Below are 56,023 nucleotides of genomic sequence, written 5' to 3' on the forward strand. Positions count from 1 at the left end.
TCCCTGCCCTGTGGGATCACATGGTCTGATCTAGATCAGAAAAACCAGAATTTCACATGAGGCTCTGGCCCAGCTCATAACTGATGGAGTCAGGATTTGAACCCGGCCTGTCTAATTTGAGGTCAGCTTCTCCACTCCCTCACTCGCTGGCCCTGCCCCCAGCCACCAACCAAACTGCCAATAAAGCAGGACCCAGAAGCCATGGACAGAGGGGTTTCTCTGTCCCCAACCCTCAGACCATATTCTCAACCACTGCAGAATGAGCATTGCTGGTCAAAGCCCAGGGCTCTCAGTATCCCAGAATGTCAGAGCAGGAAGGGACCTTTTGGCAGAGTCAATCCTTTAGTGTCATTGAAAAGAATACTGAGGCACATAGAGGCTGTGTAGCTCTCCCAATCCACCCAGCACACTGGCACTAAACTCCAGGCTTCTGGACGCCCAGGATAATGCCTGCACCATCATGTGATACCCATCCTCGGGCCTTCGGCACTCATGTCTGTCTGTATCCTCCTCTTCCCCGACAGGGCTTGTTCCAGCTTCAGAAATGTCTATCTGCAGTCACAGAAGCAGGTGGCCAGGTTTTTCTGCCTGAGACTTGGCCATCTAGGCTCCTCTCCTACTGCCACTTCGCAAACTCTGCAGGTCCAGGATTCTTGAAGGCCTTCACTGGCGTACTGAGGACCCAGGTGAGGCAGCTGCGATGTGCCAAGAGAGCTGGGCTGGGAAGCTGGACACCTGGCCCTCTTTCTCCTGCCCCATTGAGCTGTGTAACCTGGGGAGAAAGCCATCCTTCTTTGGGCCAAATGAGGGCCCAGACTCAAAACTGTGTGAGGCTAGCCCCAGCCCAGGTGAGGCAGCTGCGATGTGCCAAGCAGCAGAGGAAGAAGGGCCTCCCAGGCAGGAGGAGTCATGGCTGAACTGAAGATCAGGAAGGGTTTGGAAGCAAAGGCCAGTGAGTCTGATGGGAGGTGACTCGGGGATGCTTCATTAGCACAGCGGTCTGTGAGCTGGGCTTTGAAGCCTGAATAGGAGAGGCAAGGAGGTACCAGACCTGGGGAGGCAGGCGTAAGCAGGCCAGGAAGGTCACAGGATGTTATAAATGAAGGGCATGTACGCATTTCCTGGTCCAACCCCCCCCCCCCATTTATGGATGTGTGAGTCAAGGCACAGGGAGAAGGAATGACCGACCCCAAATGCCACAGCAAATGCCAGGCAGAGACAGGCTGGGCAGGCAGGTGTGGGCAGGCGCGAGGAGTCCTGCACAGAAGGAAGTGAGATGGGCTGCCAGGTCTTTGGCACAATCTAACCCAAGTGGAGAAGGCATTCTTCTTGCAAGTCCCAGGGGCTCCTCGGAAACCTGGACAATGCCAGCATGTCCCCACCCCAACTCCCCCTCCTAGGAGATAGGCTGAAGCAGGAGCAAGAAGGAGACCCAAGCTGGCTGCCCTCCTGGGCTCCAGGACCATGGCAGATGTGTTGTGTCCCACACTCAGAGGCGTCCTCACAAGCTGGGCGTGGTGGCGCATGCTTGTAATCCCAGCATTTGGGAGTCTGAGATAGGAGGATCGTGGCTCACAGACAACCTCAGCTACTTAGCGAGGCCCTCCGCAACTCAGTGAGACCCTGTTTCCAAATAAAGAATAAAAAAATTGGACAGGGGATGTAGCTCGGAGGTCAAATGCTCTAGGTTCCATCCCTAGATCTGCAAAACAAAAAACAACAAAAAAAATAACACAGAGGCGTCCTCGCCCGTACGTAATGAGCCCCGTGCCCCCTCGCTCACCGTACGGCCTTCAGCAACCCCCTTCCTGCTCTCTGGGCCTCAGTTTCCTCATCTGTAACGTGAGAAGTCTGGACTAGATTATCGCTAAAGGTTCTTCCAGTTCTGAAGTGCTGTGAGAAGAGGCTTCATCACAATTAATAATAAATGGCCTGCCCCCAAAGAGAGCTTTTTTCCCTTTTTCCAAAGCTCTTTCACTCATAATATCGCCTTTCATCTGTACAGCAGTCTGGCTTGGCAGCCAGAAACAAGCAGACCCCGGACACACAGCATCCTCACCCTGGAAGCCAGGTTCAGCAAGACATTTGCACATCTAGACAGACTTGGGGAGGGAGACTGGTTTCTGGAATGATTGTGACCTGGAGCCAACAGAACCAGCACGGGATGATTATTTTTCTCCATCTATAAAATGGTTACAAGCATAAGCTGACCTGCCTATCTCAGGTCCCTACTGTAGGTAACAAGTGTAATGCACCAGCTGAACATGCAGCAGATGTTTGATAAATACTTGTAAGCTGGACGGTGGAGGGATGAATAGGTTGGTGATACTTCTGGGGTGTGCCACTGGAAAAAGATGTGGTGCCTAGCAGGGGCAGGCCAACCCAGCATGTGGCAGATGGTAACACCCCTCCTCCCTGCCGGCTGCCTCCCCAGCCTGCCCTCAGTCAGGGGCCTTGGGCCTCTTCCATGTCTGTGTGGCCTATGCCAGGGTCTCGTGAAGGACTTTTTGACCCTCCCTTGGCGCAGGGACTTACATTCCAATCATTCTGCTCACGCAGCCCATCCAAGTTCAGAGCTGTTTGGAGCTGAGCGAGGCCTGTGGGATCATCTGCCACGACACCTCACAGAAGAGATAAAGACTCTGAGAGGGGCAGCAACACCTCGCCCGAGGTCCTACTGAGGTCTCTTGGCCACAACAGTCACTATGTCACTGAATGTAGAAGCCAAGGCACAGGGACCTTGCCCCAGTTCCTCCAGCCTGTCAGTGTCCCTCCTGCCCCCGGGCCTCACCTGCCCCGCCTCACCTGCCCCATCTCAGCTAAACCCTGGTCCTGCAGGGATGCCCCCAGCTGGGCCCTTCTAGACCAAAAGCCACCTAAGTGTGGGGTGGGAGAGGGAGCATGGCCTGTAGGGAAGGAAAGCTTAGCTAAGTCCCAGTGCATCACCAACGCATGTGCCCTGTCTCTTCACCTCTCTGTGCCTGGGTGCCCTCATCCACAGATAAGACGGCAGAGGCCCAGGCGCCTCCCAGCGCTAGGCTGTGAGCTGGGTGGAGGGTGCAGGGGGCTCCCTCTGCCTGCCCGTGCCCCTTCTTCTGTGGCATTCGTCCCTCCCCAGGTCTTCGGGTCCCTGGGTCTGTTGCCGTGCCCCCCACGCCTCTGCTCTTCCTGGGTCTTTCTGTGTGACTACCTCTGGTTTTGTCTCCTGGGCCACAGGCATCCATCCCTTCTCTCAGCCTCGTCTTTCGCTGCCTCCTTCCTCCCTTTTCTGTAGTTATCTGTGTCTAGTCCTCTCTTCTCTCCCTCTCGCTGGCTCTGGGCTGGCGCTCCACCTCTCCGGCTCCCTCTCCCCCTCTCCCTCGTCCTCTCCCGTGCCCGCCTCCCTCCCTGTCCGGCCCGGGCTCTCCCGCTCGGCCCCGTCCTCCCCCCGCGCCGGCCCCCTCCCGCGGCGCGGCTCCCCAGTCCTTATTTGGCTGGGCGGGAGGGCTGGCGGGAGGCGTTGGCCGCGGGCGGGGGGCGGGCGGGGGCGGGCGCGGGGCCGGGCGGAGGAGGGCGGTGGGTGGTGCTGAAGGGACAGCTCCGCGGCGGCGGCGGCGGCGGCGGCGGCGGCCCCGGGCGCGGAGCGGGAGCCGGGCGCGGCGAGGGCGAGCGCAGCCATGCCCCAGGCCGCCTCCCGGGCAGCAGCAGCGGCGGCCGGGGCCGGGGGCGCCGGGGCAGCGGCGGCCCGGCAGGGACGATGAAGCGGCAGAATGTGCGCACGCTGTCGCTCATCGTGTGCACCTTCACCTACCTGCTGGTGGGCGCCGCCGTCTTCGACGCGCTCGAGTCGGAGCCCGAGATGATGGAGCGGCGGCGGCTGGAGCTGCGGCAGCAGGAGCTGCGGGCGCGCTACAACCTCAGCCAGAGCGGCTACGAGGAGCTGGAGCGCGTGGTGCTGCGTCTCAAGCCGCACAAGGCCGGCGTGCAGTGGCGCTTCGCCGGCTCCTTCTACTTCGCCATCACCGTCATCACCACCATCGGTAAGTACTCGCCGCGCGGGGGGCGGGGACGGGGCCGAGGGGGGCCGCTGCGGCGGGCGGGGGGCTCCGGCGGGGAGGGGCCGGCGCGAGCCCCGCCGCCCGCACCCCGAGTTCGGCCCGGCGTGGCTGCCCTGCGGGGACGGCGCCCACTCGGGGGAGGTGTCCATTTCTGGCTCCAGACCTGAAGCTCTGGCCGGGCCAGCCCTAACTTGGCCCTGCCGGGCTGCGCGGGGACCCCAGGGGGACTCCGAGTGTGCGGAGGGGCAGGGACGGCTGGCGGAGCTCGGGAGGAGGGGTGTGGCCGGGCTAGGCCCGGGCGGCGGGCGCGGAGTGGGAGCGGGGAGCGCGCGACTCCTCCGGTCCCTGCGGATGGGCTTCCGCGCCCGCCCGGGCGTCTACACCTGCTGGGCTCCGGGGAGGCTCGGGGAGACCGGTACGCGGCACTCCGCGGCACTCGGGGCCACTCTGGGCGCTGGGAACACCCTGTAACTGCGGCTGTGAGTGCCAGCTCCGGGACTTTGGGCACCCCCAGCCTGTGCCTGTAATTTTCTTAGGGCAGAGAAGCTGACGCTGGAAGCCAGATCTAAGCCTGTCAGCCTGGCTCTCCACTGTCCCAGGCAAACAGTCACCTCACAGGCAAGGCTCCAGTTCTCTTTTACAAGCCAGGGCAGACCCCCGTGGAGGAGGCCACACACACACCCATATCCTGTGACACCACAGGCACACAGGTACACACACACACACACACACACACACACACACACACACACACACCATAGCATACAAATGGATGTCCAAGAAAGGCACCTCTAGGCAGGCCCTTGATGGTGCTACTCAAGTGCTCAGGCAGGATTAAACACTGTACACACTCCCCAAGCCCTACTGTGCCATCCCAGGCCCACCATCACCCTGCCTTATGACCTTGGGCAGGTCCCTTCCCCTGCCTGGGTCTCAGGCTCATGGCCAGACTAGGAGACACCGGCCAAAATGAGCTCAAGGGCTCTTCCCAGTCCTGACGTGCTTGGACTCTCAGATTGGAAACCCACCTTCCCCCAGCGCCCACTGGGTCGGAGCTGTTCCCTCCATCTCCCCAACCCTCCCCGCTCCCTGAACCCCTCCTTGCCTTGGCCGAGCTCCCAAGGGATCATTGCCATTTGGCGTGGTCCAGGACAAGATGGCAGTGTTTTCCCGAAGCCAACAGAAGTTGAGTGGGTAAAGGGCAGAACTGGATGCTCTGTCCACTGCAGGCAGGACTCTGCCTCCAGGCTCTGCTGACCTCTGGAGACCCCAGACCTGCCCAGAGAGGAGCCTGGAAAGGACCAGACCACGTTCCATCTCGGGTCCCTCCCCTCTCGTGGCTGCCACCTGCCCGAGTGTCAGTAGCTGCTACGCTGTTTGCAGAACCACTGACTGGGCCTCCACCGAGTTCCCCTCGGCCTTTTCCCACACCAAATCCTTGCTTGTTTCTCCTTTCCTACTCAGCCCTGTGGCCCCCAGCTCACAGTAGTCTACCAACTGGCCTCCGTGCCTCCAGTCTCCTTCCCCCAACAAACCATACTCCCCTGGACAAAACTGCCAGAAGAAATCTCCCAAAGCATGGCTCCTGCTGTACTGATTCCCCCCACAGAAGCCCCCATGGCTCCTCTGCCACCCACGAGTCTGGTCCATGCTCCTTATCCCACATTTTAAGGACTTTTATACCTGGCTCTAAGCTACGTCTGACTTCATCCTCGTTTCTTACTTCCACGAGCTCTCTCTCTACTGCAGCTAAACTGCCCCCCAAGAAACACTCAAAATGTGCATGTCTGGATCTTCTATTTCTCTTTTCTAAGCTAACTATCTAGACCCAGCTCAAACCTCATCTTCCCTGCAAAGCCTCCCAGCCACTATTCTGGATGACTGCAGGATTTACTCTCAAGACCACCTGGGAGACCAGTGCAGGCTCTTTCGAATGGTTATTTACATTTTAGGGGATGTATTTGGGCTCTTTCACCACGCTATAATTAATCTCCATGTGGGCGGAGCCCTGTAGGTCCCGGCACTGTGCTTCTAGTGCCAGCACAGTACCCAGCGGCCGTGAGCACTCAGAGAGTGCTACTGATGGGGTTGAGGTGTACGGAGATGCGAGGGCATCATCCTTCCCCTCCGTCCCTGCCTTTGGTTCCCAAGTGCCTGTGGTCCTCGCCTAGACAGATGCTAAAAGCCAGGACAAGAGGCAGAGGTCCGTTCTGGCATTTATTTATACAGTTCTGGGCAAGAAGAAAGATAGTAAGAGACCACCTTCCCCGTTCTGGGGGTCCCTAGGCTGGCACTGCCCACTCCCTGCCCTGCCCAACCACCCCTGGCATTTTCCTTGTCTCCTGCTCTGGCTATGCCTCCTAGCTGGAAGCTGTCTGTAGGGGCTCTGCTGTAAGAAAAACATACCTAGAGGTGATGGGATGATCAGAAGAGGCCTGTGTTAGATGGATGTTAGGCTGATCCTGACTCAAAACGCAAGGGTGCCGTGCCCCCCACCCCGTCCACCTGCCCCCTTTGGGAAGCTCTCACAGGGAGTCCCGTTGAGGTGGGATAATAACAGAACCTCCCATTCATTCGCTGCCTTAGTGATCACAATGCCTTTTTCTCGTGGTTGATCCTTAGCCTTCACAACTCAGCAAAGTTGCCAGGGCAGGTATTGTTGGATCCCTTGTACAGACGAAGGGGCGGGGGGTACTGGGGCAGGGAAGAGACCTCCCAGAGCCACCCAGCTGGTGTGCAGCGGACTCGGAGTGGGAAGCTGGGTCTTCTGACTCTGAGCCCGGTGCTCTTTCCCTGCTGGCCTCTTGGCTGCTTCCTTTGCCTCCATATGCTGTGAAACCCAGCCCCAGCCAGGCCTGGCAGAGCCACGGTGCGCTCCGCGATGCCAGCTCGCAGGGCGCTCACGGGCGGCCCTGATTGGTTGAAGGTCAGTAGGGTCGGACTTAGTCATTCACCTGGTTAGTCACAGTCTCCACCGGCTTCAAGGATTCCTCCCGCTCCCTCTTCCCTGGCCTCCCAGCCAGGAAAGCCTTTCGTCTTGTTCTCTAAGTTCACCAAGCACGAATGGAAACTCTTTCCTTGGGAAACCTTTCCCTCTCTAGCTGTTGAGTCATCAAACTCCTCCAGGGCCCCAGCCCCCCGTCTATTCATAGCCAGGGGCTGTCAGAGCAAGAAGGGGCCTGGGGATCAGCTGGTACCACCCCCTCCTCTCATAGATAAGGAGCCAGAGGGGTGACAGGAGACACACAGGAGGGGGGAACAGCCAGGCCCCCTGCTCCTAACATTTGTTCAGTATGCCTCTTTATCTGCTATTTGTTTTTTAGTTTTATTTCTTCAATGCTGTGAACGGAACCCAGGTCCTCACACACGTTAGGCTAGTGCACCACCGCTGAGCTTTACCCCCGACCCCTGCGATTTTTATTAATAGCGACAGCACAACAATAAAAACGGCAAGCACCACTTATTATCCACTGCTTGGCACGCGCTCTCTGGACACTTCATTTGTACCCTTTCATCTGATTCTCACCAGCCCTCCGAGATGGGCATTATTCCCCCAGTTTTCAGCCGGGGAACCGAAGGCTCTGAGTATAAATGAGGCACCCATGGCCTCAGACTAGAAAATAAGGCACCTGCGCAGACTCAGTGGGCCTCTCGGACCCCCGCGCCCCCCACTTCAAGAACTCAGCCCAGACCCTTGTGTCTCAAGGCATTTGGGAGCCAAGCCAGACCTGTCCCTGGCAAAGCCCCTCAGAAGACAGTGTTTCTCACTCCAGCAATCTATACCCAGCCTGCTGCCCCCACAGCCTGGCAGGAGCCAAGCCAGACCATACACCCGTGCTGTGCCCAGGACCAGGCGGCCCCTGAGGCTGCCAGAGGTGCACAGGTGCCTGCCCTCGTCCAGGAATCCCTACAGCTTTAAGGCAACAAACGGGAAACCAGTGAGCAATCAGCTAAGAGGGCTCGGGAAGGAGGCCTGTCCCGCCTGCCCGTCCTCAGCCAAGAACGCCCTCCATTGCTTACCACACAGCCAGGACGCCTGAGACTGTGGACTCAACAGTCCATCTCCGAGCTATACCCCCAGCCCTATTTTATTTTTATTTTGAAACAAAGTCTCGCCAGGTTGAGGAGAGTCTCACTACTTCCTGAGGTTGTCCTCCCATCTGCGATCCTCCTGTCTCAGCCTCCCAGGTCCCGGGATTACATGTGTGCACCACCGTGCCCACTGAACCTGAACATTTTATGATCTGCCACTGCCAAATCCCAGGTCCCTTTAATAAAAGAACGAGAGGGCTATTAGAAATCATCGAAACACGCAGACAGGTGAAAAGCTTGCCCGAGGTCATACAGCAAGTTGGGGGTACAACTCTGATTAGAACCCAGGCCTCTGGGAGTCCAAAGTGGATTCTCTGTACAAGCTGGTCTCCTTCATGCCCCCTCAGTAATCAATCAATCAATCTCTCTTTCTCACTCGCTTGTTTTTGTTTGTTTGTTTGTTTGTTTGTTTGTTTGGGGGTTTTTTGGTCTTAGCAATCAAACCCAGGGCCATTCAACCTCTGAGGGTTATAGCCCCAATCCTATTTTTTTTAAATTTATTTATTTAGGTACTGGGGTTTGAATCCCTGGGCATTCTACCTCCAAACTATTTTTCTTCTTTTCTTTTCTTCTTTTTCTTTCCTTCTTTTTTCTTTCTTTCTTTCTTTCTTTTTTTTTTTTGTGTGTGTGTATGTGTGTATGATACTGGGGATTGATTGAACCCAGGGGCACTCTACCTCCTAGCTACACCTCTAGTCCTATTTTTTATTTTTATTTATTTATTTATTTTGCTACTGGGGATGGAACTCAGGGGCTTTCTACCTCCAGGCTACACTCCCAGACCTATTTTATATTTTTTATTTGGAAACAGGGTCTCTCAAGCCAGCTGAGGCTGGCTTCGAACCTGTGCGATCCTCCTGTCTCAGCCTCCCAAGTGTGGGGATTACAAGCGTGCGCCACCACGCCCGGCAATTTATTCTTTTATTTCGAAACAGGGTCTCACTAAGTTACGGAGGGCCTCACTAAATAGCTGAGGCTGGCTGCAAACTTGTGATCTTCCTGCCTCAGCTTCCCAAGTACTGGGATTACAAGCGTGCTCCATCATGCCCGGCCTCATTTTTTGTTTTGAAACAGGATCTTGCTAGGTTGCTGAGAATCTCAGTAAGTTGCTGACAGTGGTCTTGAACCTGCCACCCTCCTGTCTTAGCCTCCCAAGTACAAGGATGACAAGCATGTGCCACCACACCTGGCCCACCACCTCTCTTAGCACTAAGACCCCAGTCATGAATCACTCCACTGTTTCAAGTCCTCTCTTGACTTTCTACTCTGGGGAAAGGAGGGCAGCCCAGCCTGGAATATTCCCAGCACCCACTCAGCATTTCCTACTTCTCTGCCCAGAGGTGACCCCACAGCCTTTCCTGCAGGGTAGTACAAGAATGCAGGCACCGACCTAGAAGTCGGAGCACCGGGCTTCATATCCACTTGTCCCTCCCCAAAACCCCCTCCTCACACAAGCTGTATGACCTCAGACAAGTTATTTCATCTCTCCAAACTTGTTTTGTTAGTTATAAAATGGGAATAATAACATCTGTCTCTAGGATTAAATATAATGATGCAAAGAACGTTTCTGGTGCAGAGTGGACACTTTAAATGATATCAGCGACTGTTATTATTACTAGCAATCATATTTTACTGTGCATGTATTATTACTTCCCCGTGGAGGGAACTACTTTGTCGCTCGGGGTCGCCAGGGCTGAAGCGACCTCTGCTCCTTCCTAACAGGTGGGGACCATGAGATTGAGGACCGGGAAGTGGCCACATCCCTTCCTCTTACCCTCCCAGCCCTTTCCACCAGCCTCAGGCTTCCCAGCTCCTCCCCAGGCCTAGAGCCCCCCTGATGTCTGGGCTCAGGGGCGATTCCTTTCTCTCTCAGCAGACAGACCCTGAAGGGAACTAGGCAGAGAGAGGGAGGTTCCCAGTGGTAGGAGAAACTTCTCTGGGTGGGAGCAAAAGTTCTCGTTCCTCGTAGCTCAGTTCTGGTCTCCATGACCCTCAGTTTCCTCATCTAACAAGTGTGTGCATCTGGCCAGAGGTTCTTTCCGCTCCGCCATGCTCCCGCCTGCATGTCCAGTCCCCACACATCATGGTTGGAGGCTGGACGCATGAGGGAGTGGGGGCCAGAATAAGGCAGAAACAGAAGACACATGCCTGGCCACAGTGGGGACAGGACAAACACAATAAGTATTTTCAAAGAAAACATAAACAAGCACAGATGAATGCAGTGCAAATCACCACTATAAACAGCTTTCAGCTGGCAGCACAAACGGTAGATCTGTGAGTTGATTTTGTAATAAAAAAGAATGTAAAAATGATTTCCCTGCAGTCAGCCAGCAGCAAGGGGAGAAACCAAGCTCTAACCAGAGACCATCGTCACTGTAGACAAACCTCCGCAGAGACCAGGATGAGCCTCTCGCCCACCCCCATCCCCACCTTGGATGCAGGGAACCAACCTGGGTCGGCAACAGGCTGCACTGCCCCGTGCCTCTCACCGCCAGCCTTCCAACACCGCCCTGCTCAGACAGCACGGAGAGTTGCCCAGCGCCCTACAGATACAAAATGACGTGCAAGGATGCAGCCCCAGGCCTGGAGGGGGTGTCTTTCCATGGAGCCATGCCAACCCCCCTCCCCGTGGATCCTCTGTGATTCCTTTATATAAATGATGGAGGATGGGTATCAGGGCTTATACAGGGCAACAGGACTATGCTCAGAGCATTAGCCTGAAGAGGAATCCAAATTTTAACTCTAGTCCTCTCAGTGCAGCCAGACTGCAGAAGGGGCTTGCTAAAGGTCACACTGATAGCCATCATCAGAGCTGGGCTCAGAGCCCTGTTCCCTGACCCCATGATAGCCTCTGGTCCTCAGAGAACCACATGAAAAATGCCTGTCTGGCTGTACAGTGAGCAGCCTAGCACCCAGCTGGCGCCACTGCCTCCAGTCTCTGTACTCTCCTGCATTGTCCAGAAATGGTTCCCAGGGACCTGCCCCTCACCTGGAGCCACCCATCCCCTGGCTACTGCTGCAAAGTCACAGGTTCACTTGCTCATTTTCAAAAGCCTACTCAGCTGCCGCCTAGCACAGCACCCTCACTCTTCATAAAGCCTGGCCCCTTACCATCCCTGCTCCCCCTCCTGCATCCTCCTGAGCCCCTTAGTGATGTGTTCCATTTGAAGGCAAGAGCCTGACTTTGGTGTTAGACACTGGATTCTTTCTCTGCCCCTAAGAGGCCTTACACAAACTGTTTGTGCACGCGCGCGCGCACACACACACACACACACACACACACACACGCCCATACCCATGTCCCCAGGATCACTGGAGGAGCAGATACCTTCCTGATGAGCCTCGGCCTTCCCATCTGTGTGGAATTGGGGTTCTACAGAGGGAAGGAGAAAGGCTGGTTCAGCAGGTGGAATCCTCTACGTCAGTGATTCTCCAACAGCCACGTGTAGAGAGTGACCTGGTTGAGCTCATTTCAATGCAACTTCTGAGCTGGGCGTGGTGGCGCACGCTTGTAGTCCCTGCGCTTGGGAGGCGGAGACAGGAGGACCACGCAGGTTCGAAGCCAGCCTCTCTGGCTTAAGAGACCCTGTTTCCAAAGAAAAATATAAAAAATAGGTGTCTGGGAGTGTAGCCCGGAGGTAGAAGGGTTTCCAGGAACTCGTACCACAAGAAAAAAAAAAAATGCAACTTCTGAAACCCTTAGAGATCTAGGGCTGGGCTTGCATTTCTAATAAGCCCCCAAGGGGTATGGATGATTTTTTTAAATTTTTTTATTTTCTGGTGGTACTGGGAATTGAACCCAGCTATATCTGAGCTGTAACCCCAACCCTTTTTATTTTTTATTTTGAAGCAGGGTCTCACTTGGTTGCTCAGGCTAATCTTCCTGTCTCAGCCTCTCAAGTACAGGGATTACAGGCCTGTGCCACCGGGCCCAGTTCATTTTTTTTTTTTAATTTTTAAAAATGCACTTTTATTAATTAACTGAAAGCATGCAAATATTCCAAAATTATAAATAGCCTGGAAATGGTGTCCTACACTTCAAGTCTTTGAATACAACAAACACATCAAGTCATGAAGCAAGGTAGTCCAAATCTCACAGCCCAGACACAGTAGGAAGCAGATTCTCTCCCTTCCAAATGGCATCTTGAAGGGGGAGAGCAGCACCAGACAGACTGTGTCGCATTTGGGGTGATTACAAGTGCAGATCACAGGCCCAGAGAGAAAGTTCAGCCCCAGGGACAGCCCCCCCCCATATGAAACGACTAGGCAGCTGGCCAGACCTCTGCCCTCTCCCCTGGCTGATACACATTTGCTGGCATTTCAAAAGAAAAGAAAGAAAGAAAGAAAAACTACAACCTTATCTTATTTTAAAAAGAAAAAAAGTTTAAATAAGGGGAATCAGTGGTTAAGTAACCAACCGAAGACCCCAGGGGTCATGGGCACTGCCTTTCATATCCTTGACAGACCTGCATTTTGAGTAGCAAGAATGGAAAGAATCTAGAAGCCTGGCGTCTGGGATTAACCACGCGGTATGGATTGTGGTTTTAAGATCAAGAATGTTTAAAGCTGACAAAACCTTTAGGAATCTGGTGGGCACACAGGTTGAACCCACATCAGTGTATTCACCAGTGGGTCCGTAGAAAGATATAGTTCAGTCCAATATAAGGCAGAAGCTGTTAAAGATGGAGGATGGCCAAGCTGGACTGGACTGCCTCGAGAAGTGGTAAGCTCCCCATCACAGGAAGCATGCAAGCATACCGACTGTGCTTTAGAAGTCACCTGCCAGTCAGCCTTCAACCAGAGAGGCAGTAGGAGATGTGGGTGTGTATATGGAGTGATGGATGTGCTGGGTGCAGGGGCACACCTGTAACCTCAGGACTTGGGAGACTGAGACAGGAGAATCACAGGCCCGTGTTTGGTAACTCGGTGAGACTCTTTTCAGAAATACAAATACAAAGGACTAGGGGTGTTTGGAGGTTGAATGCCCCCTAGGTTCAATTCCCAGTACCAGAGAAAGGGAGCCTGCAAGGAATTTCGAGATAATAGGGCAGGCTCGGCAAGTCTAAATTCTACAGGGCAGGCTATGAAGAGGGCAGGCTGGAACTCTCTCTAGTTCATGCTAAGACTGCTGTTCACAGATGAAAGTTTCTTTGGGGAAGAATTTCTTCTTCAGCTTCTTTGTAACGTCTTTCAGCTGATCTGATTGATTCCAGTCTATGCAGATTATCTAGGATAATCTGATGACTATAATCTGGAGCCAGTCTCTGCTCCCTTGCTTAAAGCCAACTGATTGCGGACTTTAATCACATCTACAAAATGTCTTCCCCGCAATTCCTGGTTTGGGGTTTGAGTAGCAAGGGGCTTTAGCCTAGACAAGCTGACCCGTCAAAAGATTATTGCAGTATTCCATGTATCAGACTGGAGGTTGTGATAACCACTTTCTTCCTGCCCCTGAGATGCTTTGCTTTCTTCGGGGACCATCCCAGGGAAGTGGAACACCCAGAGTTGTGCTCATGGGCATCTGGGGGGTCCCCACACCCTCTGGATCATCTCCCCAAAAGAACTGGCTTTCACCTTCATTTCAGGTCATCTTACCCCAAATCCTTGAGATCTCCTGAGATTGACTGTGCCCCAAGGCCCCCCAAAAAACAGATGACTTAGACCTAAAACCTTCCCCAGAGAGCCTGGGGTCTAGTGGGATCCTGAGAAGCACAACTTGGACAATCTACCTGCTAAATCCAGTGGAGTGGCTCCAAAGAGGGCTGCGAGGAGGGCTACTGGGCAGATGCAGCTGGAGGCAGGCTTGAGCGGTGAGCGAGGACCTCAGTGGGTTTAGATGGCAGTGCCAGTTGCATGCACGGGGAACAGCATGAGACAGGCCAGAGGCATCAGCGTGCCAAGGAAAAGGGGCCAGGAGTGGGCCCTGTAGGAGTGTGGACTCTGGTGGTGGACTAGAGGTGACAAGCACTGGGCCCCCTCTGGACCCTGCTAAACCAGTGAGCCACGTGCCCCGGATTCTAGTTACCTCACTTCACCTTCACTCTGGTTGCCTGCTGCCCCCTGCCAGCCCCCAGAGAGTGCTCACCCTTCCTCTGCCCTGTACATTTCCTTTTCTGAGCCAAAGTTCCACTCCAGAGACCAGACCAAAGACAGCCTTATCGATGGTGTGCAGGATGTGACGTTGCCGGCTAACACCATGTGGATATTTTCTGCAGGGACACCCCAGGGCCCGGCTCCCAACTCCTTCTTCTACCACATGCTCTCCCCAAAGTCCACAGTCCTGGACCCCAAGCATCCCCAGCTCCAAGGCCTGGCGTGGACTCTGTGTCCCTTTTCAGGAATGTGCAAGGCGTCTCCTCATCATGGCTCTAATTCAGAAATGATCATCTCAGACACTTCCAGAGAGTCACATTCCGGCTCGCCGGTCACAGGACCATCTGGGGGCTTTCTCTAGAGATCCGAACTGTCCAGCCCTGTAGGACAAGCAGCAATGAGCAGTCCCCAGACTGGGACGGCCCCTCCTCCAGGACAGGGTCTAGTCCCCAAGGTCAGGGGGTGGTGGGGGGAAGGGATAGGTGGTTCTGGGCAGCAGTAAGCCTCAGGTTCGCTGCCTTGGGTTACGTACCTCAGACCTGAGGTGAAGTAGCCACTCCTCGCAGAGGCTGCCTTGGTTTCCACGCTCAGGAGCCAAGGCTGCGGCTCATCAAGAGGTGACTCTGGGCTGCAGTCTTTGTCTATACCACTTCATTCGATCCGCACAGCTGCCACAGGACAGAAGCGCTATCAGAAACCCCAATTTTACAGCTGAGGACCCTGAGGCTCGAGGGATCAGGGAATGTGTCTAAACTAATTGCTGCTGGCAAGAGGCAGAACAGGGCTGTGTCCCACATACATGCACAGTGTTCTGACACACGGAATCTCTCCTGAGCCTCGAGACAACCCCGAAGTGTCCACCTTGCCATCCCTACCTTACCAACAAAGAGCCTGAACTTGAGAAGAGAAGGTCACTTCCTGTGGCCCAGAGCAAGTGGATGTAGGGATTAGAGTCAAAACCCAGAACTTCCAACCTTAAAACAGAGCCTCCCCACCCTCGCCAAACACAAGTGCCCCGGCCACTGGACAGTGGCCTACGTGGGTCATTCCCATGGTATGGATGTAGGGGCATTGCAGAGGTGTGTATTGGCCTAAGGAGGACAGAAATGGCTTGGACATGCATTGTCAAAACCATCCCCTGCACACAGTGAGATTCTGAAGATTGGTCCATGAGCAGAATGTCAGGTCCCCAGGCAGGCCCTGCAAGTCTCCGAGTAAACCTAAGAGCGCCACTGAGTAAAAGAGGGGGTGACTGGGAAAACTCACCTGCTCCCCAGTGCCAGGGGGAGGGGCAAGTAAGAGGGCCCTGTGCCGGGTAGGAAGGTTGTCCCAGGAGCAGCAGTTCTTTGGGGGCAGACAATGGATGCCAGGGCCCTGCCCCTCCCCCCCAGGAGTTTTTCTCTAGGGCTGGGTTGAGTCCAGGAAACTCACCATTTACATCTCCCAGGGCTGGGAAGCTGCAGTCAGGTGGGAAGCACTAGGCTGGGGGTGGGGGGGCACTTTGTAGGACTAGCATCCTGTCCCTGGGAGACTGGGCCACCTGCCAGCCATAGGCATTCACTTTCTGGGTTTCCTTGGCATCTCAGAAACATTCAAAGGGTGGCCGGGGAAGAATCTTCACTAATTCAAAGCCAGAGCTCCTGGGGTGAGCCAAGTGGCAGGGCCACAGGAGTTGGTGGGTGGCCCCAGGAGCGGGCATGTTTGCCTTCAGCCCAGAAGGGGACAGAGAGGGTCTCAGCGGAGGTCCTGAGGACAAGTTGCATGTTTCATGAAAGGACAGGCTGCTCTCTAGCTCAGAGAAAGGTGTCCGTCCGGGGGAAGCCACCCAGCAGGAAACAAATTGGGGATTTTGTGCCAGGCTGAGCCAGTATGCCCCCCTTCTTCAGCATGGCTCTGAGTCAGGGCTTTCCACCACCAGGGTCAGACCCAGTAGTACCCAGGGCTCTGGGGCAGGGGCCCCTCTCATCCTTGGTCCTCCAGACCAAAAGAGGACCTAGTACCCAACTCTGTTGCTGCCCTCCTCCTCTCTGACGCCGAGCCCAGCTCTATGCCCCAGCATCTGAAGCCCTCATCTTCTGCTGTCCACTACCACCCTCCTCCCCAGGGTCCACCAGAGGACTTGCAGAGGCGGGCTGCGCGTCCTTCCTGTGAGCTGATGGGGGACCTGGTGGGGCGAAGCTAAGGAGATGGGGTACCTGGCTGCGAGAGCCAGGGAAGCCCAGTCTTGCCCTTGAGGGCTTGAGCTGCTGGTGCTGAAAGTCCGCGTCAGCCTGGCCTCCCCTCCCAGGCCCTCCCTCCCAGAAGCACACTATGCTATCTGGGATTCTGCCCTGTCCCCACTTCACCCCATGCTGTTTAGGCCCTGAAGGGACTTCCTCTGTGGCCAGTCCCAAGACTAGAGGTCTGTCCAGGACCTCCAAGTCACCCCTTTCTGGAGCATTTCTGATGGTGGCCAAGGTCCTTCTTATCAGCCAAAGGAGGCCACTGCCCCAGCCCTGGGGACCGCTGGAATGTGGGAAGGGCAGGCTCCAGGCTCCCTCAGTAGTCCTGCACTGGGCTGCAAGAGGGAATGCTGGGGCTGAGAGCAGGCTGACGCGGAGGTGCCTTCTCATGGGGTGGTCAGGAGTGAGGCTGCAGACTGTCCTCAGGATGTGTGCTGCCAGCCGGGCTTTCCAGAGGCTTCCCAGGCCCTGGGAGCTGACATCCTGCTGATGACATTCTACCTAGACCAGGCCTGCTAGATCTCGGGAGGGCCAGGGGTCAGCACTGAGGGTCTCCCAGCAGTTTGCTATCTCTGAGTGTTCATGGGCATTGTGTGAGGACCTGCACCAGCCCCTCCTGCAGAACCAGGGCTCATGTGGACGGTGGATGGCATGACAGCAATTCCTGAGGTCCTGGCTCCCTGCACATCCATTATGCACTGATGCTATCCAACTCTTCTATCTTCCAGATGAGTAAGGGGACGCAGGAGGAGGTGCAGGGAGATACACATCACAGCTGGTACATAGCCAAGTGCCTGACCCTCCGCAGCCCCTCAAGCATCCACACAGTCTTTCCCTCTTTCACCTGGTTGCTCTGAGTATCTGTCATGTGTCAGGCTCCAGGCCCCTGGGACTCAGAGCAAAACAGCAGCCCCTGTTCTCCTGGTGCCTACGCTTCAGAGGAAGGTTTTGTCCATAAACAAAACCATGTTGTAACACATAAACAGCCTGATCTCCAGCCAGGAGTTGTGGTGGGGAGGGCTGGAGAAGAAAGATGAGCACCTAGGCTCACTAGAGCCCTCCAGGAACGCGGCCTGCCCAGGAGGGGCCTTCATGGTGCAGAGATGGGGAGCGCCTTCCAGGCAGAGAGAGAGCAAATGGGAAGGTGTGAGGGAGGCCACAGTGGGGAGTGGGAGCCCAAAGAGCAGTGTGGTCCAGTGGGTGCACAACGACCTGGAGAGAACGCGGTGGCCTGGAAGGGCTGGATCCCCAGGTGTGGTCCAGCAGTTGGATCTTAATCTAAATACAGTGGAAGTCGCTGTCGTCTTAATCTGTTCAGACTGCTCTGATAAAACACCACCGACATTGTAATCCCAGCATTCAGGAGGCTGAGACCAGAGGATCGTGGCTTGAGGACAGCCTCAGCTACTTAGTGAGGCCCTTTGCAACTCAGTGAGACCTGGTTTCAAAATAAAGAATAAAAAATAGGGCAGGGGGTGTAGCTCGGAGGTCGAATGCCCCTGGGTTCCATCCCCAGACCCACAAAACAAAACAAAACAAAACAAAACAAAACAAAACAACACCACCCACAGCCGGGTGTGGTGGCGCATGCTTGTAATCCCAGCATTTGGGAGGCTGAGACAGGAGGACAGCAGTTCATGGACAGCTCAGCTACTATTTAGTGAGACCCTCTGCAACTCAGTGAGACCATTTCAAAATAAAGAACAAGACATAGGGCTAGGGATGTAGCCCAGAGGTAGAATGCCCCTGGGTTCTACAAAGAAACAAACAAACAAACAAACAAACAAAAAACAGCACCGATTGAGTAGTTTAAAACAATGGGAATTAATTTCTCACAGTTCAGGAGGCTGGGGAGTTACATGTAGGTGGCAGCAGGTTCCTGTGTCTGGTGAGGACCCACTTCCTAGTTCACAAACAGCACCATATAGCTGTGTCCTCGCATGGTAGACGAGGCAAGTCGGCCCCATGGAGTATCTTTTATAGGGACACTAATCCACCTCCCAAAGACACCCCTCATAATACTACCACACAGGTTAGGTTTCATCATAGGAACCTGGGGGACATGTTCAGACTATGGCATCAGTGGAAGGGTTCAAACCTTTCAGTTATGATGTGATTTGACTTAAATGTTTACAAGATCACTCCGGTGGTTGCACGGTTATAATACGAGAAGAGCAGGCTGTTCTAGGCTGCGGCACGTAACTCACAGAAGAGAATAGCGGTGGGCTGGAGCAGGTGGTGGCTGGGGAGGTGAAGAGAGGGGGCAAGCTCAGGCTGTTTTAGAAGCAGATGCACAGGACTTGTTGATGGGCGCAATGCAGGTGTTGGTGAGAAGCCTGTGGGAGTCCAGGGAAGAGAATAATCAAAGATGGTCTTGGGTCTTTGACCGGAGCCCGTGGGTGGAGGGTGAGCATTCATGAGATAGAAAATGAGATCTGGAGAGTAACAGGTTCCAGACTTCTATCTGAGATGTCCAAGTTGATTTTGAGATATTCATGACGAATCCATGAAGGCAACTAGACAGAAAAGTCTGCCACTCAAGGGAGAAGTCAGAGCTGAGATGTGAATCGGGGAGTTAGAAAATCAGTAGTGAGAGCCAGGGAGAGGTGACCAGAAGAACAGAACCCCCGGCCCTTCCTCCACCAGCAAGAGCTCAAGCAAGGGAACAGGTAGGAAGGGTAGTTTCCCCTGAGACCAGGAGAAGTGTTCCAAGAGAGGTCCCTGTGCCAGCCGCTGCTGGGAGGTCAGATCAGATGAGCACAGATCAGATGAGCCAGTGGATTTGGTGACTTGCTGGTCCACAGAGATGTTGACAGTGGAAACAGTACCGCTTTCAACAGCTCATTCCAGGCACAAAGGAAAGGGAAGCCTTGCATGGGGGTCTCCTGTACTTGTTAAGCCAGAGAGGCCGAGTTCCGAGAGAGGCAGGGCAGAGAACCAACAACATCGCAGCTCCTCCTGTTTGTGAGGCTTTCCGCAAATGTTTCAAGTCGCTCCCCCTGCAGAGGCCCAGGAGGTAGCTATCATTACATCCATTATGCAAATGAAGCCAGGCCCAGCAAGGTTATGGGCTGGGGCGCCCAGCCAGCAACCCGAGTCCAGATCTGTCTGACTCGAAGCCCTGTAGTCCTGCAGTAGCCCCCTCCCCCGTGGCCCTGCCAGCTTGGCACCCCCCCCCCATCTGTGTCCTTTGATCACGCCTGTCAGCTCCCAGCAGCCTTGGCCTCTGCCTCCCTCCTCTGGGAAAGCTGCTTTTTCTCTTTGATCCCTGCCTGTCTGTCCTCAGCTGCATCTCCAGCTGGGCCCTGTGTCCTTCCCTCTCTGCTGCTGCAGGATGTTCCCGCACCCTGGGCCAAAGGCGGGTGGCTGCAAGAGCCTCGAGGGACCCAGGGCCTGGGGGTCGGAGCGTAACCCTGCCGCCTTTATTGGCCTCTGTAAGAGAGAAAGCCTGGCTAGGCTGCAGTCCAGCCCCAGATCAGCTCTGAGGGTCCTAGGCTGTCTCCGGAGGCAGCAGAAGTGGGCACCCAGAAAGGCCACACCTTCTCTCCCTGGTGGTGGCTCAAGAAGGCCTTCAAAGTCCTTCTCAAGAGAACAGTGTAGATGAGATGCAGTGGGCAGGAGTCCTAAATTGGGCGTTGTAACTAGCAAAACCAACCACTGGCTCACACTACCCCTGTACACGCTTCAGAGAAGACAGGAGGAGCTGGGGATCTCAAAGTTCCTGTTGGAGCCAGGGTGCTCCTGGTGGGAAGTCACAGGTAACTTCCAGAGACAGGGTGGGGTCAAGAGAGCAAGGGGATCTAAGCTCCCTGCAGGCCTGGTCCTGCTCTGACCTCCTGGGCTCACCTTCCTATCCTGCCTCCCTGCTGGTCTCCAAGGTGAGGAACATCACCCAGGATGCCCACGATGCCCCCAGCACTGACCCTTGGGGTTCTGAGCCCCTGTCTATCACTTGCTGCTCTGGCAGGGCCTGGTACCTGTCTCCCAGGAAGTACCGAGCAGAAAGGACCCAGCACCAGACACCGTGGAGGCCCGGCTGCACTCCCCACAGCCCTGACAGGGGGCTGCAGTAGTAATTAGCTCCTCACACATCCCCAGGGTTATTTTTATGCCTTGTTCTTCCATGGTTTATTTTTAAAGTAACACTGGCACGTGGCTGGCCGGCTGCCCTTCCCAGGTGCCTGTGCCAATTTGGGCCAGGAATGGAGCAGGGTGAGATGGGACCCCCGCCTCCAGGGTCCCCCACTGAGGGCGGGAATTGACCAACCCTTCACTGGATGGCTCAGAAAGGTTCCCTCTCCACTGAAAGCCAGACTCTGGCCTGAGGCAACAGGAGACCCTGGGAAGCCCCCAGGTCAGGCGTTGCACGACCTTGACCAGAGTAGGAGACCGGCCTCCTCACTTCTCAGAGGGATGAGCGATAGTGACACTTGCCTCGCTAGCTCGTTATCAAAACACTCAAGACAGAGCCGCAAAAGAAAACAGCGCAGAAGCGTAAAGGAGATCAACTCCCACGTAGACAGGCTGCCCCCACTGGACCCCTCCAGTGAGAGCCCTCTGCTCCCATTCCTCACCCGCCTGCCCAGAGACTTGCCTTCCCCGCTCCCCACTGGCTGAACTCGAATGCATTTGGAGACAGTGCAAGCCAGAGCCCAGCTCTGCTATGTACTAGCCATGTGACCTTGAGTGAGTACTTGACCCCTCTGTGGCTCAGTTCCTACATCTTTAAATGGGGATAATAATAGTCCCTACTGAATAGGGTTGCTTGAGGATTAAACGAGGTACATCTATCAGCTCACTCAGAGCAGCGCCTGGCACGTAGTAAGCGCTATATAAATGTTAGCGAGTATTGTTTTGAATTGGGGAGGAGGGACGGTGACAGAGGCATTTAATCATTTGAATAAAGTCAAGTGCAGAGAAAGCTAGCCTGCCCGGATTCCACATTGGGGCTGGGGGGAGGGAGGGAGGCAGACGGTACTGGAGGCAGCAGCTGCAGAGGGCTGGGTCCCAGGGAAGCTTCTTGGAGCTCTTGCCACCATAAAAAGCAAGTTCAGGACACCAGTGCATAAACAGGCCACCTCTATAGGCCACGGGAGCCAGGGCGGTAATCTCCTATCAGAGCTGGGCCGGGCACATCTCGTCTGAGTCTGGGGTGTGAACAGCAGTGCAGAGAACTGGGAAGGCAGGTGGCCATGGCAGAGGTCACTGGAAAGGGGGTGGGAAGCTGCCTTCTGCCCAGTGTGCGAAGGGCAGTGTCCCCATGGATGGCTGAGAAGGAATGCCAAAGCCCTGGCCATTTTGTTCGTCATACAGAGCTTTTCTAAATTATTACAGGGTCGAAGGGAGTGTGCTTCCATGGAGAGAGGTGGAATCTTAACCTCTGGAAGTCTCTCTTCCCTTGGGCTAGAGGAGACTCACTGGAGAGGGGCCCCAGAGCCATCGGCCCGGAACTGGAGGGAAGAGGGGGCCCCCGAGGCCAGGTCCTGTGAGGGGCAGTCCCTGATTTTCTGCTCCCCTGGGGCTGTGCACACCATGCAGCCCAGCCGGTTCTTGCACTCTGCCCTGGATGGTGGACTGAATTGAGCCAAGAAACCACAGTGGGGGCAGGCAGAGTGTTGGTGTGTGTGGGCACGCACCCTCGCAGCGATGCACGTGTGAGTGCTGGAGGTGGGACCCCACCTCTGCAGGCAGCTCAGAGGAGAGAAGGTCCCGGCAGCTGCCTCCAGCCTGAAGTCCCAGTTGCCTGGAGTCCCTCTCCTCCTGGGCACGATGCCAGCCTACACCATCTGAGCTCCTGAGCCCCGGGGAGGGTGCTGAGCCTAAGAAAAGCCTCCCTTCACATCTCCTGGCATCTGCTCCCCAACTCCCTGCCAGGCCAGAGCTGTCTGGGCCACTCGCCATGACCAGGAAGGAGAATGGGGAGCAGGTGATGGAGCTGGACTCCCCATCCACCAGAGCCACCCCTCAAGATCTGCTTCACATGCCCGCTGGGGTTCCACTGTGGGCGCTGGGCAAGGTGGGCCAGTGGGAGAGGGATCTACCTCCACATACAACCCCGTTCCTGGCAGAGAGTGGCAAGGGAAGAAGGTGCCCTCCCCCTGGCTAGGGGAAGGTGTAGCAGAGGAGGCAGCCCCAGGGCTGGCCTCGGAGAGCAAGGGGGATGCAGGAGGGAACTCTGGGTAACCCCATGAGCAGGCGCTCAGAGGCTAGGCTGGTGGGGGCAGGGAGGCTGAGTACTGGGGGAATCTGGAAGGAGCAGGCCAGGTAGGGATGGGTTGGGATACAGATGGGGAATTAAGGGAGATTTTTGAGTGGTGAGTGGCAGCCCCAGAACTATGCTGACAAAAAAAATACAGATATATTAATAACAGGTCCTCCCTCTCGAGATGCTCCACGTGCCAGGCGCTGTACACACTACATTTCTTACCCCAGAGTCACCCAGTTACCTAGTAAGAGAGGCAGTGTGTGTGGTAGGAGAGGCAGAAGGCCTGGGCTTAGCTCTGGACCTGCAGCTGCGGGCAAGATGCCAGCCCTGCCAGGACTCACTCATGTCCCCATCTGTCGAGTGGGCACCACCCCTGCCCAGTGGGCTGTAGGGGGCTATTGTGAGGGGACAACAGGACAGCTCCTGACCACCAGAGATGCTGTGCCCATAGGGGTTTCCTCGCTCACCAAGCAGGGCTCCCTGGGGCACGGTGCATGGGGCTGGGCTCTCCATCTGGAGTGCCTGGGGCTTAGCCAGGGCACCGTGCCCCTTTGGACTAGAACAAGTAAGGGGACTTATGAAAGGAAACAGCACCACTCAGCCAGTGTCAAAGGCCGACGGCCAGAAGCCCAGGCCTCTCTTCCCCATCTGTCTGGCCCGTTCCTCCTGTCTCTGCTTCACTCGGTCATTCTCTGGCTTCTCTTCTCCCGCAAGTCTCACTCCCTTGTGGCTTTGGCTCATCCTGGTCCCGGCGAGGTCCCAGCTCTTGGTCGCCCTGCAGCACAAAGCTGACCCAGCCCCTCAGCCCTCCGGCCCAGTTCCAAGAAGAGAGACCCTGCATGGTTCAACCCTGCCGGCAACCTGGGTCCTCATGGTCCAATCCCCCTTGGCCTGGGCCGGGATGACAAGATACAACCGTTGATGGATCATCGCAGGAAGGGCCATCCCAAAGACAGAGGGAGGGGCAGGCACCCCACCATGTCACCCATAGATGGTCTCCCCGGGGTCCTGGCCCTCCAGCTTCTCTCCCTCGCATCCTGCTGTCTGGCTCAGAAGTCTCCCAGGGGTCTCCAAAGAGGTGCTCCAGAGGGTGCTCCCCGGACGGAGGGGACTGGCCACCCAACCTGTGTGACCACTAGCTGGCAGAGAGCAGGGACTAGGCTCAGCAGAGGTCTTTGGCCAGGACGGCCTCATCCATTCTCTGTGTGCAGGGCACCCGGTCCTGCTGTACGGGGCTGGTGGTATACCGTCCACACTCTAAGGACAAGCTAGACAGTCCTGTGGACCTCCTGGGTGGCTAGACACCTAGACATGTCCTGACATGCAGGACAAAAGACCTAGGCTGAATCCTAGTTTGGTCAGTCTTTACCTGATGAGCTCGGGCCAGTAGTATTTTACTTCTCTAAGCCTTCATTTCCTCAGCAAAACGGAGCTAGGCAGGCCCACCCGGAGAGTCGTGACGACAAGGAGAGAGGGTGACGTGGGCGCCCGCGTGCCTGGTTTTGTTGTCGCCATTAGCAGAGGCACTGAGCGCAGGAAGCCATGGCTCCCGGCCCTGCTTCCCTTCCTTATCACACTCCATCTTCTGCCTGGGGCCACTTGCGGCCCCAGACTCAGCCACACAGAGGACAGCCAGGGACGGAAGCCCCCAGGGACACTTCTCCAAGGCCTGGCCCAGTGTCCATACCTCACGTGCTACTGGCCTCCCGCCCCAGCGCGGCACAGGAGGATTAGACTAAAAGGAGCGGTGCTCTGCTCCCGGAGGCGTGTGAGCACCAGGAGGGGCGAGATGCCGCCAGCGCCGCTGGGAGAGGCCAAGTGTGCGCAGAGATGGATGCCGTGTGGGCAGCTGGCGGGAGAGGACGCCCAGGGGCCCAGAGTGGGGGCTGGGCTCGTCAGGAGGAGGCAATGGCGGGAGGGAGGGCCACGCGCAGCCCACACCACACAAGCAGAGCTGGTGCTGCTTCAAAACGGGCAGGGAGGACTTCGAGATAATTCTGCAAACCTAAAACTGATCTAAAATTAAGTCTTTTTTGTTTTTGTTTTTGTGGTTCTAGGGATTGAACCCAGGGGCGTTCTACCTCTGAGTTACACCCCCAGCCCTATTTTTATTTTTTGTTTTGATACGGAGTCTGGCTGGGTTGCTGAGCATTTTGCTGAGTTGCTAAGGCTTGTCTTGACCCTGTGATCCTCCTGTCTCAGCTTCCCTTGTACTGGGATTACAGGCATATGCCACCATACCTGGTTAAAATTAAGCTTTTTGGAGAAGGGGTTAATGAGGATTGAACCCAGAGGTATTCCACCTCTGAGCTATACCCTCAGCCCTATTTTTATTTTTATTTTTTAAAATTTTGAAACATGGTCTCACTAAGTTGCTGAGAGCCTAGCTGAGTAGCTGAGGCTGACCTCAAATCTGCAGTCCTCCTGTCTCTTAGCCTCCCAAGGACTAAGATTACAGGCACATGCCGCTGCGCCCAGCAAGTTTATTTTTTTTTAATGGCAAAACAAACCAACCAAAAAACAAGGAAGGAAGCAGAAAAGAGAATATAGCCTACAACACTGACCTTGATTCAACTTGTAGTGACATCCAGGGTTAAGCAGGGGTTCACACTGACCTTGAATAATGCTCCCAAGTGTCCAGGGCCATCTCCAGAGACTGTTAGAAGCAGAAAATGCCACACTCCCAACCCTGGGAGTCTGGAAAGTTTGCTGCTCCTACTGACCCTGCTCCTGCTGACTCTGGTGCTGGTTTCTGGTCCCACCTTCACCTGGTGCCCACACCCCATAGATGCAGTCCATCCTGGGCAAATCTTCACTTCTGGTCTCTTCCCACCTGCCCTCTGGCTGCTCTCTGCTCCCGGCCGTCCTGTCTCTGCACCCTCCCTCAGTACTTAGCTTAGTGCCTGGCATAAAGTAGTAGGTGCTTAAGAAAGGCTGGCTCAATTAATTAGCTAAGACAAGCTAAGAGGGAACGGAGCCATGTTTTGTCTTGCTGATTCCCAGCTGATATACTCGAAGAGCAACCAAGCGCCACAGCCTCCAAGGGCCCGGCTTTCGGCTCAGCCTCCCTGGGTGCCACAGTCCTCTCCGTCAGAGCCTGTGGCAGCCTCCACCTGCTGACTCAGGCCAGTGGAGGGCCCTCCACAGGGACCCAGCCCCACTGCGGGTGGGGAATCAGCAGGGGTGGTAGCCATGGGGAGTCCCTGCCGCCTGCCCTCCGCTTCCCCAGGACAGCCTTAGGAGGCACGACGCTTGCAGATCCTGCTCAGATGGGTGAAAGACCCCGATCCCTGACCGTAGCCCCGAGGCCCAGGAAGCCACTGAGATGAGAAAGAAAAGGAGTGTTGCATGGCCTAGGAAGGCCTGGCCCTGCCACGCACCTGTGTGGCCTTGTCCGTGTCACCCACCCCTCTGCCCGGTCCTCTTCCCTGGGAACCCAGGTCACCTGTCTCCCAGGAACCAGTGTATATTCTAACATGGGGAAAACCGTGCAAGATGACAGCCAGTTCATGGCCCCTGACTCAGCTCAGCCACTCACTAGTCGTTTGGGCTTGAGTGAGTTAGGGAAGCTTCATCTTAAAGTGGAGAGGATACTTAAAATTTTCTGCAAAGATGAAATATAATGTATATCTCTCACTGTACTGTATATATGTAGCACTTAGTACAGTGCCTGGCAAATGCTCAGTAGACGTGAGCTTCAGCCTTATTAGTATTGTGGCTATCATCAGCACCACCACCATTACTGCTACTGTGGGCCAGGTACTGAGCTGCTGAGAAGTTCAGACACCATCTCCACCCTCAGGAGCTTCTGAGGCCCAAGAAACCAAAATGAGACCAAACCAAGAAGCATCGGCAGCCCATGAAGCAGAAACCCAAGGCCCCAGGGGACAGGCTTGAGGGCCAGAAGGAGGGGATGCTACAGGACCCTCAAGGCTCAGCAGGCAATCGTGAAAACCTAGGAACCAACAAGACCACCAAACTGCCTTGGCCTGCCTTGGCCCGCAGCCAGCACAAGGAGGCTGTGTGGAGATGGGGCAGGGGCTGGGATTGGGGGCTCTGGTTGCCCCTCAGCTGGGGGAATGTCACTACTCAGAGCTGTGTTGACCAGCCCAGCCCAAGTCTCCTGACCCTCTCCATAGCATGTGACCAGTGATCGACTGGACTGTGGTCTCATGTGCTCCCAGAGGCCCAGTGTATTGCGTGGGCATCCTACAGTCCCAGTGGCCCCTGTCTGCCCCCTCCTCTGATCTATTGCCCTCTCCACTGTTTGTGGAGGGCATATTGAAGACCCTCTGAAGGCCTGGGATCCTAGCGTGCGGAAGGGTCTCCAGGCTCCATCGCTGGTGACCAGTGGTACAGCTGGAGCCCACCTCTGCGCTTCTGACTTCCATCCCAGTGCCGAGTCCTTTCCACTTCAAGTTTGGTTCTAGCATTTATGGCCTGAGATGGACCGCGTCTCCCTGAGCCTCAGTTTCCATGTCTGTAAAAGAGGATAACAGTCACATCTCCTCTATAGGACTGCAGTGCAAATTCAAACAAGAGAATACGTATAGAAATTACTTTTCAAGTGGTGAAGCCCTGCACAGAACTTAGAAATGCAAGGAACGGTGACTAGTTCAGAAGTTAGAGCACAGGACATATTAAGGAGTTGAAAACATCTGCCGGATGAATGGATGAATGCTTGAATGATCAGAAAGAACACAGGGCCCCAGGAGCGCTGAGTTGATTGGGTGGGTGAGATGAGGGAAGGCTTTGCAGAAGGCTGACCTTTGAGATGAGCTTTGATGGAGAAGTAGACACCTGTCAGGCAGGAAAAAGAGCATGAGTGTCCAGAATGTGGAAATGAGCCCTCCCAAGAGCCATGGGTCCCAATTCTACAGGTAGGTTTGAGCTCCTGACCCTGCTCAAAACTCAGCCCTCTCCTCAGGGCCTGTGCATGGTACACAGGACAAGCGGTACTAGCAATTTATTAGATGTTAAAATATAAGCCAAGCGTGGTAGCGCACGCCTGTAATCTCAGTACTGGGAGGCTGAGACAGGAGGATCGCAGGTTCAAAGCCAACCTCAGCAACTTAGTGAGACACTGTTTCCAAATATAAAAGAGAGCTGTAGGTGTAGCTTGGAGGTAGAATGCCCCTGGGGTCAATTCCCAGCCCCATAAAAAAATAGACACAATAAAATATAACTTTCCAGAGAAGACACCTTAGGGAACTTCTAATCTCTTGTCCTATTTGATGGGTGAGAAAACTGTCAGAGAGCTGACCTGCCTTAACAAAGGCCCTGCAGTGGGCTTGGCAGACCAGGGCCTATGGGCTGAATCTAGCCCATTTGTCCATTTTTGTTAATACAGTTTTATTGGAACACAGCCATGCCCATTTGTTTACACAGTGTCCTAGGGCTGCTTCCTTGATTCAGTGGCAGAGTGGAATGGTTGCAAGACACTACCTTAGTGTCTGGGAAGCCTGAAAATTTACTATTTGACTCTTTATTTAAAATAGTTTGCTGACCTCTGTCCTATAGCAAAGCAGAGGCTGAACTAGAAAGGGTGCCAGGCCCCTCAACTCCTAGTTGGGTACTCTTCAACCCCTGTGCACCCTCACCTCTCTGGACCCAGCCCAAGACCGCTAACATGGCCCACAGGGTGAGATCCCAGGCACCTGGGCTCTGGGCCCACACAGGGGCTGGCCTCTGTGGCCCCAAACCCAGCAGGGCTTCCAGCTGGAAGCAGCTCATTTCTCACAAGGGGCCTGACAGGGAGATGCCAACATGCCTCTGCCCCTCCATGGGCTCACTGGGAAATGCTAGGGAGCCTAACTGTGTGACTCCGGCAGCCAGGTGCCCCAGTTAGATGCATCCCTCAAAGAAATGGTGCAGGGTGGGGGCAGGGGCATTGGAGGGAGCGGCACTGCCAGCCTCTGCAGAAAGCGCCAAGTCCACGTTATCCTGGCCCTATTGAACTCTGGAATTCTCTATTTCCCCCAGCTCAGGCCTGAGCACTAGACCCCTGGACCATGCCGGGGTCCCCCAAGGAACCTCCCAGCCCAGATCTCCACTCTACCCCCAGCCCCTGCCCAGGGATGCCAGGAAATTCATCTCGCCACCTCTTTGGGCATGTCCCTCCCCTACTCAGGAGCTGCCAATGGCTGCCTCCCCGCTGCCTTTCGGTTAAGAGTCATTATTTCCAGCCCTAACTTTAGAGCCTTCTCAAATTTTAGCCCTCGCCTGCCTCAACAACCTTGACTTTTCAACTGAACTTCCTGCTCCAAGAACACCAGGAGGATTTCTGTTACTGTCTGGTTTATACTATTCGTATTTTCTCTTTATAAAAATAATAGGCCTTTTTTTCAGAACATATAGAATATATGAAAAGGAGATTAAAATTAATCACGAGTTCATTATTCAGGGATAAACTCCATGAGCTTCTTAGTGTATTTCCTCCCCACTTCTTTCTCTGTGGGTGTGTATGTGCGTGTACATACATTTTTTTTTTAATATTTATGTATTTAGTGTGGGATCCCACCATACAGAAAGTGTTGCACCTACCAGTTTTAACATGACATGGTGGTTTGCTGTGTAATTAAGAAGCTCCTGGAGAAAAGCACTTTAATGGCTGCACAATATTCTGCCCCATAAATATACCTTAATATGTTTAACCAAGCCCTATTGGTGAACATTTAGATTGTTTACAATTTTTCACAATGAAAATGCTGCTATAAACATCCTGGTTCATAAATCTTCATTCCTATCTCTGGTTATTTTCCTAGCAGAGATTCCTAGAACTGGCACCGCAGCGTTCCCTGGTAGACACGTTTCTAAGGCTCTCGCTGTACATCAGGAAGCTGAGAGTATTATCAAGCTCCATTTCCCTTCCACATGCACCCCTGTTCGTGAAATGCCACCAGGTCTGTTCCCTCTGCCCCTAGCACACGGTGTGTTCCTACTGCAGCAGCTCCCTGTCAGAACCCTGCACCTCTCGTCCACCCTTCAGAGCTTGGGGCAGGACCCACCTCCTCCACGAAACGCCCCTGACACCCCATCAGAATCCTCCACCTCCAGCCCTCCCTCTGACTGTCTCAGTCCCTCCTAACCAATTTTGCCACGCACTTTAATAATGTGTGTGCTGATAACCTCTGCTTTGGATGAGAGGTTCCATCTGATTCTCTCCCAGACCGAGTGTTTGGAGCCAACTTCAAGCTTGATTTAGTGAACATGTTTAACCCGGCCTTCACTACTCCTTGGTCACTGACTTGCTGTGACCTGGGGCTGTCCCTGCTCCTCTCTTGGTCTTGGTTTGCCCATCTCTAAAATGGGCAGGTTGAATTACAGTCTCCCACATTCCAGCCCTGATCACTCCTGAGGCCCCCGCCCCAGGCATCAGAACACCCCTTGGGTGCCTCTAAGGCCCCTGCACAAAGTCGGCCTCTGGGACAGGCCCAAGGGAGCTGGCCCTGAGGCAGGCCTGGCTCCAGGCCAGGCTGTGTCTGCAAACACTGACCTTGGCCGCCGCAGGGATTTTCCATGACACCAGTACCCTCCCTCTCGGCCCCCCCATTTCATGTGGGCCCGGGGAAGGTGGGGCTTGGGGGTGTTTGGGCTGTCCTACACCAGAGCCCCCCAGCCCCATCAGTAATAGGGGCACCTGTGGATGGGGAGACAGCTAAGTAGAAAGAAAGAAGAACTTGGGGAGGAAGAAGGGGGCAGGGACAGACCTTCGGCTTGGGAGTGGGGGGCAGAGTTAAGAGAAAAGACGGGAAGAGAGGCCTTGGGAGGGGGCAGGGAGGAGCGAGGGGAGGGGTGCCATGCTCCAGAGCTATCCTCCCCTGAGCTCCAGCCTGGAGGGCAACAAACTCCAGACCCAGTTCTGCTGCTGGTCCCTGTCCCCACCCTGGCCCCAAGAGGCCCTGGTGGTTTCCCAGGCCAGAGGCAGGAAGAATCCTTTGGATCCTTGAAACTGACCCCATTTTGGAGGGGACAGGGGATCACAGCAAGGGCAGGAGCTATGAGTCACCGAGGCCGCCTCCCCTGCCCCTCTGGGTGTCTGAGGGAAGGTTTCCCTCATGGACATCCTAGACTGCAGAGCCCTTCAGGACGTTGGGCTCCTGGCCAAGCAGCACGGTGGAGCAGCCATCCCCACCAGGCCCAGTGCAGGCTGCTGAGGGGCCTGGGGGCCTCGTCCACCCTCCCGGGGCTCCGCGCCACACAGGCCTCCTCTGTGGGCATGCGTGCACAAAAGAGAGACAAGAGAAAGGCAGGAGGGGCCCTCCAGCGCTGGGAGGAAGGTTCCAGCAGGTTCCTGAGAAAGGTGGTATCTGAAAGCAGACCTCCCAGGAGGGAAGGGAGCATGGAGCTCTCCTCCTCCTCTAGGAGGCCCCGGCTGCCAGGCTTCCTTCTATCTCTTCTCCTTTAACACAATTGGGGTCCAGAAGCCTCTGGCCCTATTTCCTGTCTGCACACTGCTGCCATCTCCAGAGTCCTTGGAGAGGCAGAGTCCCCTAGGGCCTTACCCAGGTGCCCTCAGCTCAGGCCTGGTGCCCTCTACCCCACGTGGACCAGCCTGGCCTTCTCTGGGGTCCCCAGTGCCTTGAAGCTCACCCAGAGCTGCCTGTTCCTGGAGTCCTCATCCCGAGGCCAAGCCCTCCCTGCATCTTTAGCACCAGCCTAGAGTTTGAAGCCTTTGGGTGTCTCAGGCCACGGGTCATCTCATCCATCTTCCCTCAGGACAAACATTAGCTCGGCTGGGGCCGTATTTACACTAGATAAGTAGGTCTGCAGAGAGGTAGGTCACAGGGTACAGCCCAGCTTGGCCAAGGGTTGTGTGTTTCTAATCTACCCAAAGACAGGAGAATCAGAGAATCTCAAAGTTGGAAATCAGGAAGAAGGACCTTAGAGGTTCTTGATGTGACAGAAGAGTGTTTCCCAAACTGTAATCCAAGGAACAGGTGTCCAGCAATATGAACTGTGAAAAAATGCTCCGTGGTCAAAAAAAGAAGTGGGAAGCTTAGAATGTTCTCCCAGCTTTGACTGGCTCTGCTCATTAACACAGGTATAGCTCTGAGAGAGAGCCTGCCCTGGAACCAAATAACAACAGATCCTGCCTATCTAGCATTTCCTCAATTCATTTCAACCAAGAGCCTTTTTCTCATCCAATAGCTGTTACCATGGAGCTGGTATTCCAGGAGTCACCTTGGGAAAGTCTGATGGTAGGATGTTGGTACTGAAAGGAGCTTTGTGTGTGTGGTGGGGGGATACTAGGGGTGGAACCCAGGGGCTTTTCTACCTCCAGGCTATACACCCAGACCTATTTTATATTTTATTCGGAAACAGGGTCTCACTAAGTTGCTGAGAGCCTCACTAAGTAGCTGAGTCTGGCTTCGAACCTGTGCCATTCTCCTGTCTCAGCCTCCCGAGCGCGGGGATCACAAGCGTGCACCGCCACACCCCGCCTGAAAGGAGCCTTAAAGACCACCCAATCTTAGGTTCCCCAGAATGTTCATATTAATGATTAGCATTTATTGATCCTAATGGCCTAAGCATTTTAAGTCTGCTAACTCATCAAATCCCCACAGCAACTCTGCGAGGTATACACACCATTATCCCCATTCTACCAGTGAAGAAACGAAGGTACAAAGGACTCAGTAGCTTTGCCATGGTTGAAATCCATTTGACTCCAGGTCCCGTGCTCTCATCTACCCCACTAAACTGCAGAGATCCCTTTCTTATTTTCAGTATTTCTAACATGTAACAACCACCACTTAATTCACTCCCTTAGAACCAATATTTGCATGCCAATCAGAAATGCTGATTGGCAGATGTGTTCTTAATTAATTTTGATGGGGAAATAAATTAAATATGGCTTTAACAATGATCTGTTCTGCACCTGCTCTCATCAATGCATCAGGCTTCATAAATGAGATATTTCAAGATCTCAGTGATGAATGGGTGGCCGAGCAGAGAAAGTATACAAGGTATTCATCAATGAAAGGATGTGGGACGCTCCTCACTGGCCCTGTCCACCCGGGCCACCGAGGTGAGGATCACCCAAGCCAGCAGAGGCGTAGGGACTGGCCAAGGCCAGCTCAGTCCCCAGCCTCCCGCCTCCCAGCCCCATGTACTGTCCTCCAACTGAGGCTACGGTCAGCGACCTGGGCTTGAGGCCAGAGAGGCCAGAGGTAGAAGGTCAGGCAAGCAGGCAGACATATGAGGCCGACTGTGGGGGAGCAGCAGAGCCTGGGCCAGCCCAGGCCACTGCCAAGGCTCGGAGTGGCTTGCTGAGCTTTTAAGAGGAAGAGAAAGACCAGCAAGAGGAAGGGCCAGACCCAACCCCTCGGGGCCCGCCTGTCCTAGAACACAGGGCTCCTGCCTGTGTCGGAGTTCCTTGGTGATGCCAGGAAGGAAAGAAAAGAACTGGAGGGTGGAGGTTCTGTCCCATCTCTGGGTTTCTTGCTACCCTCAAATATTTATACTAACAATTAATGTCTAGCCATATAATTAACTTTTATGTCCACCCACCTGGCTTCCTCAGGTGATTTCGATTTTTCCAGCCAGGTGCCAGAACCATCTCTTAGCTAAGTTGCTCCTAAGCAAGAGCTGCCGGCCCTGGTTGAATGAACAGGCACAGATGGTCTGGTCACACACGCACCAGGAAGCAGCGGATGGAACATCAGTTCTGCCATTGGCCAGCTGTGAGGCCTTGAGCATCTCATGTTCCCTCCCTGGAGCTCTATTTCCTCATCTGTATGATTATAAGGACTGGGCCGAAAGATCACAAAGGCCTGTCTGGCTCTGAGAACGTGGCTCTGAGAATCTCTGTTGGATTCAGGGAAGGAAGAAAGGGCGAGGAGGAGGTGGGGCAGCCCTGGTGGACACCCCGAGAGGCAGCAGCTAGCATCTCATGGCCAGGGCATGAGTTCTGGGGACTGTGGGGAGGGCCCCCAGAGGATCAATCCCTGTGAGCAGCAGCCTCCTACTGTGTCAGCGCAACAGAATGATGGACGGAGCCCTCACCCGAGACTCGCAGGACTGTATGAGGAGGAGAGGGGAGCATCTTCTGCCCTCTCCCTCGCACTGCCAAGCCTGGCGGGGGTGGGGGCAGGGCCAGGGCGGCGGCAGGCCTGCTGCTGGCGGGCAACAGGGCTTGCCAAACTCCAGATTACTTCCCAGAAGCCCGGGGCCCCCTGGGAGTGCTCCACCCTGGCTGGCAGTCCTCCAAGCTGAGCACCCACGTCAGCAGGTCCTCCAGCTCCTCGCCCTTTGACCCAGTGACAGTAGGACAGGCGAGGGGCGGGGATGCTCACCCTGCACCCCACGCCTGGAGATGTGTCTGTCCCCCTGGGCAGCACTCACACATACCGCATCCGGCTCAGGCCAGCGCCTGAGGCCAAGGCTCTGTCTGGGTGGAATGCTGGTCTCTCCAGCCCTCAATTTCCCTTCCAGGTTACCCCCACCCCGGCTAGCATGTGACTTTGATGCACAGGAACAAAGGCTGAGGCGCCTTGGCCAATTCATGAGGCCTCTCCAGACTCTTCATCCCCAGGGCAACGTGGTGGCGGTCACAATAGTGACCTCGTGAGTTTTTGCGGGCTAGGTTAAAAATGTGAGAAGTGCGCGCTTCTTATGATCACGTCCTGACCTGTGGTGGGAAGCCAGGGTGAGCTGCGGTCCTCGGACACCCAGGCCAGGCACATCAAGGAGGGCAGGAGGCTCTGTCCTGGTAAGAGCCTTTGGTCAGGCCTGGATGAGTCACTAAGTTCAGCAGGAGGGGGAGGGAGTTGTCACTTGTGGCTGAAGCTGAGCCCTGAGGGCGCTGGCATCAGGCAGGAGAGGCTGGAGATGGGAAAGTGCGGTGGGCGAAGGTGGCAGGCACCTCTCGGAAGGGGAGCCAAGATTCAGTGTATGCTAAGGGGCGCAGCAAGAATAGGGTGGGGAAGCTGAGCTGGACTCAGATCGGGGAGGGCTTTGGATGGATGGATGGATGGATGGATGGATGGATGGATGGATGGATGGACGGACGGATGGGCTGCCAGGCAGGTGGGCACTCAGTTTTCCTGAGAGGTGGTGAGTCTGGAGAAGTCACCTTATGAACAACTGCAGGCCAAGAAGGTGGGGATGGTGGGATGAGAGAGGGGGCATCCTGTGCCCTGGCAGTGGGCTGTGGCTTCCTGACCCCACAGAGGTAGCCCAGGTCCTGGATTGGCTCTCGGGCTCTGTCCCCATTGCCACCAGTTCTGCTGCGCACTCCACAGGTCCCCAAGTACTTTTGCACCCAGTCTCTTCTTTACTCCCGAGGGCAGCTTTGGCAGGCAGCCAGGGCAGAGATTAATAGCTTTAGTTCAACCCTTACCAGTGTAGACATGGCAGGTGAGCCCAGCGAGGGAAGGGATTTGCCCGAGGGTGCACAAGTCCACGAGTCCTGTGGAGCCCTGTCCCCGGTGCTGCGCACTTCCCCACACACTGGGAGGTGCTGGCCTGAGAGACCGTATATGCAGCAGCTCTGGCTCAGCTCGGACCTGCCCAGCTGTTGAGGTGAGTGGCGGTCTGGCTGCTGCTGCAGAGCTGGCGGGCACAATCTGTTCTCACCCTGCTGGGGCAGGGACAGGCCAGCCATGGAGGCTCAACAGCTGAGCTGTCCAGGCCCCTGGCTGTACGCTGCAGCAGTGCTGACGGAGCCCATTCGAGGGGCGGCCCCCCCAGCTCACATGCCCAAGCAGCGGTCCCCAGACCTTGCTGGGCTTTAAGACGCTAATGGCCCTAGGCTGGCAGAGACACCAGCTCTCTTAGATCTCAAGTGCCCCCAAACCCAGCGCTTTCTTGGAAATGTGAGCATAATTTGGCCCTCTGTTCATTATTAATCAGTGATCTGTTATCAAGCATTGATATGTGCCGGGCTCTAGGCTAAGCACTTTATATACATTATCTATTTATTCCTCCCCAAAGCTCTGTGAGGCAGATGCCTCAGCTCCATTTTACAGATATAGAAACTAAGGCTCAGAGAAGTTACACACACACACACACACACACACACACACACACACACACACACAGGTAGTTCATGGCAGTCAGGATTTGAACTCAGATCAGACAAAGTACACAATACTCTGCTCTGAAATTTAGTCATTGAGTGTGTTTTGGACCCAGATGAAAACGGCTGGGAACACACGGGGAAGTTAGAGCACATAAAAGTCCCCAGAATCCGCCCCAGCTAGTGTTTCGATGTATGTCATTGGGGTCCCCAGAGCTCCAAACCGGACGTTCTGAGGGCTGCGCAAATAAGGCAGAGATCATGTTCGGCTGGGAGGGATCCAGGAAGACTCCGTGGAAGAAGCATCTGGTTAAGACTTCTTCATAAGGCTTAGAAACAAAGGCAAAACTGGAAAGGCTGCCAGCATTATTGTATTATCACAATTCTATTCGTAAAAGAAATAAATATCTTAATAATCTGGTGAAAGAAACAGGGCCAGACCAGTAGATCTCATTTTACCAATGAAGAAACATGTTCAGAAAAAGGAAGTAATTTGCCCAAGGAGTGCCCAAGGAGTGCCCAAGTACTGAGTGCCCAAGTACTCAGCCATCAGCAAAAGGACCAGAACTTGTGCCCAGGCTTCGGAGTTCCCATCCCGGGTCATTTTCCCTCCAGGTAGCACAATTCTGGACTTAAGGCCAATTGATGGTGGGCTCGGAGGGAAGCTTTGTCTCTGGCCAGCCGTGGCTCCGCGAGGACTGGGAAGTCAGGTACAGAGACTGCATGGCTGGTGACGGAGTAGCACACCTGGAAGGGCGGATGTTACAGCCCCGTGGGCGCCAACCCTATTTTGGAGACAAGTCCAAAGGAGGATCCCAGTCCCAGACTGGAGGCTGGTAGCGCCGCTGGAGCTCTGGTTCATCTATCCTGGAGAGCCCAGGCAGTCATTCTGTTCTTTCCTTCTCTGCCACTGCTGGGCCAGCTGCCCAGTAGCCCAGCACACTCCCCTCCCCCATAAGCTGTGGCCAGCAGCAGGGAGGTCATCACAGAGTCCCCGTGCCTCCGTTCCCCTCCCTCCACAGTGAATCACAGGATGTCAGAACCCACTCAATCCAAACACTGCCCTTCACCGTCAAAGAAACAGGCTGGGAGGGCAGGGAGCGTGCCCAGAGCCACAGACACCAAGCCTGAACCCAGGTCTCAGCTGACTGTGCTATTTACACAGCCTGGCTGCCTCTGGACAAAATTCCCAGCAGCACCAATCAGCTCCCTCACTAGGCATCTGCGGGTGGGCTGACCCGCACCCATAACGCCAGCTACTCTGGAGGCTAAGGCAGAAGGATCACAAATTGGAGGCCAGCATGGGCCACTTAGTGAGACCCTGCCTCAAGATAAAAATAAATAAAAGGGTTAGGGTTGTAACTCATCGGTAGAACGGCCCTGGGTTCAATCCCTAATTAAAAAAAAAAAAGTCCAGTTCTTTTTTTTTGGGGGGGAACCCAGGGGCATTCTACCTTCGAGCTACATCCCCAGCCCTATTTCTTATTCTTTATTTTGAAACAGGGTCTCACTGAGTCGCCAAGGGCTGAGGCCGTCATGAACCTGGATCCTCCTGTCTCAGCCTCCCCAATGCTGTGATTACAAGCATGCGCCACCACGCGGGGCAAAAAGTCCAGTTTTTTAAGCCAAGCAGTTCTGAGTTCAAATCCTGGTGCTCAGCTTCCCAACACCGGCAAAGCCGCTGAGCCCTCCCAGTACCGACCAGGGGCTACGGCAGTGCTTGGGGAACACGATGCCCCCGGGTGTGTCGAAGGGCCAGGACCCCGCAGCAGCGGGGAGGGGGGGGGGTCTCCCGAAGGGCAGCCCCACACCGTGTGACTTCTCTCCGCAGGGTACGGCCACGCAGCGCCCAGCACGGACGGCGGCAAGGTGTTCTGCATGTTCTACGCGCTGCTGGGCATCCCGCTCACGCTCGTCATGTTCCAGAGCCTGGGCGAGCGCATCAACACCTTCGTGAGGTACCTGCTGCGCCGCGCCAAGAGGGGGCTGGGCATGCGGCGCGCCGACGTGTCCATGGCCAACATGGTGCTCATCGGCTTGGTCTCGTGCGTGAGCACGCTGTGCATCGGCGCCGCCGCCTTCTCCTACTACGAGCAATGGACCTTCTTCCAGGCCTACTACTACTGCTTCATCACGCTCACCACCATCGGCTTCGGCGACTACGTGGCGCTGCAGAAGGACCAGGCGCTGCAGACGCAGCCGCAGTACGTGGCCTTCAGCTTCGTCTACATCCTCACGGGGCTCACGGTCATCGGCGCCTTCCTCAACCTCGTGGTGCTGCGCTTCATGACCATGAACGCCGAGGACGAGAAGCGCGACGCCGAGCACCGCGCGCTGCTCACGCACAACGGGCAGGCGGGCGGCCTGGGCGGCCTGGGCGCCGGCGACAGCGCGCACACCACCGACACCGCCTCGTCCACGGCCGCGGCGCCGGGCCCGGGCGGCAGCGGCTTCCGCCACGTCTACTCCGAGGTGCTGCACTTCCAGTCCATGTGCTCGTGCCTCTGGTACAAGAGCCGCGAGAAGCTGCAGTGCTCCATCCCCATGATCATCCCGCGGGACCTCTCCACGTCCGACACGTGCGTGGAGCAGAGCCACTCGTCGCCGGGAGGGGGCGGCCGCTACAGCGACACGCCCTCGCACCGCTGCCTGTGCAGCGGGGCGCAGCGCTCGGCCATCAGCTCGGTGTCCACGGGCCTGCACAGCCTGTCCACCTTCCGCGGCCTCATGAAGCGCAGGAGCTCGGTGTGAACCCCCGCGGGGTGGGGGGCTGCAGCGCCTGCGAGCAGCGAGCGAGCGAGCGAGCGAGCGAGCGGGGCGGGGGCTCCTGCCCGGAGAGGAGCAGCGGGGGTCCGCGGGGAAAGCCCACCCAGCCGCCTTTGGCCCTGTGGGCCCCCCTCCCCCGGCCCCCGGACTCTGTCCCAGCCCCCCAATCTCCGACTGTGCCTGCTCTCACCAGCTGGCAGGAGGCCGGGCTCTGAGGACCCCTGGAGCCCCCATCCGAGCCCTGCAAATTCCGAGAAATGTGAAACTTGGGGGTCGCAGAGGGAAGGCAGAAGCCGGGAGCCTCCTGTCCCTTCGGAAATCTAAGCAGCTCCCGGGTCCTCAGAGCTCCTGCTGGTACCCAGGCCCCCCTGCCTCGAGGGGACTTCCTGTTCTGGAAACTTGCATCTCTATTTATACCTCTGTCCTGCCAGGTCTCCGTCCCCTGGCTGCACAAGCCAGGGTGTCTTCGTCCAGGTCACCCCCGCCCAGCCCCACCCCCCTCCCTGTCCCCAGCGTGTCTCCCCATCTCCCTCCACCTCCTAGTTGTTATGCATGGCTTTGCAGTTTCGGAGAAAGCGGAAAGCCCAGCAGTGTCTAGCTAGTCCCTAGAGGGCAGGACAGAAAGAAAGGACAGGCAGGCGGCGGGAATGGGAGAGGGCATGGAGGAGGTGGGCAGTGGCACTGGGAGGTGACAGCCGCCTGGCCTCTAGTGCTTTCTCCTGGGGACATGGGTGGGGGGCACTCGGGCCCTCTACACGGTGCCCTCAGAATCTGGAACAGAAAATATCCGACTTGCCTTCCCTGGCCGCTCATCACCAACTCTGAAATTCGAGGAGTGATTTTTAGCCTCCCCCAACCCTGTCCTGCCTACTTATTCAAGTCTCATAACACTCCAAATAGGTCACCAGGGTGGGTGTTCTTATCTCGTTTTATAGATAAGGACGCAGGTGAAGGAGATGCAGATGTGGAGAAGGCCAAGGGGAGCCAGAGGCCGCCTGCTCGTCCTAGCCCAAGTGCCCTTTCCTCCCCACTCAGCCCGCCCTCAGAGGCAGAGCTCCTGCCCAGCGCACCAGCAGCATCCGTGGGAAGCTGGGGCTTAGGCCAGAACCAGAAGCCCCGGTCTGGGATTTTAGGATTTGGGGAACCAGGCGGAGCGGGCCAGCAAGCATATCCTATTGGGACAGCGTCCCTGACCCCGCCGGCCGCCGTGGTGGCTGCAGCCAGGAGCGCCCCTCCAGCAGCAGGGTGGAACCTGTGTGCCCTCTGCTTGCCCCTCTGCGACCCAGAAGCCCAAGCGGAGTGCAGCACTCAGAGGCGATGCCCTCTGCCTCCTCCGCAGCTGGAGCTGGCATAACAACAGGCCGCATTGAGGGGCTGGCGAGGGACCCGTCACGTCCCCGTGCTGTTTCAGGGTCAGCTCGTCAACTCTGCTGGGCAAGGCCAGCCATGGTATTCAGGGAAGCTGGAGGGAGGGGCCCACCCAGTGTTTAGCCCCGGGCCCCACCCCAGCCATGTCCTCTTGCCCTGGGGACCCCGAGCAGAAAGAGTCTGGCCTGGGAGTCCTGCCTCAGTGTGGAGGAGCTGGGTGCCCATGTGCCAGGGAGAGTGGGACCCAGGGCCTGGAGGGGTGTCCTCTGTGTTTATGTTGGGGGTGGGGGGCAGTGCTGGCTGCCTCTGTCCTGTGTGTGACCCCGCCCTCGAGGGGTCAAGTCCTGTCAGACCCGAGGGAGCCACAACCAAAGTTGCAGAGAGATGGTGGGAAGGAGGCAGGATGGCCCTGGGCGGGGCATGGCCGCCCGCCGCTCTCCGGCGGGGTCTTTCCTAGGGAGCTGGACAGTCGATGTCACTTCCCCATCTCACCCCACACACACTGCAGGCAGCCTTTCTGCTTCCCCAATGCCTTATGCCTGGGCACACTGCCACAGAATATGCAATATGTGTGGGTGACACGCCCCCACGCCCACACCCCCACCCGGGCAGCCCTGAACTCCCCAGGCTGTGGCTGCCAGGCCCCCCTCAGCTCTCCTGCCTATCCGTCTTCACACTGAGAATGGCGCCTAATAAATGCTGTCCATGGAGACCAGGCTCAGGCTCCAGCTCCTCTGTCACCGCGGACCCTTGCGCTGCCAGGGAAGGGGCACACCCAGGCCCCTGCTGGGAGCTACAGACACACCTGTGCGATTCCCCTCGAGCCAGTTAGACAGCTTCAGGGGACTTGGAGAGAGGGCGGGTGGCCAACACTGGCTTTCCTTTGGGGTCTCCAAGAGGATCCAGATTCTCCTAATGCCACCCTGGAACAGACTATGACAGCGAGACCTTAGAAACCACGTGGTCCTTGGATATGAGTAAACTGAGGCCCAGAGAGAGCATGTCACCTGCCCTGAGACACAGTCAAGAGTGGGGGCCTAGGATAAGAAGTAGAACATACCCCAGCCACGCTGATCCCTCCCTGCCAGCCACGAGTGACATGCCCGGCTCCTCAGCAGGGCCTTCCCACGCAATGGCCTGATTGACACAAAGATGTCTCTTTCAAAGAAGGGTATATTACAAGCACCTTTCTTCTGGGTACATTTTTATCTGGATCTGGAGGCTGGGCTCCAGGACCCAGGACAGACCCAAGGTGCAAATCCACCTTGCCCAGCGAGTGCCAGCTCCCAGTCAGCTAACCAGTGGCCTTCAAACTTCACTGCGCACAACCCACAGCACCACAGACACCACAATCCATCTGCACACCTATCCAGTCTCCTAGCTCACTTTCATGAAGTGGCGCTTAGCAACCCTACTGCGTCCAATCCAACGCAGTGACACGTCCTGTTCTAGCTCGTGTTATAAAATGCTGGTCATAGCTAAATTGATATCTCCTTCCCTGAATGGTTCCTATGTGCAGACTGAAGTACTAGAGAAATAAGGGGGTGGAGTAGGGATATTTCTTCCAGTCCTGCTCACTGCCCATGTAAATCAAATGAAAGATACAGAAAGGGACCTATTTGGGAGAGATTCTGGGCGTTCACATAAGGAAGTGGTAGCCCCTGCACCCCCTGCAGAGGCAGGACACAGGCAGCCTCCCCAGATGGTGCTCCTGTCTGCTCCCTTAGTCCCAGGAATGCTCCTGGCACATGCTCTTGGGTGGCCTGCAGCCCTGCTGGTGGCCACAGCAGAACAGGGCCTAGTTCCCACTGGCTTACCGGCTCCTACGGCCATTTCATCAAAATCCAGGGCTTAGAGCCATGGCCCAACTGCCTCTGCCCTTCCTAGAACAGCTACAGGCAGCAGCAGCAGCAGCAGCAGACGCTGGATCATTCTGGAGGTCAGCAGTGGGCAGTACAAGGTTACGTGTACTTTCTTAAGCAGCGCTTGCAGGACATAAACATGCTGACACTTGCCCTCCTTTCTTCATTTCCCTGGGCGAAATAATCACAAACAGACCTTGTGGGGATCCCCCAGAGGAGCTGCACCCCAACCCCTGCCCACAGCTTCTGAGCACTTAGAATTGCACGTGGTTCGAGTGTGGGCTTTCTGTCCTTGGATGACGCCGGGCCCGCCCTTCTCACTTCACGCTGCAAGATAGACACACAGCAAAACAAAAATAGAAAACCAGGGCTGCAGAGAGGGGGTGGGGTATAAATATCTCAAGTCCGCACTGGTTTGGTTGCTGGGGTGAGCGTCAATGGAGACAGACGGAGCCAGGAGAGGAAGAGGGAGGCAAGTGGCTGTTCTTCCCCAAAACATGTCCCATGGATGCCTCGTGGGAAAGGGGTTCCTCGGTCACCTCACTTTGGGGAAACACTGCATCACCCACTCATGGAGCTTCACGAGACTTCTCCATCTAATAAACACTATTAAAGGTACTGCGGCAAACTCCGGTTAGCGGTGCCTAACCTAGCACTGTCTAAGCTCATCCCAAACACTGACCCCTGTGTTCGCACAACATCTTGGGGAAATGCTGTCTTCTCAAGAGCTCACTGATGAAGAGATAGACCCTCCCCTCCCCTCCCACTCCGTTCTAGAGTCTAGAAGGAGTCCAACCTGCTTGTCTGTCTGTAACTGATGATCATAACACTACCGAACACAAATGTGGTGCTCAGTGACGTGCCAGATCCAACCAAGGCTCCAAACTACCTCTGGGTCCAAGATCAGGCAGCACGGCGGTGGCAAACCTGGGATCTGAACCCAGCCCCGATGGCTGCATCCACCAAGCTGTGTCCTTACCCACCCCGCCCGTACTGCCTCACGAGGGTCCGTGTCTTCAGCAAAGGTGGGGCAGAAGTTACAGGCTCTTTATGATATGATCACTTGGCATTCACAAGTATAGTGAGAGGAGAGGCTGAGACCTAAACTCACCATCCTTCAAAGATGGCAGATTCAGATGGAGCTAAGAAATCCTGTTCCCCTCGGGCCCTCCCATCCCCGCCTTCAGGGCCATCTCCATCTTTGTGCAGACTCAGCAAAGCCTCCCAGACTCCCAGCAGCCTCCCCACACCTCATCTCAGGAGGCCAGGGCAGAGGAGGAAGGAAAAGGCGACTGCCCGCGTCGATCATGTCAAGCCCCTGCCCAAGGCCGGCCGTTAGCATCACCGCTGAGTGTCATAAGATTGATGCAGCTCCTCCACCCCAAAGCCATGTTCAGGTCAGGAGGCTGAGGGACTCGGTCCCCACTGACCCCCGTAAGCCCAGTTTAGGGTGGACTTGGTGCTCTCCCCCTGCCCCGCCAGGCAGGGCCTTGACACTGGGACAACAGCCTTCAAGCTGTTGTCACACTTGGCAAATGTTGCAAAGAAATACACACACACACACACACACACACACACACACACACACACACACCTGTGTGCACGCACAAGGGACCTAGGCTTCTCTGACTTATTTCGGATGAACGTTGCTAATCTCTGGGGTTGAGTCACTCTGACGCTGGAAATTTACCACACCACATCTGGATGAACACGGAGACTCCTACTCCCGCCCCCAGCTAGTCTCCCAGCTGCCCAGCTGCAGGGAGGGCGCTGTGGGGGTTGCCACCCCTCGGGCAGGGGCTCTGATGGAATTGGCCTCCGTGGCTCTCTCCAGTCGGTGACTGCCCCTCACCCAAGAATCCACGGCAAGGGATTTTGCATATACAGAGCTCTCTCAAATTGTGTCCTCGTGTGTGAACACCATCACTGTGACTTAGTTGAGGATGAATGCCCCCGTACCGCAGATGGCTAGAACTGCGGCTCAGGAAGACCGATGCCCTGTGAGCTGGGATTGCTCTGGATCTGAGGCACTGAGCAGAGCCCCAGCAATTCCCTGGTGACTGCTGTGCAGGGTCAGGACCGCGGCCCACCCCAAGAGTTCTGGGACAACCAGTGTCCCACCCTTCACAGCCTCCCGCTCGCTGGGCTGACCTCCTGGGCTGGGAGGGGACCCAGATGGACATGGTCCCCAAAACCCACAAGCAAAAGAAGACGTGGAGTTAGGAATACTTCACCCCTTCCCCCAGTGCCCTGGACTTTGGACCAAGGGCAGCACAATGTCCAGCCAACAGCCTTACCCTTCAGCTGGAGGGGACAGAGGTTCCTGGGGAAAGATTATACCTTTGACCCAGGCCAACTGCTCACATCTGCACCCTGCCACAGTTCTTGTTCCCCGGAGGAGGACCATGTGACCAGGTCATCTCTGACCATGGAGCACTGTGGTCTAACTATGGGGCAGGGTGAAGGCCTGTTGCCCTGAGTTGCTCTAGACCCAGAATTGGGGCTTGAGAGCCGCTGTCCACCAGATCACATAGGTCCAAAGTGAGAGGCTATCGATACACTGGGACCCAGGGCCCAGCATGGGCTGGGGTGTGCTCTGGCCTCTCTCTGGTCCTCTCCCTTTCTTTATAGTTAAAGGTTTCATCCTGTCTTGATCCTGAACCGACAAAGTCCTGAGGATGCTGTTGGCTGCCAGCCGTACTGTACAGCAGTGTCCCTGCCCGTTTCTCTCCAAAGGAGATGTCAGATGTCTTCTGGGGGGGCTGCCAGGAAAGATCCTCCTTCTCTTAAATGATATCACAGGAGAGAAAACACCACTCTGCTTTGCCTGGACTTTGCCAGGTCTGTGTGACACTTGGGAATTTGGCAGCCACCTCGTGACCATGAGGGACAATATTAGGGACAAAATGAAGATGGCAGAGGGAGACAGAGAGCTGACTGTGACCTTGGATGAACCAGGGCCTCTTGTCACGCGGACGGGAGGTGGGAGATCCACTGGGTTTTCTGTCCCTGGCGGTTGAAGTTCCCACAGCCATAGGCTCCTGCTACAGGATTATTGTGCAGTCTGACCCTGATGGACTCTAAAGAAAAAATGAGTTTTTCCCCTCCTTTCAGGACCTTTAGCAACCCTAGATTGAGTGTCCCATTCCTGTCTCTCAAACAACCGTGAGGGCCAGTCCCAAAGACTTGTGGTCACTCTTAGGTGTAAAGAAGTCCAGTCCAGTCCAGCTGGAAACTTCAGTCTCAAACCACTGGGTGCCAACAGCCACCCTGCTCTCAGTGGTGTGGATATGGATGGACCATATCCAAGCTATGGATTGGCCCTTCCTCAGCCAGAGGAAAAGGGATAAAACAGACCACGGGGCCTTCAGTGTGGCTGGCTCCAAGGGCTGGCACCCACTGGGCTCCTGAGCCCCTGCAGCAGTCCCTCCCAGCCCTGTTCCTCCGCCCTGCCCGTGGAGGTCCCACCACTCTTCTGACCTCACAACCAGCCCTCTGCCTCTTCCCGGTATCTGTCTGGCCCACAGGACACACAGATGCCAGATGTGAGAATCCAGGCAGCCCCAAGGCACCCTCCCCCCCTGCCCCCTGCTCTTTGCCCTCAGTCCCAGGCACAGATGGTGAGTGGCAAGTTCATGTCAAAAGTAGACATCTTGGGAGTTGAGGCAGGGAGATTGCAGGTTCAAGGCCAGCCTCAGCAACCTCGAGAGGCCCTCAGCAACTGAGATCCTGTTTCAAAATAAAAAGTAGGGCTGGGGCTGTAGCTCAGAGGTAAAATGCCTCTGGGTTCAATCCCCAGTACCACAAAAAATAGACATCCACCTGAGAAAGAAGAAGTCGCATGCCTTCCTTGCAGAGGTTCGCTCAGCTCAGCTCTCCCCCACCCCACCCGGGCTGACAACCCACAACCAGAGTGCACCTCCTCCTCCCTCCTAGTTCTTCAGACTGCAGAGAGCCGAGGACACCTCTCTGTCCTTGACTGGGTGTTCTGGCGGCAGATCCCAGGACAAGAGAAAAGGTCAGCGCCTGTTACACCCCCTTGAGCCGGGCCTCTCCTGTGCTGGAACAGCAGCTCCTTTCAATGTCAGGGTGACACTGCACACTCGCGCCACCGGTTGGTATGCCTGGCTTCTGATGATGCTCCTGTGTCCAAGGTGGGTCCCACGTAAAATCGATCCCTCCTTTCTCCCAGCCCACACCACCCACTGATTTAATAATTCAGCCTTCTGTGCCATTGCTCAAGCCTTTGATGAAAATATCAAAGGGGATGGGAGCAGATAGAAGGCCCTTAATTCACGGTGACTTGATTCAGAGTGACTGGTGCGTTCTGGGTGACCTGTTGCTGGCTCCAGCGACTCACCACTTCCTTTTATCTGTGCTCTGAAATTGTCTGTTTAATCAAGTCTGGCAGGTGGCTGAGCTCCAGTCACGTTAGCACAGCTCCCCGGTCCCCAGGGTGTCAGTGACCTGGGCTGGGGATTTGAACTTGCTGAAAATAGCAGCTGCTTCCTTGTCTGCCAACCACCCCCTTATCTGGGCTCCTTGGCTTCACTAAGCTCCTCCCGGCCAACACCTCATCCCAGCTGAGACTTAGCTCAAGAGAGCCCAGTTAGGAAAGTCCAAATCCTCCCAGCCCCCTCTCGGCAGGAGGAGAGGCAGTTCTCCCCGTCCAGGAGGGAGGAAATTGGGGCTCAAGAGGTCACCTCACTTGCCCAAGGCCTCCCAACTAGTAAGTGGCAGAACTGCGTCTTGAGCTCAAGGCTCCACGGCTCCACCCTCCATGCTGGCCCCTACACCTCTGCCTTTTGATGTGACTTCGTTTTCTTACCTTCCCAGGCTTGCTCCACCCCACCCCTGGCAATTGGGAAGCCCCAGATTCTGCTCAGCAGCCTCTAAAAGAAAGGGGAAGCCCGAACCCAGCCCTTCCCTAGCCCCCGGAGGGAACAGCAGGTTGGTGGGGTGACATCGGGCCATGGAGAAACCACTCCAGTGTTCATGGGACCTGATTTGGGATTAATCTTCCAGATCTGGCACCAGAGCTGTCGAGGGGATCTGCTGCCACCCCACCCCCTCCAGCCCCGCATGGTGAACAGATGGGCCGACCCCTCTCTGGGGTCTAAGTAGGGCATGCTATAGTTATGGGAAGGCAGAGAAGGCAGCCAGCTGCGGGAGGTGGGGGTCAGTGGGAGAGAATGGAGTGGGTACGCCTGGCTCCACCCACCCTGCCCAGGCCTGTGGTTGGGGGCTGAAGGGTCAGCTCTCTGCTGCCGATGGGGAAGGAGGAGGCTGCTACACAAGAAAGACACCCACCCTTGGGTGCATGCAAGAGGATCCTGCACAAGCTTTTCAGGGGAGCCCTGCACCAAGCTTGGTGGTCATATACACAGTATTTAAGGGCTTTTCTAATCCCAAACTCTTTAGCCTAAGCCCACCAGAGCGGAGGAGTTGCAGAGACTGACCCGTTGGCCCCAGAGTGCTCAGGCTGTGTGGTACCCAGAGCAACCCAGGTGCTGAGCAGGCCCGCCTCTGCCTTCAGCCCCACTGTCACAGGAGCCCAGCAAGCGGCGGTGGGCACTGGATCTGATAGCAACAGAGAAACACAATGGCAGCCACTGGCAGAGACAGAGGGACCCTTATGAACATAAATCGCATGGACACTTTATATTTCAGAAGGGATTAGGAGGTTCAGAGAGGAGAGGGAGCAGGCACCAAGCAAGGGTGACAGGGCCAGGGACTCTGAGCTCCTGGCTGGTTTTGCAGAGCTTTAACTGGCCACATGGAAAACAACCCACAGGTCCATCAACAGTTAAAAGGATGAGCACACGGGGCAGATGTGTGATAAGCCACGCTACTCAGCTGGACAGAGTGAGCTGTCGATGCTCAAAACGGCGTGGATGAGTCCACCATCATCCCAGGTCAGAGGAGTCAGATGAGAAAGAGCCGAGGGGCTGGGGGTAGCTCAATGGTAGAGCACACGCTTAGCATGTGCGAGGCTTTGAGCCCTATCTCCAGCATCAGATAATAATAATTTTTTAAAGAGTATACACAAGCTGGTGTGGTGGCACACACAGGAGGATCATAGGTTTAAAGCCAGCACACGGTAATTTAGCAATACCCTATCTCAAAATAAAAAATAACTCAGGGCTGGTGATGTAGTTCAAAGGTAGAGCACTCCTGGGTTCAACCCCCACTATCACAAAAAATAAAATAAAATAAAATAGTATACACTGCAGGATTCTGTTTGTACAAAGGGCTAGAAAACAAAACCAACCTAGAAAAATGGAAAGTAAATGAATGGCTTCCCTGGGGTGGGGGGCACAGGAGAAAAGGGGTAAAAGGGGGAACGAGGGCAGGTTTGGGGATGATGGATATGTTAACTCTCTTGATTGTAGTGATGGTTTCTTTCAGATTCTACATTTTAGAACTGGGAGTGCATCTCAGAGGGACAGCATCCCTGTATTTGATCCCCAGCACCATGAAAAATTCTACATTTTAATTATGTATTTAAATATGTATTCTACATTTTAAATATGTATTTATTATATGTCCATTTGGCCTCAAAGAAGCTATTTCTTAAAATATAAGATGCAGAGGAATTGTAGACAGCCCACCAGGTGAGCTAAGCAACTCCATCTATACTCTTTTGTCCTTGTGGCCAGGTGGGGCCATAGACCCCCGCACCTCTTTATCAGTAGCCCTGTAGGGAGGCCACCGATGCTCCTGACCCACTGTGCCCAGCCCAGGCTGCTGGGTCATATTATCACGAGCACCACTCAAAGCCGTTCCCGGGCCATGGTATAAGGATTTGGCAAGCCACCGCAATGCCCCCACAGAGTATGCTAGCCCAAGCCAGATATCAAGCAGAGATCTGTGGGGTAAGAGATAACCTGAAACTTTGTGCCGGTGTCTGGTGCCTCCCAGGCCCTCCTCGGCAGGGGTAAACGGGCAGACCCCGGAATCCGTGACGTTGCATTTCCTTGTCTGTTGCTTAGTGCTGTAAAATCATCCTTCCAGCTCCTTCCAGGAGTCTCGAAGGGTCTCACACGGTCTAAGCCACCATGGATTAGCCAGCAGTTAGCTCCTCAGCCCCTGGCTGGCACCCGCACCAGGGGCACAGGCGAGGGGCCACGAGGCCCAGGCATCCTGCCGCCTGCTGCTAAGGGCTGGGCCTGCTCAGGGTGAGGGGCAGAGACTTCTCCCACAATAATCAGGACAGGTGGGCCATCCATGCTGCTGCTCAGGCCACAGGTTCCACCCCAGTGAGGACAGCGACCCCACCCCACCCACCCAGGGCCGCACTCTATTCTGCAACCGCAGAGCACGCTCTCTGGGACTCCAGCGTTTCCTGGTGGGTTTAGTGAGCTGTCCCTCCTGGGATTTTTTTTTTTTTTTTTTTTTTTTAGGGGAGAGGTTGTTTATTTGTTCTGTGGTCCTGGGATTTAACTCAGGGCCCTTCTACCTGAGCTGCACCACCCCCGGCCCTTTTTAATTTTTGTTTTGAAACAGGGTCTCCCTAAGTTGCAGAGTCTGGCCTTGAACCTGCAATCCTCTTGTCTCAGCCTCCCAAGTCCTGGGCTAATAGTCCTGTACCACCACGCCTGGCTCCCAGCTGGCTTTCACTTGCAGCACTCTGCTGTGGCTCGGTGCCCTCTCTGAGTGCCCAGGACCAGGCTGGGCAGCAGAGACATGCAAATGTGGTTGCACACTCCCTAGGTACTCTCTACCCTGCTCTGGCTGCTTCCTCCAGAGAAGGCTGCCAACAAGCCCCTCAGGCCCTGAAGAAAAATGACCCCTCAGGCAAGTTTGCATTGGGGGAGCCAATGTTGGTCCCACGGGGACCCCCACACTGTCCTCTGAGGCTAGGGGCTGGGCACCTGGGGCAGAGCTGCACAGGGCCCAGTCCTGCCTGCACCCCGGATTGTGGCCACAGGGCTGACAGCTTTGCAGAAAGAAATAAAAGTCAGGGTAAAGGTGTGCGGGCCAAACGAGGTGTGTGAGTTGACAGAGAAGCTGCAAGGCACAGCACAGCGCCGGCCCCGAACTGAGCCTTGCAGTAATGGCGGAATCTAGCCACTGGGGCCAGCATTCAGAGGCAGGAGCTGGAGCAAAGGCCAGACAGGAGACTGTTCTCTGAGGGCTGCAGAAGGACAAGAAAAGCCCAGGTCTCCCTAGGAAGGACAAGCCCAGGCTGCGTCCCTCTCCTCTGTGGTTTGATCTCAAAGCCTCGCGCCCTGCCCACACCAATAGGCATCCGGAGATGGTCAGAAAAGCATGGAGAGGAGGGGAGGAAGAGCACGGAGGATGGAAGGGGGACCTTGGGGACCAAGGTAGGATGCTTGGCTGGGCCATCCCACAAGCAATGGGGAGCCAGGCAAAGTTTCAGAGCAGAACAACACGCGTAATTGGGAGTTTCTGGAAGATTCACCTGGCACCTCTCATCCCGCAGGATGCTCCGGAGCCCAGCATCTGCTCTCTGGAAGAGGCCCTCTCTCCACGCCAGCCTTGGCAGGGGAGTGGCAGGGTGGGGCACAGGAGTCTCTGTAGGCTGGGGTTGCCGCCACTGCTGCTTCTATAGCTGGGAATAACCTACGGCTGCGGGGCAAGGAGAGCTTACAGCACAGCCAAAGGAGAAGAAGAAATTAAAACCCCGTGGCAGAGCCAGGTGGAGCCGTGCATGCCTATCATCCCAGCACTTGGGAGGCTGAGATAGGAGGATCGCAGGTCCAAGGCCAGCCTTAGCAACTTAGTGAAACCCTCAGCAACCTAACAAGACCCTGTCTCAAAATTAAAAAATAAATAAATAAAAAGGGCTGGGGGTGTAGCTTGGAGGTAGAATGTGTCTGGGTTCAATTTCTACTACAAAAAAAAAAAAAAATCCCCTTGGCAGGGATCTCCCAGGCTCCCTCCCCTCAGCCTCACGTTTGTACAGCAGATTAGAGCCCATTAATCGGATTTCCTGGCAGCCCTCCAGGGCTCCCTGCGACTTCAGTAGGCCTGCCTCCAGGGGGGTAGGAGCCACCACCTGGGGAGGGCCAGGCACCTGTCCAGTTGGTACCCCACCACCTAACACCAGAAGCTCAGAAAGCCCCAGCCCCTCCCCAGGTCACCTGTGAAGGGCCATGGAGGATGGCTCTCACCTGCCCCGCTTCTTTCATCAGTGACAAAACCAATCCTTGTCCAAGATTTGGCCAGAGTTAGAAGGAACTGTAAAGATACCTCAGCCTGTCTCATTTTCCCCCAGAACCAGAAGCCTGAGGACAAGGAGCACAGGAGTCTGAGGTTTGCTGCTCTAACAGAGAGCCACAGCACCCTTGTCAGCAGGAGGGACGTGTATGGGGACTGAGAGGAGCCCAGGCTTGGCCCGCCCCATCCCTGTTCTCACAGCACCTGGACTCTCCGAAGCCTGTGCCCCAGGGATCAAGTGCAAATGATCTAACTCAGAGACCACAGCGGAGCACTTGTCAGGGACCAGGCACTGTGCACGGCAGGAACCACTGTCCCCAGGGGACAGGTGAGGACTTGGGGAGGCAAGGTCACCCAGGGAGGTTAGGTGCAGAACAGAGACCCGACTGAGAAGGCAGCGCTCTGCCACTCTTTCTCCTCCCCTCTGACCTAGGCTATGCTGCTTTGGGATCAAACTGTCCCACCTCATCTGCTCAGCCAGCCCCCCTGAGGCTGAGCCCTGGGAGTTCTCTCTAGCCCGGCTCTTGGGATCCTTCAGTGCCCAGGCCCTTCATGCAAGGAGGCCCTCATCAGACAACTGGACCTAGCCCTGCCGGGACCAGCTGGCCACCACCCCTAGGGGGTCCTGGGGAACGGGCCCTGGAGTGTGTGTGTGTGTGTGTGTGTGTGTGTGTGTATGTGTGTGGTACTGGGGTTCCTGGAGGCCCTTCTATCTCCGGGCTACACTCCCAGACCTATTTTATGCTTTTTTGTTTTTGGAAACAGGGTCTCTTAAGCCAGGCGGCTGGCTTCAAACCTGCATGATCCTCCTGTCTCCGCCTCCCAAGCACGAGGATTACAAGTGTGCGCCCAGGCTCAAATCTGCATCTTAACAAGAACTTTTTGGGAGCACTGTTTTGGAAAAATAAAGACTAGGATCCATGGCTCTCAAGAGAAGACCTAGATCTATTTTTGAAAAAGGGAAAGAGTTTTCCCTCTACTGTACCAAGATTAAAGCAAGTTGATAAGGTCCCTTGGTAGAACTGAGAGGAAGCCCCTCTAGAAGGTACAGCCCTGTGAGCAAACAGTCCCTTTGTCTGTGTGTGTGTGTGGGGGGGGTCCCTTTCCCCAGGCAAACACTGCTAAAGTCATTGCTTAAAAAAATGAGAGAATGCTGGGAAAGAGAGAAGGAGGCAGAGGCTTCCGGCCGATGCCCCTCCCACTCGGCTACTCCTCACTTGGGAATCAGGCAAGAGCATGAAAGCCCATCCCTGCTATGGCCCAGAGTCCTAAACATTACCCATTAAAAGCCCCAGTGGTTTCCAGCAGTTTCAAATGCTGGCTTTGGCAGAAACTTCTTAAAAAGGCCATCCTTTCTTCTTATCCCATAGCGTTTACATTTTGTAACATTTAAACAGAACCACTTTTAAGCAAAGATAGGCAGTACTTCCTTCACATATCCCCATAAAAAGGAACATCAGGAGAAGGGCTGCCTTGGCTGGCTAGGGAATTTCTCTGGACCCCAGTGATATGCAGCAGAGTGGGAGGCTGCAGCCTCAGGCCCCGGGCTCCTTCCTTCTAGGCAGACCACCGCCCTGCACCCAGCTGGGCTGTGGGTACCAACACCCAGGACGGGGCAGCCTCTGTAGAAGCAGCGACTCTAAAATTTATAAGCTCCACAACTACATTTTCTGAGCTAATTTGTGCAGGACACAGACTATGAAAGAACTACATCCAATACCATATTTGGCAGGTTAGTCTTATAAATTAGCTATGACTATTATACCAATTTATAGCTGGAAACTGAGGCTCAGGGAGGCCAAGAGACCTGTCCACTCCTGATTCCACAGCCCATACCCTTCAAGGCTCTCTGGCTCTGCCAAGGAGGGGACCCCAAGCTGACACCTTGTGGTCAGCTAAAACTTCCCACCAGCCCTGGGATCCTGCCAACTATTTAAGCCAGGTCCCCTGCATCATAGTTGCAGAACTTGGCTATGTCCTCCACCCTCTGACCCCTGGAGAAGCTGAACCATCAACCACTTCTTTTTGTTATTTTTATCTCCCTGAACCACTTGTCCTACAATGTCCAAAAAAATTGCTGCTCCCCGGGGCTTGGTTTTTGATGTTATAACCCCCCCCCCCATCCCCGCAGGTGACCCACAATCATTTTTTCAAGTTGGATGGGCGGGGGCTGCATTTCTCCTGCAGCCGTAGGGTCAGCCCGCCATCTAGTGGTGGTCTGGTGAACCTCATAGAGGCCGAACTGGGAGCCGAACCTGGGATCTGAGTGGCCCTCAGAAGTCAGGTGGCCCGCCTGAGGTTCAGAGGAGGGAAATGACCAGCCTACACGCACACAGCAATTAAAACCCAGGCTCCAGAACTAAAACCCAACTAGTGGGCAGCAAGACCATCCTGCCCTAACTTCCCCGGTCCTGTGGAAGTTGTGTATCTGCAGCCAGCTCTCTCCATTCTGGTGGTTTTTAAAGAAGTGTTCCGTTCACAGGGTGACCTATCTTTCTGGTCCCGCATCTTTTATTCACGTTATCATTTTGAATAGGTAAATTAACACACTGGCTTTCTATTTTCTTTTTATTTAGATCATAGTCATTCTAGTAGATGTAGAAGTTTATGACTGTGATTTTGATTTGCATGTTTCTAATAGCTAAGGTGGCAGAGAATTTGTCTTTGTGTTAAGCCATTTGTGTATCTTCTTTGAAGCAGTGTCTACTGATCCTTAAGGCTTCTTTATTTGTCAAGGAAATTAACCCTTTATCATGTGAATTGTAAATATTTTTACAGATTGTCATATATGTTTTATTTTAATTATGCTTATTTTCCCCAAGCAAGGAGTACGCATAGTATCATATTCAGTTAGGCCTTTCTTATTGAACTAACACTTTTAGTAATAGTAATTCTTTTTTGAAATGGCTTTTCTAGTGAATCTAATAACTTTAATTTTTTTAACAGTCAAATCTTTTATCCAACTGTAACATATTTTAGTGTAAAGGGAGAGATAGCAATCAAAATTTATTTTTCCAAATTATCAGTTTTCCAAGTGTCATTTAAATAATCACCAGTGATCCCAAATGACCCACTTAGTATTCATTAGATTCCTGTTTGTATGTGGCTGTATTTCTAAACACTCTATTATTTTCAAGTTACTTACCTATCCATGTACCAGTAGCATAAAAATTGTGTGTTTAACATTTCATTTTGGAAAATTTCAAATACGCAAAAAAAATTAGAGAAAATAGCCTCTACGTATCCATAACCCGTCAGCTTTCTGCTATTCTTGCATTTCTTTCTTTTTCTAGGATGTTTTGTTTTGGTGCTAAGAACTAAAACCAGGGCCTCCCGAATGCTAAGCACACGCCCTAGCACTGAGCTACACCCCCAGTCCTAGAGTATTTTAAAGCAAAGCATTTCACCTATAATTACTTCACTCTCTAACAGCTAAGGGTATTTTTAAAAATCTAATCATGATTCCTCCATCACAACTCTAAGGAAGAACAGTGAGTGGCCTCCCAAAGATTCCATGTCCTACTCCCTAAAACCTGCAAATGTGATACATTATGTGACCAAAGGGGCTATGCAGATGTCGCTATAGGTTTTGAGATGACAGAGTATCTGGGGTCATTCAGGTAGGGCCAATGTAATCACAAAAGTTCTGCGGCCCCAGAGGGTCAGGAGCCAAGGAAGGAGGGCAGCCTCCAGCAGCCAAAGAGACAGGTTCTCCCCAGGAGCTTCCAGGAGGAGCTCCGCTCTGCACAGACTTTTACTCTGGGCCCGTGGCTGTTTTTCCAGCTTCTGTCCTCCAGGACTGTATGGAAATAAGTTTGTGCTGCTTTGTGTCACTGTGGAAACTGGTTATAGAAGCACTCGGAAGCCGATTAATGAAATAAACAATAGCTGATTGCCCAGACCATGTTAAGTTACTCCCAAGCACTTCAAAAATATCGTCTTTTAACTGAGACATAATATTTGCACATCTTTATAGGGTACCTTATGGTAATTCAATACATGTTTACAATGTGCAGTGATCAAATCAGGGTAATAAGCATTCTCATCTCTTCAAACACTAATCATTTTTATGTGTTGGGAATTTCATAGTCTTCCACTCGCTTTGAAATATATCCTAGATTGTTTTAACTAATAGTTACCCTTCTGTGCTATAGAAAAACAGAACTAATTCCTCCTAACTTTGTTTTAGTGCCCCTTATCTAATTTGTTTCTGTTCCCCTTCCCCCCTTTTCTCAGTCTCTAGTGACTAATATTCCATTAACATACTGACTTTCAGTTCCATACACATTACTACAAATGACAGGATTTCACTTTCTTTATGGTTGAATAATATTCCATTATATTAATATCACATTTTTCTTATCTATTCATCTGTTAATAGACATCTAGATCGACTCCACAGTTTAGTTACTGTAAATAGTGCTGCGATGAATGTAAAAAGCAAGTATCTCTTTGGTATAATGATTTTATCTCCTTTGGGTATATATCCATTTGCAGGACTGCTGGATCATATGATAGTTTTATTTTGAATTTCTAATGGACTCTCCATCCTGTTTTCCATACTGGTTGTTCCAATTTAGATTCGTATATGAATTCCCCTTTCTCTGCAGTCTCCCTAGGACTTGTAATTTTTTTCTTCTTTGATGCTAGCCATTTTAACTGGAGTTAGATATCTTTATTTTTTTTTTTTCAGTACTGGGGATAGAACCCAGAGGCATTCTATTTCTGAGATATACTCCCAGTCCTATTTTTTATTCTAAGGCTGTTCACCAACCACGATCCTCCCATCTCAGTCTCCCAAATGCTGGGATTACAAGCATTCGCCACCACGCCTGGCTTGGAGTTAAATATCTCATTATGCCTATATTTGTATTTCTCTGATGATTAATGATATTCAGCATTTTTTCATATATTTGTTGACCACTTGCATGTCTTTGAGAAGTGTTTGTTCAGATCTTTAATCCTTTTTTTTTTTTTTTTTTTTTTGGTACTGGAAACCAGGGGCCTTCTACCTCTGGGCTACACTCCCAGACTTATTTTATATTTTATTTGGAAACAGGGTCTCTTAAGCCAGCCTCAGCTGGCTTCGAATCTGCGCGATCCTCCTGTCCCAGCCTCCCAAGTGCAGGGATTATAAGCGTGCACCACCACACCCAGTTTTTAATCCATTTTAATTG

The 56,023-nt window shown here is 54.5% G+C and overlaps 1 protein-coding gene across 1 annotated transcript; it reads left to right on the top strand.

Annotated features, from left to right (window-relative positions):
• Nucleotides 1-3,736: 3,736 nt before the first annotated feature.
• KCNK3 (potassium two pore domain channel subfamily K member 3) lies at nt 3,737-38,418 on the top strand (the record flags this gene model as incomplete). Its single annotated transcript, XM_080711106.1, has 2 exons — nt 3,737-4,019; nt 37,499-38,418. 2 exons carry the CDS (start codon nt 3,737-3,739, stop codon nt 38,416-38,418), a joined length of 1,203 nt encoding a protein of 400 aa, XP_080567232.1.
• Between the last annotated feature and the right edge of the window lie 17,605 nt (nt 38,419-56,023).

The sequence above is a fragment of the Muscardinus avellanarius genome, assembly GCF_963383645.1.
Source record: "Muscardinus avellanarius genome assembly, chromosome: 15".
In the NCBI taxonomy this organism is placed as follows: domain Eukaryota; kingdom Metazoa; phylum Chordata; class Mammalia; order Rodentia; family Gliridae; genus Muscardinus; species Muscardinus avellanarius.